The following is a 72,089-nucleotide window of genomic DNA, read 5'->3' on the forward strand; positions in this document are numbered from 1 at the left end:
ATTGATAAACATTTTGAGCTTTATAAAGAATACTGAAAATGTGGACAATTTGAGGTGTAATTGAAAGAATTTAATAATCTGACAGTCAATCAAAGGGGATAAAAAGCCTGTTTTATCCATTTAGTTGTAGTGACTGTAGTTAAACTATATAACAATCTGATATGGTATGGTTGTGTAATTTTCAGCAAAAAGTGTCTTAGGTAATGGAAATGGAAAATATATTTGAAAACAATATTCTTTTTTTAACTTCTAGTTCTTGAATCATTTTTTTTTAGTAGATTTTAAAAATAATTGATTATGTGACTCAGAATTGTGTGAACATATTTAATATCAGAGTAATAGTATGAAAAAAACTTAGCTGTCTAAAATAATATCAGCGGGAAATGTTTTAGTAAGATGTATTTTGATTGAATTTTTCCAAAGTTTTTATTTAATGGGTGAAGTTAATGGAAACTGATCAGTCAAGCAGGAAAAAATTCATTTTCAGCCTTGCATTAATGAACATAGCCTTCAAAAGAGCTATTAAAAAATTTCCAGTAACAAAAAAAATCACTCAACTGAGGCATTCAGGCAAAGTTTCATCTCAGCCTTATCTGTCAAAATATTGGAGATAAATCAAATTTTAATAAAATGGTGAATAGGATAATACAACATTATGAATCTGAATACTAAATAAACAGAAAAATACAAAATTTAGCATTGATAATAGTGATAAGTACATGTAGAATTGTAATTAGTGATTTTTCATAATCTATGGAATTGTACAAAACATTGAAATGAACTTTCCTTTCTACATTTTTGCCTGTTTTTGTCCTTTTTCTGTATAAGAGTAACCTTCATAGTTGAAGATCAATTTTAGGGAATACTCTGTTCAGAGTTATATACAGTAGATTATAGCTTACACTCTTCTTATATTGTTCTTATTATCTGTTGAATGGATCTAATTTGTCATTCATTTTATTCCGAAAGTCAAATATGGAAATCAAAACCAATTAAGTATTAGAAATAAAGAACTTTGTTAATTATTCCTTACAAGTAAAATATCCTGCACTAATTAATTGCTCACTCATTTCATAATAGGCCTATCAAGAGTTGATATAAGGGCCCTGAAACTCTCAGTATACATATGATTGTAATATTGTATGTATATTTTCAGAAAACATATCAAATGTCACTAGGACTTTGTCACCAAACTTTTCATTTGAATCATGACCCAGATAAAAGTTGTCCTTGAAGTGAGAAAATGTAGTCCAACATCTCACTATCCAAGTGCTGGGGAATAATTGTCTCATATTGTAAGAATAAACATTTAACGCTGTGCTGTACTGTATACACAGACATAACGCTGAACCTGGTTGCCTTTCGCTGCTATTATGTTTTTGTTTGTTTAGCTAACAGCAAGCAATGACAAATCATGTAGATGTATCCATCCACTTTACAGTGATGAAATCTTTTTTTTTTATTTATGTTTTTATTGATAAATCTTCAACATACAAATCATTTACATCAAATTCCACTATAAAATTTACAACAAAAAAATCAAAAATCAATCAAAATATATACAAGGGATTGGAGTGATCGGAAAAAAAAGAAAAAAAAAATCAACAAGGAGAAAGCGGAGTACATGTATATCATTTCATTAAAACAATATCATATTTTTACATGAGCAAGAACCCCTAGAATGGAAACCAATCAGCAACAAACTTTGGCAAAGTTATTAAAAAATAATTTAGAAAGACCATGATGCAAAGCATTAAAACAAAAACCTACTCAGGCTGGAAAGGGCATACAGTGATGAAATCTGATATGCAATATGCATTGTGCTCCAGATATAGGCCTACTTGTTGTGCTCAGCTGTACTACATTGGATAAACAATGATTAGAATTGATTTTAACACCAAAACAAAGCAGTATATATGCACATGTGCAGATGTGGAGTGTTGTTTGATTGTGAGAGAGGGTTTGGGAGAAAAAATCAGAAAAAAGAAAGAGAGAAGGGTAAAGAAAAAGAGAGACAAAAGAAGAGAAGGACTGAGTGAGTTGAGGGGGTTGCTGTAGATAGTAGGGGCCGGGGGGGGGGGGGGGGGGGCTGAACCACTTTTTCATGGGGCAAAATTAAGTCTAGGAATTTTTCGCATAAGGTTGACCCATGCTTAGGGATTTCTAAGTTGAAAATGGTGACTCATTCGGGCACCCCCTGAATTGATAGTTGATATGAGTTTGGATTTGATACAGGAGTCAATTAGAGACACCGAACTATGAGTAAGAATGGAAGACAGAGAAGGGGGGGGGGTAGGAGGGCTGATAAACAAGGAGATGCCTATAAAGGGGGGGGGGTAACTTAGAACAAAAAAGGAAAGAAGTGGAAGAATATGAGGAAAAGGGTAACAGAATATATATGAAAGGGGAGGGCTCAAAACTTGGGAACATTGATTTTCAGACCTTTCAGCGTAATTGTACCATTGAATTCATATGAGGACATCAATGCATACATGTACATTTATTTGAAACATGTAAATGAATTACCAATACTGCAGGGTATATCGTTTGACCAAAATATGTATATTGTACATTGCTCGGCGGAGTCGGCATCAATCAGATCACAGTAGCATACCAAAGAAGCCATGTAATTAAAATTGTATACGGCCTTGTATCGCCAGGAGATATGTATTTATTTTTTCATCAATGTAGTCTATATTTTCCAGACTTTCTTTTCAAAAGTGCAAATAGAATGCAAAGAGTACATGTGCTTGACCTTAAGGTAATAATACCATGAGTACATGATATGATAGATCATAGAATCAAATACACTATCGAAAGGTCAAAACAAGGACTTTGAGACACCAGAAGGTTGTATTTGGGTAGGGTCATGGTTGTAAAATAGTTCACATCAAGGAAAAGGAGATGAATTTGAGCCCCTTTCACCAATGTGATATACTTTGAAACAGGTTTTATTTTACCTTGCAACCTTCCCCCTAGATATGCCATTGTGTAGAATACATTGATCTGAGTACAAGTATTTGTTGATTTATAAGAAAGAAGTCTACTGGTAGTTTTTACACAGATTTGTGTATAATTAAGTGACATCATTTTTTTTGTTCAATGAATACCAAACAGACTTTATCTTGAGTTTAATAGTAAGATATGCTTTTGATACTATTCTTTCTTGTTTATTTCATTTTTCTTAGAATATTTTTAATCACTGTATGAAGCAAAGGCATTTGAGGCACTGGAAGGTTGTATTTGGGTTGGGTCATGGTTGTAAAAAAGGTCACTTCACATCAAGGAAAAAAGAGCTGAATTTGAGCCCCTTTCACCGATGTGATATACTTTTGACTCGGGTTTTATTTTACCTTGCAAACCTCCCCCTAGATATGCCATTGTGTAGAATACATCATTCCAAGTACAAGTATTTGTTGATTTATAAGAAAGAAGTCTACTCGTAGCTTTTACACAGGTTTCATTTTTCTTAGAATATTTTTAATCACTGCATGAAAACTCAATGGGGGAGAGGCAGTTTTCCCATGCCCTCTGTAGCATCACCCTTGCTTAAGAGTGCTTTCTGTAGATGTTGGTAAATTTTTCCTAACGCCGGTTAACCACCCGTTGACAAAAACTGGTTTAATTTAATTCAATTCAAGTCAATTTGTTTATTCTTTTCCATTAAAAAACCACAAAAATATGTACATTCAAGATATAAACAGCTGAAATATATGTGTATATATACAAGAAAAATAAATCAAATACATTATATAGGTAACAAAATAAATGGAAAATGGAACACCTGTAGAAAGCTTAAAAAAAAGCTTGTAAATGACAGGAGTCCAAAAGTAAAAAAAATTACAGATATGTTTACATACAGTGTAATAATAATAACTTGACATCTTTTAGAAACATCATGACTTGGCCTACTTGTACTTTATTTGCATTTCTCTACTTTATCTTCTTAAATTTCACAGTTTATATAAACCTCTTAAAGGAGACACCAAATCAGAACCAACATGGCTGACCTGAAGAAGAAGCTTTCATGGGGTGGAAACTTCTGCCGAGGAATCCTCTGCTGTTTCAACTTTCTTTTCTTGGTAAGTCTGAATCAGCGTTTCAATTTTCAGCCTATCAAAGGGTCAAAAGTAGCCTTAATCCAGGCAGAAGCTGCAACTTTTGTCTTTGCCTTTACGAAACGTCAGCAATATGTTGGATGTGGAATACTTTGGCTGTGAAGCAACTGAACCAAAGGCTGTACACTCAGGTCTTGCACCGGGGGGGGGGGGGGACACTCGAATTATAATTTGATACCTATGTGCCGCGCCAACTCGAAAATAGGGGGCTCTGGAACTAAATCTCGGTCTTAAAACGGGGGTCTCCGGAACGGCTCTTGGATCAACGATTGCTAAAAGTGCAATGCTCGCGGACCACATTAAAAACAGGGGTCTCCGGAACTCATTAGATCGTAGGCATAAAACGCGCGCGCGTCTTGCTAGATTTATATCGGGCCAGTGCAAGCTAGCTGCGGGCATGGGGAGCTTGGGGGGGCCGACATAATGGCTCTGCGCCGATCGAGCTCGCCGCTCTGAGCGGCTGAGTAGATCACGACGGGCGCTCTATGGAGCGAGAAATCACAAAGTTGAGGGTCTCCGGAACGGGAAAAAATGGGAATTTCTATGGCTTTCTGAAAGGGTGATGCTCTGGAACGGAAATTTATGCTGAAAATGGGGGTCTCAACCACGGCACATACGTATCATATATTTACTGTATACTGAGTACCCCCCCCCCCCCCCCCCCCCCGGTCTTGCACTAGTTGTTTCCTTTTTACTGACCAGGATTGGGTGCAGGTTTTTTTGTACAGAAATCTGCCACCGGACATTCATCAATAAAAAGGAAACGACCTAAACAAGGTCATTTGTTTCATGAAATTGCTCCTATGGCCTCAACTCCATCCCTCTCCAACTCTCTCTCAAATCAGCTTTCACTTTTTTTCAAATTAGATTTCTATTTTTGTTTTGTATTTCAGTTTGCATACATGTAGCTCATTACATGGCTGGCAATAATCCATATGCCACTTGTGTAATGGAAACATGATATATTCAGGAAAATACATGTTACCAGATAAAATCTTAATTCTTTGTGGCTTTTCTCATTAAATCTACTGGGTGGCATGGTACCTGTGGTATTTTCACCGCCAAGCTAAACGCATATTTATTCATTGAATATACATCTCCTATTCAATTGTTTGCTTTTATTTCTGTGTTCAAAATAATACAATATCAACTGTGACATGATTATATGCAATATACAAAATAAACCATAACATAAACAATATAATATTAATTACATTATAGCCCGTATTCTGAAGTCCGGTTTAACTTAAAGTCAGGTTTAAAGTTGTGGTTTAAGTATGGATAGCCAATTGTTACATAAATCACTAACAGTAGAGATATCATATTTCAGCTCATTTGGCTCTAAAATCATTCACAATTGTCTAGGAAGTATAAAAAGATGATTGTCTTTACAATGGATGAATCAGGAAAGAGCACACTAAACATAAGAAACACACAACTTAATGAATTTTTAAACACTTTTGGCTTCCCATAATTTTAGCACAGAGTTAGACCATGGTCTATTAAGTTAAACCTGACTTCAGTATACGGGCCAATGAATACAAAATAACAATGTGAGCATAAACTTGACTCTTTAATGATAGTAATAATAATAATAAATGTACTTAATGAACGCAGGAGACCGCCATCATGAGCAGTTAAACTTGAAATTGATGGCGGCATTATAATGCCAGTGACAACAGTGCTTGTGTGCACATATCCATTCCAAGGAAGGGTCAAGACTCCTAACGGTTCAAATAAAAAATTACAAGTATTAAGAGAAGAAGAAAAAATTACAATTCTACAAGAATGAAAGAAAAAGAGGGAGGGATTGAATAGGATAACAAGATATATTTTCGTAAAAGTAGATATGTTTTCAAGTTTCATTGGAACGACATTTCAAATTTGCAATGATGAATTGAAGGATCGTCACATGTCTCCTTTTCAAAAGAAATCCCTCCATATGGGTGTATCATATTTTTGTATGAAGTATGAAATAACTGGCATACAGAAGAAATTTTGCCCTCTCAACCATGTCTATTCTATGAGGCGCCGAATGTACCAATATTATATAGAACAATTATTTGTTATATAATCATTATTTATTAAATAATAACTATTATTTATATATAATTTACATTTTATTTGTAAATAACTACTATTATATAAAATATCATTTCTAATTATTTATATATAATTCCAAGTAATACTTCATTATTTGTAAATAATAATAGTTCGACATTCCATTATTTATAAATAATGATTATTTGTTTTTCATTATTTATAAATAATGATTATTTGTTTTTCATTATTTATAAATAATGATTATTTGTTTTTCATTATTTACAAATAATGATTATTTGTTTTTCATTATTTATAAATAATGATTATTTGTTTTTCATTATTTATAAATAATGATTATTTGTTTTTCATTATTTATAAATAATTTGTTGAGTTTTCCATTATTTATAAATAATGATTATTTGTTAAATAATGAAAACGTCTACTTCATTATTTATAAATAATTTTTTCGAGTGCACCATTATTCTCATTATTTATAAATAATCATTATTTAATGTTCGAGTTTTCCATTATTTATAAATAAAGATTATTTGTTAAATAATGAAATATCTACTTCATTATTTATAAATAATAATTTTGTTTCAATATCCATTATTTATAAATAATCATTATTTATAAACAATTTTTACAGTTTGCCATTATATACAAATAATCATTATTTATATACAAATAACCATTATTTATTAAATAATGCCATTATTTATTAAATAATGCCATTATTTATTAAATAATGGAAAACTCGCTATAACATGCAAATGTGGGACCGCCCATGATATGAATATTCATGATGCGATTTCCTTTTTCGTGATTTTTCTTGACAAATTTTTGTCCATTTCCTCTTCATAATGACATTTCTTGAAGCAATTTTCTAGGGATATGGTCTGATTGTAATATTCTTCATTTTCTATATAACCTTGTCTTCGTAGAAATATCAAAAAGTGTAATTTTATACGATTTTTCCTACAGTTCACAATCCCCATAGGCGCGCGTGTATCGTAGGGACAACCGGTGAATCGACGGAGTGCTCTTTATCGAAATACTACGTTGGTTGGTCCGTCGATTCACCGGTTGTCCCTACGATACACGCGCGCCTATGGGGATTGTGAACTGTAGGAAAAATCGTATAAAATTACACTTTTTGATATTTCTACGAAGACAAGGTTATATAGAAAATGAAGAATATTACAATCAGACCATATCCCTAGAAAATTGCTTCAAGAAATGTCATTATGAAGAGGAAATGGACAAAAATTTGTGAAGAAAAATCACGAAAAAGGAAATCGCATCATGAATATTCATATCATGGGCGGTCCCACATTTGCATGTTATAGCGAGTTTTCCATTATTTAATAAATAATGGCATTATTTAATAAATAATGGCATTATTTAATAAATAATGGTTATTTGTATATAAATAATGATTATTTGTATATAATGGCAAACTGTAAAAATAGTTTATAAATAATGATTATTTATAAATAATGGATATTGAAACAAAATTATTATTTATAAATAATGAAGTAGATATTTCATTATTTAACAAATAATCTTTATTTATAAATAATGGAAAACTCGAACATTAAATAATGATTATTTATAAATAATGAGAATAATGGTGCACTCGAAAAAATTATTTATAAATAATGAAGTAGACGTTTTCATTATTTAACAAATAATCATTATTTATAAATAATGGAAAACTCAACAAATTATTTATAAATAATGAAAAACAAATAATCATTATTTATAAATAATGAAAAACAAATAATCATTATTTATAAATAATGAAAAACAAATAATCATTATTTATAAATAATGGAATGTCGAACTATTATTATTTACAAATAATGAAGTATTACTTGGAATTATATATAAATAATTAGAAATGATATTTTATATAATAGTAGTTATTTACAAATAAAATGTAAATTATATATAAATAATAGTTATTATTTAATAAATAATGATTATATAACAAATAATTGTTCTATATAATATTGGTACATTCGGCGCCTCATACTATTCCCCTCAAAATTGATCGCTCACTACGCCACTATAAAATACATGTATTTAAGTTTCTACTGCATAAGTCCTCTTTCTTCTCATATTATTCTCCTTCAGTTGGGAGGCATCATTCTCATGGCTCTGGTCGATGTTATCTAAGCGTTTAATCGCCATCCTGACCAAAACCTCCTCCATTCCCCTGCTTGAGTCAAAATATGAACAGAACAAATCTCTAAATTGCCTTATCTTTCTCTTCTCTTGTCAATATCCCTCAACAAACTGTAGGAATCATCTTGGTTCTGGTTGATACCGTCTCCAAGCATCTTACCACCTTCCTGACCAAAACCTCCACCACTCCACTCCTTAATTCAATATATGAACAGAACAAATTTCAAAAGAGCCTTACATGTCTTTCTCGATTCCCTCCACAGCTTGGAGGTATCATCCTAATGGCTCTAGGTATCTGGGTCCTGGGGAGTGTTTCATGAAAGGACTTGTCGGACGTTTTATCCGACAAATCCTGTTTTATCTGACAGTTACCATAGTAACAGTGCCTCTCAGCCAATCAGAATCAAGGAAAGATGTCAGATCTGACATCTTGTCGGACAAAATTGTTGATGAAACGCTCCCCAGGTCGATGCCGACTCGACGCATCTTGCCACCTTCCTGACCTAAACCTCCACTCCACTCCTTAATTCAATATATGAACAGACCAAATCTCAAAAGAGCCTTACTATGTCTTTCTCAATTCTCTCCACAGCTTGGAGGTATCATCCTAATGGCTCTAGGTATCTGGGTTCTTACTATGTCTTTCTCAATTCCCTCCACAGCTTGGAGGTATCATCCTAATGGCTCTAGGCATCTGGGTCCTGGTTGACTCCGACTCGAAGCATCTTACCGCCATCCTGACTGACAACCTCCACCACACCGCGGCCTACATTTTCCTCATCGCTGGCATCATCGTCATGGTCGTATCGGTGTTTGGATTCTGCGGAGCTAAGATGGAAAGCAAGTGCTGTCTGGGAATGGTTAGTATCAGAGGCGAAAGCAGGGTTTCATAAATGGAACTCCCCACCCACCCCCCCTAAAAAAAAGAAATCCAAAAGGTTGCCAGCTGTCTCCCCCATTGATATATATTATACTTTTTGTTTAAAAATTCCCTTCTCTTTGACTCCCCCCCAAAAAAAAAGTTTGATACGAATTCATGAAAATTGGAAGTGAATGAGTATTGCCTTCATTTTTATAAAGGAAATTTTACCTTTCTAATAAAAGATAATGCAATGTAATTTTAAGATTATTATCATTAATTTCTTTATTTTGTTCATTTTCATTAAAGGTATAGTGTATGATTGGTTGATCTCAGACAAGGGCAATGAATCAATTTTGAAATTATTACATTCATTAAATACCTATATTATTGCTCTATTTTATCACGGAAAAGAAACTTGCATAACTTTTATATTCTCATGATATTGAGGGGTGAAACATATATTATAACAAATGTCGGTTAAACGATAAAAGTTTGAACTTTCTTATTGACGCCCTCTCGGGTTAAAAAATAAATTGATATTAGAACACCGTTCGAATCATGCATATTCATTACGACTCATGCATATTGATGAAATACGTCATGGCGCATGCGCAGTATCAAGAAATCCCCGTATCAACAAAGTGCAGTACTCTGTGTGTGTAGCTGAGTAGAAAGCAAACATCGAACGGTGCGTGCAAGCTCAATGAGCCGATGCTAGGCGGCTAGCGACATGCTTGCGCTCTGCATTAGTTTCAGTTATAATCCACTATTTGCGATAGCACACACAGGATAAGAATACTATATTGAGCTATATCCATAAATGTATCGTACGCGTGAAAAAGGATTCAGACACGTTGATTATCTGACGTGAATGACGAAGCAAAGGATTGCCCAATACGGCTTACTTTCGGACTCTTATGTCATGAATCTGAAAGTACTCCAAGACTAAAAGAGATACGAGAATCCCAGAGATGGGCAAGGGCCGAGTTCCGAGTTTGATCTTTATTCATGTGGATTGTAGCTCTTTTATGCACTTTTCCCTTCATGTATAGCTTGGCGTGATACATATACGGGAACTACAGCGAGGCGCTATAGCGCAGCTCACTGTATGTATACTCTGTATACTGACTCCTTGGCCCTCCCCAAAGGAAAGGGGGAGGGAGGAGAGAGAAGAAAGAAAGAAGTGGATTGGTGAAAGAGAATCAGGAGAGCCATCATAAAGGGATATGGATACAACATACCCTAATTTGATATTTTGGTGTTTTTTTATCTTTCCTGAATGTTTCAGTCAGTTTCAGATTATTTAGATCCACTCGCAAAGTACAGAGGAGAAATTGGAAAAAAAAGTTAGACCAAAAATATTTAAAACTCTAAACAGACGGCCACCACCATTCTGTCTACAGCCAAGCATGAAGGGAAAGGGCGAAGAGAAAAACGATTACTTTCAGAGCAGGTTCTACGATATAAAACAGGGTTTGTTTAATACGGGGTTAAATATAGGCCTATAGTAAAACATAACGAAGATGCAATCATATATGCCTATAGTAAAACATAACGAATATGCAACCCCAATGCGGGGTTAAATATAGGCCTATAGTAAAACATAACGAAGATGCAACCCCAATGCGGGGTTAAATATAGGCCTGTAGTAAAACATAACGAAGATACAATCCCAATGCAACACTTGACTACTCTTCGTTTGTTTAGATTGAACTCGCGAGGTCAAAAGGTGAGCTGAGAAACCTGTTGATGCGAAGTACGTACGTGTAGTCTACATTGTGTAGACCGTGATAGCATGAATGTGACCAACGTACGCATCAAGTTGCTAATTTCTGTTATTTCTGTGCCGAGGTTTTTACCTGACTGCTAAGAAAGCACGAATGCCTGTGAGCAAGCAACCAGGGGACCAACGGCTCAAGGTCGAACAAGCAGAGTAAAGGCGTCATGAGTCAAAAAATGAGGGGGGGGGGCAGACATGACGTCAGGGACAAGATTTCTGGGAAAACTCTTATTTTTGCATCCACACAAGAAAGCTTGCATCGAGATATGGAAAAATGAGAAGTTGAGTATTGCGCGGTGCACGTGCTTCAGAGTTGTGATTTCCAGGGCCGACCAGCATGTAGAGTCTTACAACAGAACTTTACAAGGCACGCCGTGGGGCAAAGTGCAACAACGTATGTGAAAGAAGACTAAGCAAACCTGGAGAAGCAGCAAGGTGCAACATGTACAAGGGAATTGTGCATGTACATCACGTCTGCTTTGAAATGTGTACATGGGTCGCCGAGTTTTTATGTAGTATGGGGAGGGGGTGGGGGTAGCCTATAATGATATAGTAGGGCGCTTTATACTTTATACAATCATGGACCTATTAGGTCCATGCTATAATCAAACCATCAGCACGACCGGTGGATGGATGACTGAAAGAATGGATGGATAGGCATATATAAATGGATCATCCAATTGATGTATTTTCCCAAGAAATGGATGGTCAAAGAGAAATGGATACAAATGATGCAGCAATAGATAGGGGCACCCCATGGGAGATCAACTTGCTACCCCTTCATAGACAGTAAACAAGTAGAAAGAATTGATAAAAAGATGAAATTTTATAACAAATGAGAGGAAGAAAGGCCTCCGGGAAAGGCCTATACGCATACAGAGTGTGCACGAGCAGTTCAACCGTTGAAAAAATGTGAATGACTGCGACATGAGCAGGACAAAGACATTACTTGCATCCGGGACTTGCATCTTGATTGGCATAACATTTTAGACTTATTTATCAATGGAATTGTAACTCCCATTTCCCTGCTATAACTATAGGAAAAACGAATGATAACTGTTGTTTTATAGACGTGGAAATTTATGCTTCATATTAGGACCAAAGAGATTCTGGCGTACGTGTCAATATTTCAAAACTCATGCGGGAAAATAATATAATCATTTTTTATGATTGAAAAAAAAGTGCCAAGTTCACACTGTCACGATTTTTTTTTTTGGTGGCGGTGCTGAGGAAAATTTGACAAAGCAAAAGAAAAACATTAAAAAAGGTTCCAATACAAAATGTTGGTAATTTTCCTACATTTATCCAATTCGACACCTATACCAGAATTCCAGGGGGAGCTGCCTACATGGAAAATAATGCACGCCGCACCCCATTGTAAAATCTTGGGGGTGCTTTGCACCCCCGGTTCCAAGGGCCTTAATTATAATCGCGGAATAATTAATCGTATCAGATCAGTCGAGGCGATCGTATTGATCGTATAAATAGTTGGAATGGTTCAACTATGTGGTGATGTGGCTTTTTTTGCAGGATTTTTTTGCATTTATTGGAATAATATACAAAACAAATTTACAATGCTTGAGACATGATCATAATACAAGTGACAATCGTATATGTAGTGACTGGAGAAATACAATATATAAAAAAATATATATATAATGAGTAAAATGCATAGGCAAACTATATACAGTAAGCAAATATGTGCTTGAAGCATATAGCAGCCAAAATAAAAATGAAATTTCGAAACGAGACAAAAATAAAATTTTTATTTTGGGACAAGCCCCATCCGTGGCGAGGTTTAATGGGTATACGCTTTTTCTGATCATGGACCCTGATGTACTTAATTTATGATGATGTAATTAATGCACATGTGCTGCCGATGAAAATATAATATTTTGCCTTTATGGGTTTTTTACAACTCCAGGGGGATCAATGAGAATACAGTAATAGTTCTGAATACGCACTGAGAGAAGTGAAGGCCGGGGGGGGGGGGGGCACTTCCATTGACGAGTGGATACCATGCGCGACCATGGGGTCTCGAAAAGCACCCAAACACGTATTTTCCATATTCTCAAACTGCACCCCTTAACAAGTATTGGCGTCTCAAACCGACCCTTAACAAGTATTGGAAACAAAACGATACTCTTGGCAAGTATTCCTGAAATGAACCCCTAAACAAGTATAGCGATATTTTATTGTTATGTCGGGTCCGTCGGTCGTTGGTTTTACCTTTACACATCATTATTTTGGTTTAGTACGGCCCCATGCACCTTCCACAACTCGCGCAAGTCGGACTCTAAACACGTAGTGTTGGGGCAAAAAGGACATCCTTTATAAAACATTTTAATTTTGTTTCATCATCCCCGAAAATATTACCCTAAACACGTAGCTTTCCTAGCAACATAGATACCCTTTTTTTTAATATTTTTGTGTTTTTGACAAAAAGACATCCTTTTTACGTGTTTTTGGGGTCGCGCATGGTATCCACTCGTCAATGTAAGTGCCCCCCCCCCCCCCGGAGTGAAGGCAAAGCGGTCATGGAGCATGCAAGCAAACGAGTAATTATAATTCCTTGAATAGTCATACCATAATAAAGTTGGAGAGGATAATATTGAAATAAATAGAAAAATAACATTAAAAAATGCGAACATAAGGAATACACACAACCCCCAACCCAAGGCTAGGAATTGTGTAAACATCGAAAAATACAGAAAGATGTTAGGAACCTTGCTTGAACTATTGGCGTAAATAATAAACGTAAAATATATGAATTAAGGGGCCAGATATATGTGTCGGGCACAAATCATTTTTTATCGGTGATAGATTTTGACATAATATTCAGATATTAGTTCCCCTTCTCGCTTTCTTTTTGTATTGGCCGTGACAAATTTGGGAATCCATATAGCCCCAATCCTTCCCCATTATTTTGAACGCCACTGATTTCAACTGGATATCGTCAAAAAATATTGATTGATTGATTTTATTTCGCAAGTCACCATAATATATATACAGTAGCATTAAAAACAACAGGCTTACACAGGATGACCCACGAAAGCTCTAAAGCTATTTTCCAGTGGGGAAATAGGCTTTACCTTGTAAATAAATATTACCTTGGAAATAAGCTTTACCTTGTAAATAAATATTTACAAGGTAGTCAAACTGACAGCAGATGCAGCGTGTAAACACAGTATGAATTTCATTACATGATAATAATGAAATGATAATTACGTAATGTCATGGGTGGTGAAACAAGGATGGGACGTTTTGTAATTCGCTACGCAGGCTTTTGATAGTAAAGCTGATGAAATACAGGGTTGAAAGTAAAATAATGTGAAAGACTGAAATGAAACGATCTATTCAAAATATAAATTCCATGAAAGAGAAGCGATTCAAACAGAGTATGATATTGCGTTTACATTCCCTTTGATTCATATTATTTTGATTCCCTTTCAACAATCTACTTCTTTCTTTATTTCTTCTCTCTCCTCCATGCCCCCCTTCCCTTTCTTGGGGCGGCGGGGGTGGGGGGGGGGGGTATCGGATATGAGAAAGCCTGCAGTTTAGGTGTTATGGCACACTCGGACAAGTTCAATTTAGTGGCCTAGTAGGTCCATTGGTAAATTGCCAAGTCGTCGACTGCCAAGTGCCAACTTGCACTCACCACATGGTCTGATTTAATTTAGTCCATATCCATTCCGTCCATCAATATTTCGTCGAACAACTATTTGGTCCAGTATCCAATTCATTTTCATTCATTTTGCACAATAGCACGTTGTCCAATTAGACCAAATGGTATATGGACTGAATGGCTATTGGACCAACTGGTTACTAGACGATAGTGGATGAACATAATTATGGTAGACTTTAATGATAGTAGGCGAGTTGGCAATTTGACGATTTGGCATCAGACGAAATGGAAGTAAACTGATCCATGGACTTATATAGTATCACACCGGTATAGATAAAGAGGTACAAAAGTGGAAACGATGCCCGACGGACATGCGCATATCCAGGATTTTGCACCACGAGGGGGTCACTATTTTTGCGCCCCTGTGAACTTTTCGGAAAATTGCACCCCGACCCGACCACTCAGGCAATCAAAGTGCCTAAATGCATTTTGAATTGTCTTATTCCACAACCACGTGAAAAAGGCAATCGAAGACCATTTTTTTTAATGTGTCCATAGTGTGTCCATGTAAAAAAAGATCAAAGTTGTATCCACTTCTTGAAAAGAATAAATGCGACCAGAAAGCATAGAATTTTTAAGCGTTTTGGGGTTTCAATTTAGTTCAACTTTTCATCAGAGTGGTAGACCATATTAAAATTATGTGCGGGAGCTGTAATTTCTTAACCGGGGCTAGATCCAGCTTTCGCCAATAGGGGAGGGGGATATTTTCATCTGTTTTCCGATCAAACATTCTACGCTTTTTGCAACCGTGAACATGATATGTATATGAATTATTTAAACAATTATTATTGATACGAGCGCGAAACGTGAGCTGAATTTTTTTTATATTCTGACCTAAAATTTGAGGGGAAAAAAATCTATGAGCACTTTTGGCAATCAAGAACAGGATGAGTATCTATCAACATTTTATGCGATCACGAAGTGCGAACTGACAATTTTTGAATTCCCAATCCAACACTGGACATCATAAGCACTTTTTATAACCATGAACAGGATGGGTATATAGCTAAATAATTAATGCGAGCGCTAAGCGCGAGTTCAAATTTTTTGATATTCAGACCTCGTAAATTTGTGCGAGTGCGAAGCGCGAGCTTAAAAAGTGATTGATATTTTGACCTAAAATGTGGACATTCTAAGCACTTTTGGTAATCATGAACAGGATTGTCATCTAACTAAACATTGATGCGTCCGCAAAGAGCGAGATGAAATTTTTTTCATATTCTTACCTAAAATTTGGACATTTGAGTAAGCATTTTCGGTTATCATGAAAAGGATGATCAGTAACAAAACATTTTATGCGATCACAAAGTGCGAACTGACAATTTTTGAATTCCCAATCCAACACTGGACATCATAAGCACTTTTTATAACCATGAACAGGATGGGTATATAGCTAAATAATTAATGCGAGCGCTAAGCGCGAGTTCAAAATTTTTGATATTCAGACCTCGTAAATTTGTGCGAGTGCGAAGCGCGAGCTTAAAAAGTGATTGATATTTTGACCTAAAATGTGGACATTCTAAGCACTTTTGGTAATCATGAACAGGATTGTCATCTAACTAAACATTGATGCGTCCGCAAAGAGCGAGATGAAATTTTTTTCATATTCTTACCTAAAATTTGGACATTTGAGTAAGCATTTTCGGTTATCATGAAAAGGATGATCAGTAACAAAACAGTTTATGCGAGCGCGAAGCGCGAGCTGAATAAAAATCTATATATTTTGATACAAAGTCAGACATTCTAAGCACTTATCTTACCATGAACAGGATCGCCACCTTACTAAACAATTAATGCGAAGAGTAGGATGAATTTGTTTTTATATTCTGATCTAAAATTAGGACTTTCTAGGCACTTTTGGTAATCATGAACATGATTGGTAATTGATGGGAGCAAACATGAGTTTGGCACCCCCTCCCCTCCCTAGGTAAATTGAACCTGAATTTGATGCACCGAGACAAATATCAAATTGGCGTGTGGTGAATATCCATTCGGCACCCCCTAGGTTGAACATCAATTCGGCGCCCCTATATGTCAAACAGCAACTCGACAACCGTATATAGAAACAAATTATTCGGCGCCCCATCCCCAAGGTTAAACATCATTTCGGTGCCCTTCGGTGCCCCTATGTCGAACATCTATACGGCGCCCCGAGGTAAAACATTAATTCGCCCCCCCCCCCCTAGGATGAAGATCAATTTGGCACATCCTAGGTCGAACATCAATTCGGCGCCCCTAAGCAAAACATAAATTCGGCACCCGCTATATACATACTCTAGGTTGAACATCAATTCGGCGCATCCACCCCCCCCCCCCCCCATGTCAAACAGCAATTCGTCAACCCCTTTTCTTTCCTTCCCTTTTCTCCCTATTTTGGCGCCCCCGAATACGCACATGGTAGAGCTACGGATATAGAGAAATAAGGACAAAGATGTAATGAAAATATAAAAACTCTTGAAATACTTTACGTTTTCTAGGCAAACAAGAATCCAAACTCCAAAGCGTATAATAACGTCCGGCTGAATAGACCTCCATTTGCATCCTGTTTGATATGCTTTCCTGTAAGTTCCATTGTGGGCAAAATAAAGGGCAAAAGTAAGTCTGCTTTCTTTGAGAGGGTGTAAATGATGATATATTCAAATACCAGCGAGTGCCATAGGTGACGGAATCATAGGCGACGGAACGTATTTTCAATTTTTTTTTTTTTTTTTTTTTTTTTTTGGGGGGGGGGGGACAAAGCGAAAAAAGGCACTTATATGCAAAAAATTGCATTTTTTATGCAAACTTATATTTTCACCATGAGATTATCATCTGTGTTAAGTAGTTGTGCGTTTTGTAGTAATTAAATTGAGCAAAACCTTTTTAAAGTCTTTTCTGATTGATAAAATATCTATTTAGGCTTTATTTTTCCGGGAGCGAGCGTAGCAAGCAAACAGTTTGAACATTTTCAAATCTGAAGTTGTGAAACTCGCCGCTTTTTGGTCAAATCGCGCAAATTATTGTTAAAAGAGCATTCTTGCGAGGTGTTAAGAGCGCAAATCGCGAGCTATAAATTCTAGACATTGCTTGTACTAACATGACTAATAAGACATGAAAATCAAACATTCCGAGCAATTTTGTTATGAAAAAGATGTGCATCTAATTGAAGAATGGACGCGAGCGCGATATTCCAACCAGAAAACTGGACATTCTAAGCACTTTTTTAACCCAAGAACTTAATTGTGTGTCTTAATAAATAATAATTGATGCGAAGCGCGGCGAGCCGAAAATTTGTAATATTTCAACCTGAAAACTGGATATTCTAAGCAGTTTGAAACCAAGAACATAATGTGTACCTTTGATGCGAGCGGAAAGCGCGAGCTGAAGATTTGTGACATTTAAACCTGAAAATTGAACATTATAAGCACAAGTTGTAACCAAAACAAAGTGAGTGCCTTCCTAAAAAATAAATGATGTGGGCGCGAAGCGCGAGCCAAAAATTTTGTGATTTCCAACCTAAAATGTATCGTTTGACTTCAAAAAGGGTATTTTATTTTGAAAAGGGACATTCATGTACATCATTTTGAAATAAGTGCACTCTCCATTTAAAAAAGGCATTTTTTCCTACTGGGATTTTTTTATGTATAGGGGGTTAAGTGCCCCTGCCGCCCCCCGGTTCCGCCGCCCCTGCTGCTAATATAGCCTCGGGTTATAATTTTTATCTAAGTTCAAACTGGTATTAACAAAAATATGTTGGTATGACTGCATTTTATAACGATGGTTTTCTTTAAAATATATATTTTTTACCATTTCGATCCATCACATTTTTGCATTTTTTTGTCCGTCGATATGCCCAGCGCTGAGAGGTCATGCCAAAACGTGATTTTGCATGAAGTACATTCTCTGAACCATCATCGGAACTTCGGAATCACACAGAGATGGAAGACCCCTTCCCCCAAATAGTTCCGCCTAGCTGTATGTCCTCGAATATATATATATATATTTAATAAGACATCAGAAATGCGAAACACAAATTCACGAGTAATGCAGTTTTTGCAATAAAATTTGCAATTTTATTATATATATATCACCATGATAAGTACGTAATTTTATTATCCGAGCACATGCAGCCGACCGAGGAGGAGTGGGTGGAGGGAGAGGCACCTAGGAGACGTCATACTTGTTCTTGTTCAGTATACTACCATAACAAGTTGAAAAGAAAAATGCAAAGAGAAACTTGGAGGGGGATCGATGTTACATGGTTATAACATACAGATCTACGCACCGATATCATAGGCGGATCCAGGAGGCCGACGTTACGCCCCCCCCCCCCCCCCGATATTGGCGGCGCAAAGTAATATGAACGAAAGCAGAGGGGGGGGGGTGACAAAATATAAGAGGAAGAATGAATAAAAAAAGGTGAGGGGAATTCAGACTTGGGGAGGGGTGGGAGCCAATCATGTCACTACACAAGTATAAAAACAATTTAGCCCGCGCTTTGTGTTCGCATTGCCTGTTCGATGGAACATATATTCATCTATACCAATTCATTTATTGATTTATTCATTCAGTCATGGTTAAACAGGTTCACAAGTTCAGAGTTATTAGTATATAAAATCATAGTAACAAGTACAATGACAAGGTATAATTCATATCGAAATAGTATGAGACATAAAGAAATATTAACTGATCAATGTAATACAAAACACGGAAACATTGTTGAAGGGCTTATAGTAAAACGAACAAGGGAACTAAATAGGCCTTTACTTATTCAAATTTTTGAGCACCTTATCCGTCAGTGTGCATCTTAATTGTTTAATGATCATATTGCTCAGATCAATTTTCAGGACACAATATACACAGTCCGAAAATAATACCTCACGCTCGCATTTTTTATAGGGTTTAGTACTGTTACGACTATAGATTCCAACAAAAACTAGCTTTGAGCTGCCGATCGATCGGGAAAAATGTGGATGAAAATATTGTTCACCCCGGCCCCGTTATTAGTGAAAGCTGGATCCGCCCCAGAATATATTGTTTAAAAAAAAAGGCATAGGCCACGCGGTATTTGTCATTTTTTTGTGATAAATACATTGAGGCAGTATATTGACAAATAATCACTGGAAGAGAAAGAGCATCTTATAGGCCTATATAACGCACAAAGCAAAATAATGAAGAATGGCGGCAAAGCTAGTTCAATACAAAATGATTTCCTTTTCCTTTAAAAAAAATGTTACAACACGTTATAATAATGAACAAATCAAAATACAGAACCTGAAGAAATTGATAACGATTCAGTGAATCGGAATCGAAACAAAAATGCGTATGTAAATATAATTATAAAATAGAAATAAAAAACGGGGAAAAAAATAAGAATAGCCCTTTCACAAGCAACCATAATTCTCCCTCCCTTCATACCCTGGACAAGTAAAGAAAAAAAAATACAGCTAGAGAAACGAAGCAAAGATGAAAAGCAAGGAAAGGGAAGGAAGCCGTCTCTCGGTACCTGGTACTCTGCCCAGATATCAAGATGTACGTCTAGGACCTATTCTCCGCGATTTGAAAAACAACGTGCATAACATCACAATTATTATGATGGTCATTTAAAAAAGTTCCTTGGTTGTTTCCAAGTTATTTAATTTGCCGTCGAGGGACTGCGCGAATGCACACGCTCCTACAGGATATGAATGAAAAAGTCGCAAACAGACTCCGCCGTTCAATCCGATACTGTACTGTATAGCCGGTATACAGATCGGCACGTGAGACAAGCGCAGAGGCGATGGATATGAATATTCATGAGCAGGTATTGATGTCATTTGGTCTCAAGGTGGCGCTCTTCATTTTTTATATCAATTTCAAAATCTGCATCAAAAGAAAGCTCACTTGGCAAAATTTCTCTTCTTTATATATTTTTTTGAGAATAAAAACAGTTCTTTTGGCCAATGCAATACATTTTATGGACTCAGAACTTGTTTATGAGTATTTTGAAAAGCGAAGAGTGAAATCTAAAAGAAAGTTTTGAAATAAACCAATGTCACAATTTACCTTTAATTCTTTCAATTTTATTTATTCATTCACATGTTTTTTCATTCACCCATTCATTCATATATTCATTCATTTGTTTGTTCTTTTGTTCTTTTGTTTGTTCCTTCATTCATTCTTTCTTTTCTGTCTCTCTCTCTTTCATCCATCCATTTCAGAGCTATTTTGTGACAACTAATACTTTGATTTTTTTTGTCATCCCTATTTGATTTTATCCTCAGTACGTTTTCTTCTTGGTTGTTATTTTCATCATTGAGCTTGCTGCTGGTTGTGTCGCCCTCTATTTCTACGTAAAGGTAAGTGAATTTAATCGAAAATAGAGTTGGTAGAATATATATGTAGGGAATACAGGCCTGCCAACCCAGGGGTGTGAGTGGTCACAAATAAAAAGATCTGAAAAAAGCTGAAGAGTGTTGAAAAAGTCTGAAATAGAAAGAGCTCCCATACTTTTTGTACAGAGGAAGGCCAAAAATAAGCTGAAATTAAGCTGAAAATCAAAACGAAAAAAATCTGAACTCTCACACCCCTGCCAACTACTCCTTTTTTCCAGGAGTTACCCCGTTTAAAAGAAATGTATCCACTGAAATGAGGAGCACTCCGTTTTACATTTATTTAAGATAAATATAAATCGGCCCATATATGTATTTGTTTAGTGGGGTATGGGTGTAAGAGTATTATAGTTTTCAACACTTGTAATTTCTCAATTTTTGTCTCACCTGCATAGCAGAGTGAGACTATAGGCGCCGCTTTTCCGACGGCGACGGCGGCGGCGACGGCGACGGCGGCGTCAACACCAAATCTTAACCTGAGGTTAAGTTTTTGAAATGACAGCATAACTTAGAAAGTATATGGACCTAGTTCATGAAACTTGGCCATAAGGTTAATCAAGTATTACTGAACATCCTGCCTGAGTTTCATGTCACATGACCAAGGTCAAAGGTCATTTAGGGTCAATGAACTTAGACCATGTTGGGGGAATCAACATCAAAATCTTAACCTAAGGTTAAGTTTTTGAAATGTCATCATAACTTATAAAATATATGGACCTAGTTCATGAAACTTATACATAAGGTTAATCAAGTATCACTGAACATCCTGCATGAGTTTCACATCACATGACCAAGGTCAAAGGTCATTTAGGGTCAATGAACTTTGGCCGAATTGGGGGTATCTGTTGAATTACCATCATAACTTTGAAAGTTTATGGATCTGATTCATGAAACTTGGACATAATAGTAATCAAGTATTACTGAACATCCTGTGCAAGTTTCAGGTCACATGATCAAGGTCAAAGGTCATTTAGGGTCAATGAACTTTGGCCAAATTGGGGTATTTGTTGAATTACAGCCATAAATTTGAAAGTGTGTTGGTCTAGTTCATAAAACTTGGACATAATAGTAATCAAGTATCACTGAACATCCTGTGCGAGTTTCAGGTCACATGATCAAGGTCAAAGGTCATGTAAGGTCAAAGAACTTTGGCCACGTTGGGGGTATTTGTTGAATTGCCATCATATCTCTATAAGTGTATTGGTCTAGTTCATAAAACGTGGAAATAAGAGTAACCAAGTATCACTGAACATCTTGTGCGAGTTATAGTAGTTTTCAAAATCAGCACTGCTGCTATATTGAATCGCGTGATGCAGGTGAGACGGCCAGAGGCATTCCACTTGTTAAATATAAGAATGCTAAACATGTCTTAATTAAATAAAGTGAGTGAGACGCACCTGACATCGAGCAGAAAATTTGCGTCGTGCGAGAAGGACTCCTTTTTTTTCATTTTCAAATGTTTGCAGGCCTGGGAATAATGATAAAAAACAGCTTTTAAAGATTTAAAGAAAAAGTTGATAAAGACTCTAATATTTCACTATAACTGGATTCCGTTATTCTTCAGAAAGTGTTTGTGATTGTTCAGTGTATACGTAAGTCAGATTAGGAATGAAAGCATGCCCAATATATTTCAAGAAACATCATAACATTTATTTATGCAGTATTGCTAAAGACAATAAGTACTGCTTAATGCTCATATCATCTGACCAGTGGCATAGGAGAGTAATGGCCACCTCAAATTTTAAGGTGGGAGGTCGCCTCGTTCCCCCCTCCCCAAAGTGACCAAAAGTAACACAAAATCGCTCTGCATGACTGCATGTCTAACATTGATTGTGCTTGCAGCTTCAGAGGAAATGGATTTTTGGTTACTAAATATATTTTAAACTCCTTGTTTGTGTTGAAGAAATCAGCTTAAAGAAAAGTACAATTTTTGGTAACGCTCTCAAAATGAGTTTGAACATAATCCAATAAAATTACAACCCAGGTGTTTGTATGAATGAATAAAATTATGTGCCAAGTGCTCTAGAAGAAAATGCGTAATTGCTGAGAAATGAGCAAAATAAGCACGGAATTCCATCAAATGTTGGGTATTTTTCTGAGCAATATTAATACACTGTACCACATATGCTTTTCTTTGTTTTTTTAGTGAGGTAAGATTTCATGATTTCACAAAGATCATTTTATCCTAGTGGTTATTTCCTCCCCTAAATTATTAAAATATGTTTGCTGCCCTCTGTAGACTGATGTTGAAACAGACCTGACAAGAACACTGACGAATAACTACGGAGGAAACAGCACTGCAGATGATGCCATTACAAACTCATGGGATTTCATCCAAAGACAGGTAAGTGTGATTGTACTACACGACTTTCATGAGGTTAAGATTTGATATGATTTGCTTTGATTTGAATTAATTTTTTCCACTTGCGTTTTCATTTACATTTCATATTAACACATATATAAACAGAGAATAATTATAATTATAATACATGAAAGTAAAGAATAATTGGATTACAATGTAAATTTGAAAAGATGAACATGGAGATAAAATTAACAGAGTATTCAATTAAACTATATAAGTACAATGAGTTTGAGAAGAGGTTTCTACAAGAAAGAAAAGTGGTGGAAACTAAATCAAAAGCAGGGCTTGTATTTCTTAGGTCCCTTATCATTATGAATAGTATAATGACAATTGTTTTTTACAAGGCAAAACGCTTACATATCGATCTGTTTTTAGTGAATGAATTTGACATTTTTTGGGCAATTCTTTTGCGTTGTTTTTAGACATAAATTGTCCTAATTGAAAGTAAAAACAGATCGTTGACTTTCAATATTTTATTGGCATAGAAATTTGGATTAGTGTGAGAATAAAAACCTTCTTTTGAAAGGATACAGGCTATTTTCTTTTGAAGCAAGTAACGCCTGTCAAGATTAACTTTGGAAGCGATTCCCCAAGCAAGGATACCGTAATTAAGGCTAGAATCAAAGTGGAATATATAACAGAGAGTTGAAGATGGGAAATAATATCTTAATTTGTTAATTGTTCTGATATTTCTTGAAATAGTTTAGCATATGCTGTCAATGTGAAATTTCCAAGATAATTTTTCATATATCGTCATTCCTAAAAATTTAGTGGAGGTGACTTTCTCAAGAATGGTGTCGTCAATGATTAAGTCGCCTGGGAGATTGCTAATAGAATTGCTAAAAAGCATAAATTTGGTTTTAAGAAGATTGATTGACAATTTGTTTGATTTGATCCATTGTGAAATATTTATTAGTGCCGTACAAGTAGTTCTGAATACAAATACAAATATGTTTGAGTTATCTGCAAACAAAATGAACGAAAGTAAGCAAGAACGATTGTGAATCTCATTGATATTTATACAAATTAAGAGAAGTGAAGGTCTGAGTAAACTTCCCTGAGGAACTCCACAGTTAAGACTTCGTTTGTGGGAATTTTCATCATTAAGAGAAACAAATTGTTTTCTATCAAAAAGATAATTTTGAAACCACTCCAAGTATTAATCACTGTTCTTCAAATTGGCAACAAATATTAGTTTCATACTAAAATAAGGAATATGGATATCATGACTCAAAGTAAATGATAGTATATAGTATATAAGTTCTTACTAAAAGTTGCCAATTGGCATTTTAAATAGTGATTTTGTTGTTTCATTGTGTTGCCAATTTGAAGTGTGTAATGATGTATTCAGGAGCAACCCTGCATATTGAAATGAATATTAGCGGCTTCCCGCAAGAACGGACTTTGGTAATTTTTACAGTTATTTTTTATTTTAAATATTAAAATGGTACATCGTAGGCTATTCAATGATGCATAAATTCCCAATTTAGGTTTCTATATGGCTTTAAATACTGGTTAATTAGTCGCCAAACCAGTCTCGTAACGTAGGATAATGCCCATAATACAGCTGGAAAGTTTGCGTACTTCATTGTTAAAACTCATAGATTCCTGTATATCTTTAATAATTTTCAACTCTTTTTTATAATGATATTATTTTTTTTAATAATTAAAAAAAATACTTTCCGCCTATTTCTAAAATGATCTCTAGCTGTTGTATTAGGATACTTTTCCAGATACTTTGATTCAACTTTTAAGGTGTTTTGCTACTGATTTTCACCCATTTTTTTGGTGATTTTTATATGACAGTTTGACTGCTGTGGAGTGAAGGGGAATGCCAGTGAAGCTGTTCGCATGTATGGGATGAGTACATGGTATGCCAATCAGACGGATACAACCAAAGACATTGTTCCTCTGTCTTGCTGTAAAAACGAAGAGATGGCTGATGCTTGCCAACATGCTACCGGCAGCTACGCCACTTACATCTATGACCAGGTAATGTATGGTGTTTCATTTGTAAAAAAATGAGCAGAAGAAAAATGATAGGGGTAATGTGCGCAAGTGTCAATTTCATAAACATAGTAAATAGCAAGATTTTGCTGAAGTGTTCCAAAGTGCCACTGACATCAGTGACTATTTATGGTGTTTCAAAAGTAAAAAATAATCAGGGAAAAGGATGGGATCGAACCCATGTCCCTCAGATTGCAAGAGGAGAGTCATAACCACTAGACCACGACTCCCCCACAAGGGGAAGGGGGGATCGAGGGCAATTTTTAGTAGATCTTGTCTTGTAGTACATACCAAGACAGGGCCAACTCTTGCCAACATGCTACTGGAAGCTATGCCACTTTACATCTATGATCAGGTGTGATGTCTTGAAAGGATATGTTGTATATGTGGGGTAAAGGTTTGGGGCAGTGATGTCAAATGACCCTTGACAGCAGAGACAGAGACTCCCAGCTCTCCGTTTTCAGCTGGAGATCTCCTGCTTTGGACCCTTTTAAATATGATCCCCTGCTCTCCCCTTAAGTTTAAGTTTTCCCCACCCTAGCTTCACTTTCCTCTTTTTCTTCCCATGCCAGAAAGAAATGAATCATCGCTGTTTATGAAGTGAATAATTGCTTGAAAGGAAAACAGATTAGTCAGAGGAGGGCAATTCAATAAAGCAATCAAACTTTTATACTGACGACCCCCATTTTGCTCCTTTTTATCCGCAGTTCATGAACTGATAAAGCCATGGGAATTTGAGAACTTGATATCTTTTCATGTGAACTAAAAAACAGAGAAAAATCATTTCAGGTAGCTCCCATGTATAGGGAATCTGGGGCCCAGTTTCACAAAACTTGTTACAATAAAAAATATGCAATAACAGTTAAAAGCCACTGAAATCCTTCCATTTGATTGGCTGATTATAAACTTGTTATAGAAATTGTTCATTTGTTACGATAACAAGTCTTTATATGAAACGGAACCCAGAAGAACATTGTTCTCTGGAGTTGCTCCCAGTGGGAAAGCTGAAAGTTTGAAAAAAAGCAGCATTTTACGCCATCTTTAAATCACATGTGTCATACATTTTTTCGCAGGGCTGTTCTGAGGGTGTAAAGGGCAAGGTTGCTGAATACGGGACCGTTCTTGGAGTTATCGGAATCATCGTCGCCGTCATCCAGGTAAGATAGGCTTTAAGTTTCCATCAAATATTGTAAAAGAAAGCTCTTTTCATTGTTTAGCAAAAGATATGGAAAACATATCGTACGAAAGCAGTTATCAAGTTTTTCAAATATTGTAAAACAAAGCTATTTTTTGATTAGCAAAAGATATGGAAAACATTTATATTGTACAAAAGCAGTTGGAAGTTTTATTTTTACTTCAAAGCAAATCAATGATACATCAGAGAGCTCTATAAATTTTGTCACTTTAAACATACAATACAAATCTGAGGTGAGCACAGATATTTTTCTTTTGTAATACGTGCATTTACTTATGATATACATAGTGAATCAGATATTGAATATTTAATGATTTACTAGTAACCCTATCTTGGCCAAGGGAAGGAGGGGGAAGAGAGGGCCTCAGAGGCCCCCCCTCGACGATTCTCGCAATATTTTCGCCGCATGAATTTTTTTCCCGCGCCTCTTGCTGAATTTTTACTTTCAAGTCTTGCGCATCCTTAGAGACCAAATTTGCGACACCCAGGTATGCGGTTCCGGAATTACGCAACATTATCTTAGTGCATGTCAAGACTAAAAATTGCTCAAAACGTGATTCTGTGTACAAAGTCAATGCAAATTGTGTTTTCAACCAAAAATTATAGATGTATAATTATTTTTAGTTTTGCTAGTCTGAATGGATTTATTTTATGCTGTTTATGGTCTCAAAAGAGTCCCCGACAAAGTTCATCCAAAAAACAATGGAAAACAAAAGGTTGAAAGAACAAAGAAATACATAAGACATTGCAAAAAACAATATAATACATAAGAAATTGATCTGATATGGCATTTTTGTCTCGCCTGCATAGCAGAGCGAGACTATAGGCGCTGCTTTTCCGACGGCGGCGGCGTCAACATCAAATCTTAACCTAAGGTTAAGTTTTTGAAATGACATCATAACTTAGAAAGTCTATGGACCTAGTTCATGAAACTTGGACATAAGGTTAATCAAGTATTACTGAACATCCTGCCTGAGTTTCAGGGCACATGAGCAAGGTCAAAGGTCATTTAGGGTCAATGAACTTAGACCATGTTGGGAAAATTATTTTCAAAATTTTAACCGAAGGTTAAGATTTTGAAATGACATCATAACTTAGAAAGTATATGGACCTAGTTCATGAAACTTAGGCATAAGGTTAATCAAGTATAAGTGAACATCCTGCTCGAGTTTCAGGTCACGTGACCAAGGTCAAAGGTCATTTAGGGTCAATGAACTTTGGCAAGTTGGGGGTTGAAACTTGGACATAAGGTTAATCAAGTATTAGTGAACATCCTGGCTGAGTTTCAGGTCACATGACCAAGGTCAAAGGTCATTTAGGGTCAATGAACTTTGGCCAAGTTGGGGGTATTTGTTGAATTACCATCATAACTTTGAATATTTATGGATTTAGTTCATGAAACTTGGACATTAGGTTAATCAAGTGCCACTGAATATCCTGTGCGAGTTTCAGGTCACATGACCATGGTCAATGGTCATTTAAGGTCAATGAACTTTGGCCGTGTTGGGGGTATATGTTAAATTACCATCCTAACTCTGAAAGTTTATGGATCTAGTTCATAAAACTTGGACATAAGAGTAATCAAGTATCATCGAACATCCTGTACGAGTTTCAGGTCACATGACCATGGTCAAAGGTCATTAAAGGTCAATGAACTTTGGCCGTGTTGGGGGTATTTGTTGAATTACCATCCTAACTCTGAAGTTTATGGATCTAGTTCATAAAACTTGGGATATAAGAGTAATCAAGCATCACTGAACATCCCCTGTGAGTTTCAGGTCACAAAACCAAGTCAAAGGTCAGTTAAGGTCAATAAACTTAGGCCATGTTGGGGTAATTGTTGAAGTGCCATCATAACTTTGAAAGTTTATGGATAGAGTGAATGAAATGTGGACATGGGTGTAGTTGACAGTCTTAAGTCTCCATTCAAATGTCATTTATGGTCAATGAACGTGGTATTATGTCATTATATGAATGATGTTTTTGTGAATGATTATTTTATAGTAGTTTTCAAAGTTAGCACTGCTGCTATATTAAATTGCGTAATGCAGGCGAGACTGCCAGAGGCGTTCCACTTGTTTAACATGCATTCGCTAACACCACAAAGAATTTCTACGCCCAAAATTAGAACATTTGGAGCTTTATTTAGGGAGTTAGAGGAAAAAGTATGATTTTGCATACTAATTAATATTCAATGAATAACAATTTGCATGAAATAAATTAATATACAATTTTGTAGATTATTTCCCAGACAGCCTGCGTGCCAATTTTCGGCACGAGGCCCCCCTTAAGATTTTGGCTGTTGATCGCGCGATTGCGTCCCCCGGCCTTGATAGGGTTAATGATTTTCTTGATATATTGCGGTAACACAATATGACAAAAAATATTATCAATTATGAAAAGCAATCATTTATTGACCACAAATGCTGCTCTGTATTGCCTTAAACCAACTCAGAACTTCCTGAATTGGTAGCAAAATGCCGACAAGCACCAATGAAAGCCGTACTTTCATTTCTCGCTTTCCTTTTCACGGAATTGTAACTTATTGAATGTGGATGAATTTTCAGACTCTGCGATTTACCATGTTATCAGCAATATTTTCCTGCAGATAGTAGACTTACTTTGTAATCAAATATCAACCAGCACTAATTAACACAAAATTATTATATATGGCTTGAAAGAGTATCTCCTCCCAAATAATTTGATACTTATATGTTGACGCTTAGGCAATCGGGAGGTATTCTTTCCTGTGATTTATGTCAAAGTATGACCCGGCTGCAAGGCATAGCTACCTATGAAGTCATAAACAATCATACATGAGTTGCAGTAAATGTCGGTGCTAACCTATTGTCAATTAAATTAACCCGAGAGTTGATCCTAAAAGTTTTTATCAAAGAATTCTCTTTCTTGTTTTATCTTTTTCTTTTTACCAAACCCCTCTCTTTTCTCCGATATCTTTGCCTTGCCACACTTCTCCCAATTCGATCCCATATCTTTCATACTCTTATCTCTGTCTCAATCTTCTTACTCTTGTGACTCTCTCTCTCTCTCTGTCTCCTTTTCTTTCCTTTCTACCCGCTCCCTTTTTTTCATATTCTTTCTCATTCTCAATTCTCTTTATCTTGAAACTATCTTCCTATTTCTTCATCCCTCTCTCTGTTGTTCTCCCACTTTTTTCTTTTCCTCTTTCTCTCTTTTCTTTGCTTCTCCCTCCCTCTCTCTCTTTCTGTCTCTGCAGTTGATGGGAATGATCTGTGCACTCTGCCTCTGCAAGCGTCTGTAAGGATGCAGCGCCCTCTTGAGTTCAATCTCCTGTAATCTAGGTCTTTCTCCTGTCTTTGGGAATGTTGAGAAGCAATATGTCTATGATTCTACCTGCAAGTTAACGTCAATATGAAGGCAATTCGATTCCCGAATGGAAGCCTTTTGAATTGCTTGATGAAAAGAAATATTTAGTTTGCATTGTACAGCTCCAAAAATATTCATTGATACTTGGCCATTAATACAATTGAAAAATGCTTGGTTAGATACGGTTGAAGGTGTCTCACACTATGTACAGACAGTGAAATATTTTATACCTTCATCAGATATTGACCATCAAAGCTAGAAGGGCCTTAACTCATGGCTTTAACTCAGTTAACGCCCTTCTTGCTCTGTGGACACAGTATCCTTCTCTGCTTCAATCTATTCCAAGATTTGTTTATCTTCATTTTTGGTGTGATACCATCTCTTTGGAGAAAGACAACCATTATTTACTGCCAAAAGGGCAGCATTCCTCCATTTAAAGAGTTGATTAACGTCCATCTAGCTCCAAGAAGATGATATATACCTAAGACATTTCCTAAGTGGACTATTCACTTTGACTTTCAGTGAATGTTTGCTTCTTTTAATGTTCATATGTAATGTTGTCACAAATTACATAATAGTTGCTATTGGCAGTGGTCATGAGAGATTTTTTAAATTTATAAATATTATGGTAGCATCAGTTGGCTCATGTCTAATTCAATAGTCTTGTTTATTAACTTATTTTACTGTGTTTTTTAACGGGGGATCTAGTTAGAGAAGGAATTTTAGTGAGCTGTAATTTTTTTAATGAACTACCATGCTTAGAATTAAGCTTGTACAAAGTGAATGTTTCAATGTGTGGCAAATTTTCAGGTTTAAAAAACAATTTTTGTTTGAAAAGTATAGATGAAAAAGTCCTTTTTTCTTAAGGTCTATTCCATGTTGTTGATGTATCACAATGAATATCTACACAGTTTGTCAACTGAGAAAGATAAAGCTTTTTTATTTTTTCTGCATTAAAAAAAAAATTATCATTGCATATCATCAGGAAGCCCTCTTTGGTAAGGTACCGGTATTTATCATTATTACCGGGTCCCTCGGAGAGGACCTTATGCCTTTGGTCATTTGTAAGTTGGCAACTTACAAGCATTCATGCTTTCTTAGTGATCAGGTTAAAAAAAATCACCATTAACCTACCATTAGTCCCACTTAGGTTGAATGAATCTTTCAGTGATTATATACATATAAGTAGCTGATTTCATTGATTAGACAGTCTTGTGATGACGAAGTATAAAGACGATTATCGATGATGGAATTTTTCGCCATATCAGATTTTTCCAATGAATGAATGCAATCTTAAGCGATGTTAAGGAAATGGCCATGTTTAAATGCTGTGGTTTTATTTGTATGGTTTTTGCCCGTATCAGTTTAAATTTAAATATTTGATTGTCTTCTTCCTTTCTAAAAGATAAAACTTGCCAATTCTTCATGCACTGAAATCAATTGAATTAATGCAAAATTTTCCTTTCTGATCAGGAATCTTAATTTAAATTATTCCCATTGATGTCCTGTTTAATCAAAGGTTTGCTCAAAAACATATGTTAACTTACACTATTTTTGCCATTCGAGGAAACATGTATTTCCAAACTTGAAAAATTTTTCCTGCTAGTTTGAATGTGCCAATTTGGATACAAACTCTTCCAAATCATTTAATAAAGAGGTGAATTTAGCTGATAGAAAAAAGTATATATTTTTAAATTTTCACTGTTTTAAAAATGATGAATATGCATCATTGCAGGAATGTTATTATTGGGTTACCTATGTCCTCTTTTTATTCTCAAGAGTTCTGAAATGTCTTTCTGTTTCAAAGTTTCTAGGCTGAATATTCATAGGCTGATACATCATCTCCCTTTCTGCTAGGTTGTTGACTTTACATAATCCTCGTGGCTGATCATCCCTATTAACCTTATAGTCTTTGTATAAAGAATATGGCAATAATATATATATAAGTAAAGTGAACAGCCTGTATTTTGAACTCAGTTTCAAGTCTAACTTTGGTTTTCATCTGTGGTTTAACTATGGAAAGCCAAGTGCAGCACAATTTAAGTCGATGTGCAATTCGGAAACAAATTTGTCACTCGAACCGATGAAAGCGGTCTATTTGGGATATTAACTTCACTTTGCTTTACTTGTCTACCAACCTTGCATGCAGTGATTGAATTGATAGGTAGACAAGGTTTACTCATAGATAAGATATTTGCTACTGATCATACGTTGCTATTATATCATTCAAAAAAAAATCCTGGTAAAGAGGCGAAATATAATTAGAAAAATATTACATATTGGGCCATCCATAATTTTAGCAAAGACTTCCATGAGTTAAGATAAACCGAGTTCATGATGCAGGTTAATACCTTTCATTTTATATCTCATTTGTCGAAGGGGGTAAGAATACCTCGCTACTTTAGTTTGTTCAAATACCTCTAATTATGGCTGAAAAAGTGCAGATTTTTTCATATTTATTTTCAGGGTTTCACTGTCTTCAGATTCCATCCTTATAATTTAATATATATATTTATTAGATACTTAATAATACAACACTATCATGAGTGCCTGTAATTTGCATGTTATTTGTATTTATATGAAAAAAAATCGTATTTCTAAGTGTAAATTCATGTGGTAGTTGACATTCTTGAATGTCATGATGCTAGGCTAAAGTGTACTTAATATTCATAATCACAGTGGATCAATGAAGAATACTATAGGAGAAATGTTTGTACAATTTATGGAAAGCACTCAAGCAGGTCTATATTTAACACATTTTAATTTTGAAACTGAAATTGATAGAAAATTTCATATTTGAGACCCATGATAGAAGGCAGGTCAGTATTTCATACAAAATTTATTTTCATACTGAAATTTGGCTGAAATTCTATATTTGAAAATCCTTTTAGAAGGTTAATTCACATCCAAACATTAAAGTGCTGTTACACTTCGAAGTTTCAGCCAGCTTATCCCGACATACCTTTGACAAGTTGTTTGCTCAAGTAATCATATTTCTATTTATCAAGAATCTGCCTTTTGTTAGCAACAAGAAATTATTGTATGATATAAAGCATTCAATATATTGATATCTTGTTGACAAAAGGCCATTATTAATATCATGTATGGAAAGCTTGATATAAAAGAATATGATTAAGTGAGAACATGGCTTGCCATACTAGGGGTGGCAGCCACTTTATATAGATATATAACAAGCATCATGACAAGTAGATTTGTTAATAATCATTGTATTCAGAGTATATTCAATTTGCCATTTTTAAACCTTTGCACACACAAAACCATTAGCACCATATATCTATTTTTAATTCTACATTATAAAATTAATACCATTTTAATTTGTCGAGTTTTATTGCGCTGTTTAAATCATAGACATGTGTTGATTTTTATTGATCACAAGATAATTTGAATAATGCTCACAGCAAAAACTGCGGTGTTAACCGGTGTACATAGAGGACCACACCAGTTATTTTACACTGGTGTTAAATTGACAGTGTTAGTTTAGCACCTATAGGTGTTATTGCAACACCTTTGGTTGTTACATGTACACTCTGGTGTTATATTCAATCTCTAGGGTGTAATTTTAACACCAGAGGGTGTGGTCCTCTATTAACACCCACTGGTGTCAGTTTTAACACCACAGTTTTTACAGTGATTGGAGCATTAAGAAAACCATTTTAATTGTAGTTAATTGAGCACTGTTACTTCAAATTTCATTTCAATTTCGCTCTACACTTCATTATGTTTCTGTCATGTAGCAGTACTGAATAAATACTTGTAGATTGCAAATTGTTTACAAGTAAAATAATTGTATGCATTTCTTCTGACTTATGGGAGGGGTGAAAGAGAGATAGAGATAGAGGGATAGAGACAGAAACGGAGTGACAGAGAGAGGGGGAGGGGGTGGGTAGAGGGAGGAAAAAGAAAAATACAATTTAATTCTGTGGCTGGAAGGTTTATTTTGATAACCCAAAATGCCCTTAAAAGCAACAGTTTCATTCTGAAATGAGGAATGTTGTGTAAAGGGAGAGTGCGGTATGTTTGTGCGACAGTGCAATACATGTGTGGGTGTGTGTGCTTATTTGGGTGAAAGTGAGTGTTGTCCCGTTGAGGAGAAGGTGAATGGGTGACAGTGTCGGGTAAAAATGAATGAGGTTGTGCGAACTTGTTTGGGTTTGGGGGAGAGTGGGGTACAATATCATTGGGTGCGTGTCATAGCCTGTTTGAAGTACAACATGTGTGGGGTTGTGTGTGCCTCTTTTGGGTAATTGTGGTTTACAATGAGTTGGTGTGTCTGTGTGCCTGTTAAGGTGACAGTGCAGTTATTATATGAGTTGGTGCCGTGTGCGCCTCTTTGGGCAACAATGGGTGCGGGTGAGGGAGGGTGTGACTGTGTGTCTGGTTTGGCAATAGTATGGTACAATATGTGGCTGTGGGTGTCTGGTTGGGCAACAGTGTGGTACAATATGTGTGGGTGTGTGTGTGTCTGGTTGGGCAACGGTGTGGTACAATATGTGTGGGTGTGTGTGTCTGGTTGGGCAATAGTATGGTATATTATGTGTGTGTGGGTGTCTGGTTGGGCAACAGTGTGGTACAATATGTGTGGGTGTCTGGTTGGGCAACAGTGTGGTACAATATGTGTGGGTATGTGTGTGTCTGGTTGGGCAACAGTGTGGTACAATGTATATGGGTGTGGGTGTTTATCTGGTTGGGCAACAGTGTGGTACAATGTGTGTGTGCCAACAGTGTGGTACAATGTATGTGTGGGTGTCTGGTTGGGCAACAGTGTGGTACAATATGTGTGGGTGTGGGTGTCTGGTTGGGCAATTGCAGTGTGGTACAATATGTGTGTGAGAGGGTGTGTGTGTGCCAACAGTGTGGTACAAGGTATGTGTGGGTGTCTGGTTGGGCAATATAGTATGGTACAATATGTGTGTGAGTGTGGGTGTGTGTGTGTGTGCCAATGAGTATATGGATGAGGGTCTGGTGAGTATAAAAGAAAGTTAAAGGAAGACATGAAAAATGATAACTAACATTTCATACAGTGATGATGCCACTCCGAAGTCCACCCCAACAAAAAGTTGATTGGAATAAAAAGAGAAAAATCAAACAAGCGTAACACTGAAAATGTCGTCAAAATCGGAAGTAAAATAAGAAAGTTTTGACATTTTGCTTAATTTCACAAAATAGTTATATGCACATCCTCGTCAATATGCAAATGAGGTGATTTCACTCACCCTTTCTTATGTATTCTATTACATGAAATATTTTAATTTAACCCCCCACATGCACATGCAGAAAGGCAATTTTTTTTTACATTTTTTTGATTCAATCTGTAAAAAATGAAATGTTCTGTAATTCAAACAATACAAAATAAAAGTGAGAAAGTGACATAATTGACTCTCATTTGGATATCACTGAGTTGCGCATATTGTAACTGTATTGTGAAAAATAAGCAATATTCTTTAATTATCATGATTATCATCTATATAGAGCGTTTTAGCCATACATTAAAAACGCGTATTTTGGTCTGTATCAATTGCCTATGCAGTATCAGAGCGTATCCCTAAAAATGACCGAAATCCGACGAATATCCCATAAGCTCGTGTACAAAATGTACCATTGAGTATGAGACCATCGTGGAATATTTTCCCAAACTCTTTGAATATTTCTGGTATTCCATTCTGAGCCACTCATCCAATATAATATAAATGTCATAGCTTTCTTATTTTACATCGGATTTTTATGAAGATTTCAACGTTCTGCTTGTTCGATTTTTTCCCTATTGATTCAAATCAATCCCCTTCTGGGGGATCGGCCCAATTGCAATAAAATGATTGAATTTGATATCTCTAATAATAAACTCTACTGCCGGGCTCAAATCGCTTCATTCTCTTAATATTATGGTTATGCAGTATGCTGTAGAAAATAATCAATACACGTATTTTGGGTGAAATGCACCATGTATTCCTCACCCATACAGCACTTGTTATATTCTTTAAACTTGTAAATAGGTGGATGATCACTTGGAACAACATAAGTACCGAATTACGCCCAAGTCGCGATTTTGTTATAAATGCCCAGGATTTAAAGCAACTACTATTATTCCGCCATGAAGTACGCAGAAACTGTCACTATCAGCCTTATAATAAGTATAATTACTTGATACTTCATGAAGCAAATTAATGGAGGTGCTTTTTGACTGTAATCATATATCCTGATCACATCACACCAGCTAAAAGCTGTCCTGCCGAGTTCCTACGGGATTTACAATAACAGAAAAAAACCCATAGAATCGGGGTGATACCATCCAAAATAACATCAGTCGATCAAACGAAATGATGGTGCTGCGATCCGATGATCAGTCGTGGTCATCTGGTATGCGTGTGTATCCAATATGAGTTTCTGTCCCGTATCTCTGAACAATCCTGCAAAAGCAACATAAAATCAACGAAGAAAGTTAAAAAAATATACTTTATTTCACCGTTTCTACGAGTTTGCCAAAGTTTCTCTAATGGTACCGAGTAAACTAAATAAAAAAAAGTGCTAAGTCCCGAGCTGATTTTTTTTGGGTAATTTGACTTGAAACGTGATATTAAAAGTGCTATGGTCACATGATCACAATGAACAGGATATATTTCCCGTTTAACATTAAATACTCGGAAATCATTCTTGCCTGATCTGCCAGGATGGTTAACCTAAAATAACTTCTTCGGGAATTAGCGATTCTTTAAAAAAAAATCAGTAAATAAATCTAAAAAATTTAATAATCACAAACTATAAAGATGAAGAATAGAAAAGAATGAAGAGAGGGGAAGAGGCGGGAGTGCGCGTGCATGCATATGTGGGAGAGGGAGAGAGAGAGAGAGAGAGAGAGAGAGAGGGAGAGAGAGAGGGGAGAGAGGGGGAGAGAGAAGGAGAGAAAGAGTGATAGAGAAGACAAAGTATGGAGATCATAAAGAGAACAAAGTTTGAAACCTTCGTAATACTTTTCTAAAATTATGGTTAACCATTTCAATAATCATGATAAGCATTTGAAGATTCCTCATGAAATAGGTCAAATATTTTGGAAAAAAAATTACCCGTTCAGAATTGTTGGAATCGTCAACAATCCAGCTAAAACATAAAACACAAGAGGTGAATAGAATGACACAGTTGAAGCGTAGAGGGCGTTTGCTAAAACCGGTCCAACGAACTGAGAAATATTCACCATGCATCCAGCAAGGGCAAAGACTGAACCTAGGGTAGAAAGGGAGATAACATGGAAATTTGAAAAAAATTATCATCAGTAATATTATTAAATTCCAACATTTTTACAAAATAGAATATATTGTATTCCATCACTGTTGACACTTCCATTCTTGCAAACCGACAATTATTGTTATTTCCCCATTTTATTTCACCTTCATCATCATCATCATCATCATTATACCCTCATCATCATAACCATCATCGCAATCACCACCATCAACATCACCACCAACATCATCGTCATTGTCATCATCATCATCATCATCATCATCAACCTCCTCCTCCTCCTCATCATCCTCATCATCATCACCATCATCATCATCATCACCTTCCTCATCATCTGATCATTATCGTCATCAACAAAATCGTGATTTTCATCATCGTTATTATCCTCATCCTCCTCATTACCTCATCATCATTATCATCATCATCATCATCATCATCAACAACCTCCTCCTCCTCCTCCTCATCATCATCATCATCAGGATACACTGCGCGCCTTCCATTTTACCAACGTACCCTGTTCGTGTTCATCAACGAGTTTCGAAAGAACACCTTTAAGAACGGGTGATATTAGACATCCAATGCTGTACGGGGCGAGTGCTGAAAAGAAAACAATGAAACTTCAGAAATCATTAACTCGTAAATTATGTATTATTTTTCTCGCTATTTGCAGAGAATGCCACGGGGTGAAAAAAAAATAAAAAAAGTAAAGAAAGATGCAATATCAAAGGACCCATAATATGCAGATATACTCGTAATTTCACACAAGTTAAACATTTCCTTTTTGTCTCTCACATCACTTTATTCACTTGAACCCATCAAGTCAAATTGAATAAAATCAACTAAACACAATCCATTCTCACCTATGAATAAGTACAACGTAGAGGGCGCCACACCCGTGACTATGCAGGCTACTGCCATAGCGAGTGTCCCACAATGAATCATCCAGAGGTCATTCATACAGTATGCAAATACTTTCACTGCTGCCGTTACACCTGTACATTAAGAAAACAAAAATGAGAGTGATTCAAAATTACAAGACATCGAACAAACTATTTTTTTTCAAAATGCACTGCTTCAAATTGTTTCCAAACTGTCACACAGGGTAAATGATTATGTTACTAGTAAAAGCAAGACCTATGCATGAGACGCACTAAGGCCTAACAGCCTTTAAAAATTATAATATAAAAATGCGTATACTTTAAAAAATTGAATCAATGCGTTTAGTTTGTATTATGCGGCCTTTTTCAACATATCTTATTTTGAATATCTTAAAGTTTAGGACTAATCAGTATGACCGTATGGGGGGGGGGGGGGGAGCAGGGATCGCAGATGCCTCGAGAAATGTCCACAATATCCTGTTTATTCCCACCCTAAAATGTACCCTTTCCTTTCATTATAAGCTCGGACGTTTTGCTCCCTTGTCTCCATTTTTTTTCGAAGCATAGTTTTTGTATAAATCTCTGTTTCGAAAAGAGAGTAGGCAATTCACCCCCGGTCTAAAACGCTGTGCAGGTTTTGCATTAATGACAGGAACTTCCACTACATTTCGAATTTCAATGATTGACGAAGTGTACAAAAGCAACAAAACAGCAAAAAACATAAATAGAGTACCAATGACGGGTAATATAGCCACGGCGGCGGTAAAGTAGCCCAAAATACGCGGTCCCCAGCAGAATGGTGGACCTAGCCCGTAGGTGGGTATGATTTGAAGTCCATTGATAACAGTATTTAAGAAAAGTTCGGCGATATAGAGAACGATTATCTTCCATCGTCTTCCGTTCACGTTGATTGAGAGCAGGCGATAAATCCCTCGAAAGATATCTGGATTGCGAAAAAAGGAATTGAATTATTAAAATGATGCACGATCGGGCAACTATCGAATTTGGGAATATCAATGATGCTGGTCATGGTTATGATGAGAACGATGGTGATGGTAATGATAATGTTGGTGGAGGTGGTAATGATGATGGTGATGATGATGACGATGATGCTGCATTTATCAAGTTATACCACAGCCACCATCTTCACACAACTACTTCTCTTACTCCTCCTCATCCTACTACTACTACTACTACTACTACTACTACTACTACTACTACTACTACTACTACTACTACTACTACTACTACTACTACTACTACTACTACTGCTACTGCTACTGCTACTGCTACTACTACTACTACTACTACTACTACTACTACTACTACTACTACTACTACTACTTGGACTACTACTACTACTACTTCTACTACTGCTACTACTACTACTTGGACTACTACTACTACTACTACTACTACTACTACTACTACTACTACTACTACTACTACTACTACTTCTACTACTACTACTACTTGGACTACTATACTACTACTACTACTACCACTACTACTACTACTACTACTACTACTACTACTACTACTACTACTACTACTACTACTACTACTACTACTACTACTACTAGTTCTATGACGACGATGACCAGTACCCCCCAGTACCACCTCCACCACTACTGGACTACAACTACTTATATACATTACTGGGGCATAAAAATCCGGCTTCTACTACTCATACAAAATTTATATTCTATTTTTCGTAACGGTCTTAATAAAATCTGCCACGATCTAATTTTAATAACTGACAGTTTCATAAATTCATATAAGCAGGAAACAAATTACAGGGAATTTTCTTTGTCCCTAATAATTATCAGATAATCACCTTTGATGTACTCTGACAAGGTTTCCTCTGCTTCTTCCAATACAGTTTCCGGTGTGGTTAAGGGACATGCGGCATACAATAACCCTGGCAACGACACGCCCAGCGAAGTCCAGAACGCCACGCCCATTCCAAAGTAGTCTATGATAAAGCCGTTGATTGGTTGAATCAGCCCGGAGCCGAGAACAAGCGCCGCCTCCACGATGACGAGTCGCCACGTTCGCTGTTCCACAGTGCTGACATCAGCGATGTATGCGGAGGCTGTACTGAGCAGAAGCCCATAACCACCTGAAAAAATTGGGGATCAGCGAAATGAAAACCGAATGATGGAAATCTGAAGTTCAACGGATTTCCAGTGCATGATGTGGGTAACCGCACTCGAAAGGGCAAGTTCATTTCAGAAGTGCTTCCTTATAAGGCAATGTTTTAAGTGTATGGTGTATAGGCCTAAATCACTTGCACCCAAACATGTTTTATATATACATATATATAGTGTATTAACTATGTCTTTGAATCAATATCTCACCAGTTCAGAGGTTTATGCTAAATTTTTATGGTTTATAGAAATGTTAAAGTTTTTATGGCTGCATAATTTACGTTATTACTAAGAATAAAACATGGTTGGGTGCAAACATAACTATATATATATTAATGAGGCAAAGTGGTAATGCATTGTATTTAGTTCCAACTGAGTTTATTTTGAAGTCCAAATTTTCGACGTTAAACACACGTCTTCTTCAGGGATACAATAAATATATATACAATAAATATATATACAATAAACATATATAAATATAAATATATATACAATAAATATAAATATATAAATATATTTATATATATAAATATCCACTGTACATTAGACATGAAATATTTAGGAAAGTATAAGACCCTACTCGATAATGGTATCTAGAGTTTCATTCTATTAAATATAAAACATTACAATTCTCAATCACGTTTTTTTTTTTGGGGGGGGGGGGGGGTAAGAAAGGTCTCCCTTTCGACGGAATTACTAATTCAAAATGAAGATATTTTTTGTTTAGAGAGAACGAATTCGAAAAAAGGGGTGGTCGAAATGAAGTAAAATGATGCTTTTCCTCTCAACGGAAATGACAATATTTTCGATAATGGTATCTAGAGTTTCATTCTATTAAATATAAAACATTACAATTCTCAATCACGTTTTTTTTTTTTGGGGGGGGGGGTAAGAAAGGTCTCCCTTTCGACGGAATTACTAATTCAAAATGAAGATATTTTTTGTTTAGAGAGAACGAATTCGAAAAAAGGGGTGGTCGAAATGAAGTAAAATGATGCTTTTCCTCTCAACGGAAATGACAATATTTTCAAAGGAAATTCGTATTTCTTTAGATGTCTATCTTAATTACTTACATGAGTATAATCTCAACTCGAGTTGACCTTTGGTGAAAGGTCATTTCATTTCGTTTATTCCAATTCATTGGTAAAACAACAAAACAGTATTATGATTACGTTCAATTATCATTGAAACAAAATTATAGGTATGGGTCCTATATAAGCAGAAAGCTTATCAGCAAGATATCTTTAAATGTATCATAATAATTTTTTTTTTCTAAAATTACCCACAACTTTACTGAAATGCAAGCAATGTATGCGTCCAAATTATAATTTGATATAAAATTGTAACTGCTTAGAGTGACAGGCCGAAACAGCGTTGCTTGAACAGAGGCATAAGCCACACTTTTTTTTTCAAATTTCCTAACCGCACGCATGGTTAACCGCCATCATGTTACCATAATTTTGTATCTATAAGATAAGCAACAACAACAAAGACGAAAAAGAAAAAAAAAAATCGGGGGATGATTATTCTTTTTCCTGCATAAAAGGGACAGATGAATTAAAATGGGATTCGTAAATGATCAGCATTGTAATGTCGGTTCTACCAAAGAGGGGGTTTATCAAACTGGTTTGGAAGATCGCTTCCAAGACTACTTCGACCGTTCGTATTACGCGTTAAACTAATTTCCAATAAACTAGTTTTCGGATGGTAGTGAGAACGGTGTCATAGACACCATTCTCACTATGCTATTCTTGTTGGTCTCGTTTCATAATCATAGAGATGTAATAACAAATGCACACTTTCTATTACAAATTTACTATCACTAAGCGAGGGTCCGTAACAGAAGGTTAGCGATTAATCGCTAAATGAAAAGGCGTATCAAAATTGTCGTTATACATGCGCGTTTTGCTTACTAGACTGACTAGGATCCAATCAGACTTGTCCTTTCAAATTAGCAATAAATCGCTAACCTTTGTGTTACGGGGCGAGAATGAATTATTTCAGTAGCTGTTAACTGTTATTGTAAATTTGTTATTATACGAAGTTTAAGGCCTGTATGAAAAGGGCCCCTGGTACCTGCAATTCCCTGTAGCGTATCAGCGACAAAGCACACCCATATCGGCAGATGCGCGTAGAATATAGCAACATACAACGCGCATTGGATCACCAAACCAACGATCGGAACAACAAGGCCGACTCTCCGACCGATTCGATCACTCAGCGATCCAATGAGTATCGTCGAGAAAATGGCGGGAAATGTGCCCAGAGCGTTCAAGATTAAAGAATAAAGTGATAGCTGGACTTGAATCGCCTGCTGTAGATCGATACTACTGCTATTTCTGATGGCTGCGTCGCATTCTGATGACTCGTTCGCGCCAGAGTCCGCTGATTGGTTGAATTTGTCTTGCGCGATGCGGACGCGCAGGTATTGCAACCTCGTGACCAGAAGGCCAGCGCTTGCCATGTTGGAGAGTATCAAAAGCGGTTCGACGGTGATCCACCGGCTTCGGGCAACCTCCCGCCCGGTCTTCTCCAAAGTGTACACATCGGTGGAAAGGGAGTTCACATCAAGACTTGAAGTGAAGGAATTTCTTCTCGTTGGTCTCATGATGGCGTCTGTCTCAAATGTGGTTCTCGCGGTCAAATACTCAAAGAAATTTAGCTTCCAAACAAGACTATAAAACTAAATGAAGAACTCTTCTATGCTTGTCATGCTCTGTCACTACACATTAAACATGTGAATAATTGGTGATACTGAAACATTAAAAATCCTCAGTTCCGATTTCATAATTCTTTCAAAGAAATGTGAACATGTTGCAACCCAATATCCGCCGAGACCATAGGGCCTACGTCCAAACGTCCTAAACCAAACATTGTTGTAGCTCAATATCATATCCCATGATATTGTCATTATCAGTTAATATAGAAAGTTCTAAGAATATGCCTGAATAATGTAATGTTTTGGTAGCTGTAACTATGCACATCGACCTACATCCGTATCGGTGATCTTTCCTGTCGGAAGCTTTATCGGAAACCACACTAGACTATAAAGGTTCTTTTTATTCTAAAATTTAACCCTCATCTTGCCAAAAAATAATCAACTCCAGAAACGGTCTACTTTATGCCTCCTCGAGAAAAACTTGACAAGAAAAACTCAGAAATAAAACGTTTTCTTGTTAAAAAAAAAAAGCTCAGCATTCAGCTATATTTAATTGGACAATGAATTCAATTCTTGGTTTAAAAAAGCTTGGCATTTAGCTAATTGGACAATAAATTAAATTTAGTATTAACAGGGGAATGTGGGGGGGGGGGTGGTGGGTCGCGTGATCCAACGGGTAGTGTTTCAATAAACAATAGCCGTCAGGGGTTTTCACTGACAAATTTGTTCTCAGCCGATCAGGTGCAATAATTTTGGTAGCTTTTAACAATTTATAGTCATTGAAAATCAGCGACTATAAATTCTGCGTGAAATGCTCCCCTGCTATGGCGCGCATCATATATTGTGATTCCAATTCAGCGTCCATACACGCAATGAACATACACACCCACACACACACACTACGCACAAACACAAGCACACCCTCAAAATCACACTTTCAAACCCGTCCCGTGGCCAAGTAAATAATTGTTTTCTGAAACCTTTATCAAGCATTAAAAAAAAAAACATAATGATATTAAATCGAAAACAAGAAATCGAAGATGGTATACAAAATACCATTCAGGCAATGTTAACATTCATTGAAACATTAAGGTGTAACATCAGAACACCACGCAATAACAATTTGTGTTTAACTAGATTAAGATTGTTAACGAGTCCATTTCAAGTCTTTTACTCTCTAAAAACTGAATGAATTTTCACTAGATTTTCACTCCCCTTGAAAGTGACGTCAATTATGATATATAGTGAACATTACGAGAATGAACGTTTCACGCAAATTTCACTTGTTCAAGATGGGCTCACAAAGTGAAAGGCACTTTTCATCCAGATGGGCCGTTTTTGGTCACGTGTGTGACCAAAATTATGACAAATCTTGAATTTAATTAGTATAAATCTAAAATTTTTCGAAATTTAGTAATTCAAAGGTTATATAACATTAACATGTTTAGTCAGCTATCATTTGGAAATGTATTGTACTGTCTCCCATGGGCGGAAATCCCAGGGGGGGGGGGGGGCAGGGGGATGCGTCCCCTACCAAAAATAGTAGGGGGGACACAATATCAAATGTCCCCCTACTATTGTTGGTCTTTTATGATGGAGAAAAATACATCATTCACAATTGAAATAATACATGTATTTTGGACTAAATGACTAAAATGAAATTAAACTTTAAAAATAATCATAAATCAGGTGTAAATTTCTATTTCTTTTTTTTAGATTTATAACTAATTAAAGTCACGATTTGTCATAATGTCTGTCACGTGACAAAGACTGGCCCGAAATGTTTTCACACTCTCTGATGAGTGAATGATTCGCACTATTTTTTCATAGTAGGGGACCACACCAATCATTTCAACATCGACATTTGTTATCTGTGTGATCAATTGGATCTCCATTTTGCAGTGGAAACTTTTTTTCTTTTCATTTTTTCGGGATCCATTTAATCTCCAGTAGTGAAAACCTTTTTTCCCCCAAATATCTCGGGACTAATTTGATCTCCATTTTGGAGTGTAAACTATTCTTTTTTTTTTTTTTTTTTTTTTTTTTTTTTTTTGGGGGGGGGGGGGTTCAAATTAACATCAGCACCCCCAGTAAATAATCATTCTCAGGGCCCTGCTCTAGTGTTATTTCAATCGGTCTCATGTTCAAACTCGAAAGAGTATTTTCTGAACCTTATAGGATGTAATCGTCTATCTACCAACAGTGTCAGTTTTTGTTTCACAGATCCTTTGCCTGTTTACTGCGGTGTGGTGTATAGGTAATCGGCCAAACGTTTTGAAGGGCCCAACGTGAAGAATGGGAAATTTTCCGTTAAAATTTTGTTAGGGAGCAAAGCGAGCGAGCGATTATAAAATATAGGCACGATATTGTTACAGATTTTGACATTGTCATTAAAAAAAACTTAATTGATATTTCATCGTTTCTCCTTCCCATTTCTTTTACTTGTCTCCTTATCTTTTTTTGGGGGAACGTTGAACTTGTTTGGAGGGAAGGGGGGGGGGGGAGGTACAAAACTCTATATGGGCCGTGGAACGGTTTTGAAAGTGTGGGGGTGAGCCAAAAGTGTGTGGGGGGGGGATGCTGACCATTCCAAAAAAGTTACAATGGTCATATTTCCGTTTTTGTACACCTTTTGAAAAAAAAGTGGGGGGGGGGGGGTAAAGCCCACCCAGCCCCCCCCCCTCCGTTTCCGCGAACCCTGCTCTAAGCCTGAATGGCCCTATTATTTTTCAAGCGAAAATTTACTTCTGTTAAGCTGCTGTAGAACTACAATGATTCAAAATAGTACTATAATAATCTTTCACTTCGGGGATGCCAGTCCACCTCTGGTCCTAGAAATGTTCTTTGAAAAGGGTAAGATATAGAGGTTATAAAAGCATGATTATAGTTCATTCATCCACAAAAACCTTTACCCTTTTTGGACTCCCCTTGATTCCAAACAGATTTGTTTTCAAAGTTCTATAGTCATTCTCTCTCTCTCTTTTAGTCCCGCGTGTGTCGATTCATGCCGGCAACATAATTATAAAGATGTGTTACAAGCGTTGAGTCACGGATAAGTTGTAATCCCTCGTCAATTTTCACCCTGTATCCTTTTGCTGAGCTGGATAATCGAAATCCAATATTTTTCAGGTAATCAGCGCTGGGGGAGAAGGAAGGGAAAATATGAATTGATAAATGCCCTGCATCTCGTCACCTGCGAGTTCGCGAAGTTTTAACGGAAAGGGAGATTTTCTTCGCGCAGGGGCTTGCGAAGTGAAAGTTGCGTTTCCCGTCCCCAACGGGCGGAGGGGGTGAAGGAGATGTTAAAAAAAAATAGATTAGATGTTTTGGATACAGGTGAGGATCCCGTATTTATCAAGGGGACTTTCTATAAAAACAAAAATATTGACCGGGGAAAAAAGAACCACCCCCCAAAAAATGGTAATGAAGGGCACCTTTTCTATTAACAAAAATGACCAGCTAAATATGAAAGAACAATATCGTCCTCAACTTCTGTTATGTTTTTATCTAAATTAACTTTCAGTGATCATCAAATTGCATGATGATTATTTTTTTATTATGTCTAATGTACATAATTTCAGGATATCAGACTGTTTCCAAAAAGTGATATCGACACGATATGTCAGTGGCGTACAGAGGGGGGGGGGGGGGCTCTTGCCCCCCCCCCAAAAAAAAATACAACGACCAAGGAAAAAAAAGAAAAGGAAAGAAAATGAAAGAGGGAAGAGTGAAATTTGATATTATTTTCTAAATATTATGTCAAAATCTATCAACAAAATTGATTTTGTAATAAAATTGTCGAAATTTTTGCTCGCTCGCTTTCCTTTCTGACAAGTTTTTTTATAAAATTTACACAAAAAACATGTTTATCCCCCTCTAAACTTTTGGTTCATTACGCCACAGCGATAGGTGAATACAATACTGTATCGTAGATAAATGAGCATATGTTAATGAATAACAAGAAAGGCTAAAATTCTCTCTTGATATTGACATTCAAATGTTTTATCACTTTGAAAAGTGAACATTTTGTCTTTGATATAAGCTCAATATGCATGGCTTAAACGCATATGTTAACTAATGAGTAAAACCCTTTTACCATTCTAATAAAAAATGTTTTGTTTTCACTAAAGATTTAAAACATTATCATTATTCAATAAATATTTCCTTACTCTGCTCAAAATATTGTTACCATTTTTATTTCAGGAGAACTATATATCATCTTCATTCGTTAACGTTTAGATACTTGGCGAATAGGCACCGAAAACTAAATTAGAAATCTCTGTGGCTGTCTATTATGCCATGAAGGTACAAAAAAGTTAAGTTTTGGTCCCCCTGCCCCCAGCCTTCGATATTTCAGCCAACGAATCGGTCTCCCTTGGACGTGTATTTGAATTGTCTCCCAGTTCTTTCTTTTGGCCGACAGATCAAAAGCAAAAATGGCTTCCACTTTTGGTTTTATAACTGTTATAGCAGCATGTCTCCTCGTCACAGGTGAGTTTTTTTTAGTTATTATTAAAAAAATATATTTTATGGGCGTGGCATTTTTTTTAAATTCATTCCTTAGAACGAGCCTTCTACATTTCTTTTTAAGGCTAATACCTTTTAATACTTCAAAAGCGTGGACGTGTTGGTTCATGCCTTGGCTATAGTACAGGTACGAACCATCTATAATCTTGGCCTGGATTTGTTGGTGAATATGTTTGTGCCCAACCCCCAAATATTGGTCAAAGTCAACACAGAGTTTGGTGAATTGTTATGCATTAGTTATTTAGCTGAAGTCATCATGAATATATTTTCTGTTATTCTGTTATTCATTATCAAAGATACTCATACTACGATATTAATGTCAGTTTTAGCGGTCTATTCTTTGGAATAAGATAAGATATGGAATAATATTCTTTTACATTTTGACTAATCCTTTTTAAGGAGTGCATTGTAAATGTGAAATTCAACCGTTTTATTGAAATAACTATAGCTTTATCGAAATTAATTTCCGTAGAAATAAATTACTTACAATTGTCAATTCATTTTGATGCAATTACATACCTCCATTGGATAACTTATTAACAAAATGATGGATTTTATGAATTGTGTACGAAATAACCTGTATATTTAAACAAAAATAATAGGAACCGATGATATGAACATATGCATTCATTTATTTCTTTTTATCTCTGTTTTAAAAAAGCACTAAAATGTCAGGAATGCCATATCTGTTATTTTCTATCGTATAAAGCGAAATAACACTTACAAAAAGAATTACGGGTTTCCTGGTTAATATACAATTTAAATCCTTTTAGAGTGCATCATGACTCCTTTTGGAGTGAACTGCAAGAAGAGGCACCGTGCAGTTCACTCCAAAAGGAGCCATAATTCACTCTAAAAGGACTTACACTTTAATCCAAAGGGATTGTCCTTACATCACTCCAAGAGGAGTGCGATTATGGACTTAGATTTGCTCTTTTGCATTTAGAGAGTATACATTTGCTCTTACAACAATTGATCCTCCGTTAAATTTCTCTGAAAATATACAGTAAGCCTGACACGAGGCCTGTGACAAGGTTTTCAGGATCGTGCATGCTTTAGAATAAAGATTAAAATTTAAGCTCAGGTTTATGATTGGCTTAATGTGCATTTTCAGTAAGACCAAAAGTCGCAGGAGCTAAGGTTATGGCATCAGCGTGCACTCTAAACTTCAAGAATTTGAAATAAATACAGTTCGGCTGTACGGCAAACCGAATATTGGATTTAATTTCAATCTTAAGGATTAATTTTAAATCTAAAACGATTTGAATTCAAATAATTTAGCTTTGTATTCAAATCCACAATTTTTAAATCAAAATCTACATTATATTGCTCGGCTGGTCACCATTCACAGCCAACCTGTATTTATTTTCAATCTTAAGGAATAACTTTTAAATCCCAAAAGATTTAAATGGAAATTATTTAGCTTTATAATTTAATTCACAAGATTTTAATCTACACAGTAAAAAAAATAGCACGTTGTTTAAGCCTGTCACTCTAACAACAGGTTGTTTAAACTGTTTTGTAAGTATTTAAACTTTTTAAACAACTTGTTTAAAAAGTTTAAACAGTTGTTTAAAAAGTCTAAACATTTGTTTAAAATGTTTAAGCAGTAGTTGTTAGAGTGACGGGCTTAAACAACGTGCTTAAAATTTTAAACAGCGTTTTTACAGTGTAAATCTACATTGTTCTGCTGATAACTATTCCCGGCCAATCTGGATTTATTTTTAATCTTTGAAATATAGAGAGAAGAAGCATAAGAAGAAGAAAAACAAGATGATGTCTAGGTCAGTCTATATACAAATATTTTGTAATCAATTTCTCCGTTTATCTCTCTATAGTTACGGCTTTAAATTGTTACACATGCAACAACTGCGGCCAGAGACAGATGACCCAACGACAAACCCTGAGGTGCCAGGCCGGAGTTATGGGCATGTCGATCCCCCAATGCTTCCATGAAATCACACAAATGGGCAGTAAGTTAAAATTTTCAATCTCTTTGTTTAAAGCAGCCGCAAACCACTAGTATAAGTGGCGCCACCTCTGGTCCTCAACTATTAAAGCCTGGCCAGGTTCCTAACCCATAATGCAGCATTCTGAAGCATGTAGTCTTGCAATATAGACCCATTTTACTTAAATTTTGCTTTTTAATTGCTAAACATATTCAGCAAAACTTTCTTTAAAAAAACATTTTAACTTCTCTATATGATTAAAGTCATAGGCTAATTTGTTATCTTTATTATTAATATTTATCTCAAAATATACATTTCAAGACCAGCTATTCATAACACACAGTCAGCGAGAGACCACAAACGCTAGTGTTGTTCAATTCTCGCCCTTTAATACAAAAATGATTATACTACTACTACTACTACTTATGATGATGGTAATAATGATTATAACACTAATAAAATAATAATGATGATGATGAAAATGATAATAATGCTAATGTACAACATTTATATAGCGCTTTATACAATGTTTTTAAAGGGATGGTCCGGGCTGAAAGTATTTATAGCTTAATAAATAGAGTAGAATTCACTGAGCAAAATGCCGAAAATTTCATCAAAATCGGATAACAAATAACAAAGTTATTGAATTTTAAAGTTTAGCAATAATTTGTGAAAACAGTCGTCATAAATATTCATTAGGTGGGCTGATGATGTCACATCCCCACTTGTTCTTTTGTATTTATTATTTGAAATTAGGTTTATTGAAATTTTTTCCTCCAAGAACTAGAAAAATTGGATTGACAACTTATTTAGTACATTAGATATTCATTGCTGCAACTTATTTCATTATAAGGCAGACATATTTATTCACACAAGTATGAAATAATGAAAAAATATGATTTTATGTAATAACATAAGAAAACGGAACGTGGAGATGTGACATCATCAGCCCACCTAATGAATATTCATGATGACTGTTTTCACAAAATATTGCTAAACTTTAAACTTCAATAACTTTATTATTTATTATCCGATTTTTGTGATATTTTCGGCATTTTGCTCAGTTAATTCTACTCTATGTATTAAGATATAAATATTTTCAGCCCGGACCATCCCTTTAATTATGACCCGAACTAATTAGTGATGTGCGGCCTTTAGCACGGCTATACTCTGATCGGGCGTCAATGAATCTCTGAGCTGAATATTGAAAATTTAATACGGAGCTTTGATCTGTCGTCTACTTCATGAGGTGGCGGTATATTTATCTTAAGCTAAGTCGACTTAATAGCCTTATTATGTCGACGTGGCGAGATACGGTCGGTATCTTCCAAATTGACTTATAAAAAGTTACATGTCGACATGAGTTATCTCGCCAAGTCAAGATATCATTTTTTATGTCGACATTGTGAGATGATACGTAACTTTTTTATAAGTCGACTTGGGAGGATACCTTATGTCATCATGTCGACATGACAAGGTTATTAAGTCGATGATTGTGGTAAGATAAACTATCTAGCCGTTTCATTAAGTTTCTGTTTCTGTTTCTGTTTATGGTAACTCCCGTAGGAGCTCGGCAGGACAGCGTTTTGCTGGTAAATGCCGAGCTGGTATATAACCAATTACCTCAGAAACATTTTACGTTTAGGTTAATCAGTCATAGTGGCTGACGTTATAGACGACAGATATTACTCTCGAGCCTTTTTGTCAAAGTGGAGACAATGGCAGAGTAGGGATTCGAACTCAAAACCTTGCAATTATGAGTCCAAAGCTCTAACCACTGGACCACACGACCCGTAGATTACAGTTACGGCTTCCTTAAATTCAGTAATTTGTTTAGGCATAACAACAACAAACAAAGAAATAAAAAAAAACAAGAGACATCACGTTGATCGAAGGGGAAGTTCAACCTATTTTTAGGTGAAAGCGTGAAAAACAAAAAAAAATTGTGACGATTTGGCGAAAAGGAAAGGATCTTAATTTGCTAAAAATGATCTTAATTTGCTAAAAATGTTAGCCACAGAAAATCATTCACAGAAGGGCTGGACATGGATGCAGGGAGGAGGCAATTAGTCACAGTCATTACTTAGTTATTCCCAATTATTTATTTCCCAATAGACACGCGTGTTTAATAGCAGAGAACGAAAATTCAAATAAGTAAGGATAAAATAAGGGGAAAACAAAAGTATCTTAACCTTTAAAAGGAGTAGTCCAGGCTGAAAAATAATATGGTTTGAACAGATCAAACAAAATCAGACACACAAAACAATGAAAGTTCATCAAAATTGGACAAGGAATAGCAAGGGCATTTGACATTAAGACATTCCAACTTGTACATGATTTCGGTGAAACCGTTTTTTATGCACGTATTCAATAATATGCAATGAATAAGCCCATAATGTTATATCCCCACTTATTTTTTTTTATGTGAATTCACATTTATTCATTTTTTTGTCATCACAGGATAGAAAAATTGAACTCAATACTGATTTAATGTATAAGAAAATCGTTGTTGCAATTTATTTTGTTGCTAGGCAGACATTATCATGTATCAAGTCATTATTATGATCAGTTATGATTTCGTGCAATAACACCAAAGTGGGGGCCTGAACTCATCAGCCTACCTATTGCATATTCTGTTTTCACAGAATATAACTAACTTTAAAATTCAGTATATTTCAAGATTTTGGATTTTGCGCTTTGTGTTTCGATGTTATCATTTTCAAGCTGGAACACCCCTTCCAACAATATTTTAACGAGAATCTTCTATTTTTCCAAAAAAACACACAAAAAAATAGGAATTATATTAAGCTCAACACTGAAAAAAAAATTCAAATTTGCATAGATATTTTTCTGAATGAAGCATCTGATTCGTGTATCATTGTACCATCTTCTCGTTGGCTTTTGTTCGATGAAGGCATTCAAAGCACTCTAAGAAGGCTTTTATTTCGAGAAAAAGTTAACAGTCTAGAAAACTTGGGATGGGCTGCCGTGCAGGATGAAGCAATTTCCCCAAGGCACGAGAATGCGGAAGTTTCGTAATTCCGAAAACATTTTTGAAAGGGCAACTTATTTTTATAATAGTTTCGTGTCGTGCACATTAGGTACCGTTGTGTAGACATGGGAGTGATGTCACAGGGAGAGAGGGGGGGGGGGGTGGGGGGTTCAGCCGTTCCTTTCAATTTCCAATTAGTGATGCCAAGTAAAAGGAGGGGAAAACACATGGCCCGGGAAGCGGGGGTGCAGCTGATGCAAAGGTTGCGAAGCACCCCTGGAAATTCGGTTAGTATGCTATGACATCATAGACATCTTTTACCAAATAAGCACATAGGCCAGAGTCACATTTTACTTTTTGGGAAGGGGTTTGTGGAAAAATTGACTTTCATTCGGAAGAAATATTTTTTCTTGATAAAAAAACAATTTGTTTATTTATTCATTATTTATTTATTTATTTGTTAATTTATTTATTCATCCATTTATTTACCTATTTATTTATCTATTTTTGGAGGGGGAGCTTGTAAACATTTTCTATACAAAAACCACCATCATTCGGCATTGAAACTTACAAAAAAAACATTTTGCTTGTCAAATTTTGTATTAACAAACCAGCACCCCTCTTACTGGAAAATCGTTCCCAGGGTCGTGGGAAAAAAGAACGACGAAAGAAGGCATCAAAGAGAGGAATCGATTGTTTGAACTCTAAATCACGTTCCCTGGTCATGTTGTGCCTCTAACCCCCTCCACCTCCCCTCCCCCTCCCCTCCCCTACCCCATCCCCTCTATATAGCATACCGTGGCTCTACCCCCGTACACAACCGGGCGTTTTATCGCCTAACATGCTGTGACATCTATCCTTTGTTTTGATTGGCGGAGTCTGAGGCAAATGCGTTTGACTATTACCATGGTAACATTGGGATAATTATCAGCGCTGACAACTTCAGTTGAATCATAAAGATGCGTTAAAGGTGTACCCCTGGCTGAAGGAAATATGATTTGAAGAGATAAAGTAAAATCAGACAAACGAAACACTGACTCAAATCTCCACAAAATCGGACAAGGAATACCAAGGTTATGATGGCCGCTTCTTAAAAATCTGTACTTTTTCGGTGAAACCGTCCTTCGCGTGTCTTCATGAATATGCAATGAGCAAGCTGATGTTGTCATACCGCACTTATTCCATTGTATTTTGTTGTTATGAAGTTTTATTAGGATTCTATCTTTGACAAATTCTGATTGACTACTGATTTAATTGCTGTAACGTAATTCATTACAAGAGAGACATGGTCATACACACGTGTGAAAAATATGAAATAACTATGATTTCATGTAATAACATAAGCAAAAGGGAAGATAGGGAAATTATATCAATAGTCTACAACGGTGCACATAACTTTTTACGATTTTTATTTTATTTTTATTTTTTACAAATATTGCTAAACTTTTTATTTTCAAGTGGACACACAAAAAAAACTATCGAGTTAGCTGCAGATGTTGGGCAACGTACTGTCCACACAACAATTTTAAAAATTTATCAAATTTTGGGTAGTTTAAACCGATGTGTGCTTTGGGTGAAAAGTGCACAGTATTGGTTGAAAACTACCCAAAGTTGGATACATTTTTTTTTAACCAATAATTGTTGTGTGGACAGTATGTTGCCCAACATTTTAAGAGTGTACAAATTTCGAAGATATAAACGTTTAATCCCGTTGTTACCCCTACTTTCCATATCATTAAATGTATACGTTAATTAATGTCTACTTGAATATGACGGAATTTGATTTAGTTAATTGTTATCATCTTTATTTTTTTCCACAGCAATAAACCGTGGATGTACAAACCGCACCGATTGCACATTCCGCTCGTCCCAGCGTATGGAACGCCAGTGCGGTCCCGGAGTGCAGCCGCCATGCTTCTCCTGCTGCGAGACAGACAACTGCAACGTGGGAGCAAACAACGGCGTTACCATGCCAACGGTTTCCATGGCAACATTCCTTCTCATCCTCGTCCCATCTATCCTCTCGATGTTTGTCAGCTGGTAGAAAGTGCTTTCTGAAATAAAAGGCGGGACAAGCTGGGGCAATATTCCTGTTGTAAAGTGGACTGCATGGATTCGGGGAGGGGGGCATGATTTTTTTATGGACAAAAGTGTGTAAATAATTATCAATCTTTAGACGATTCCCAATATTATTTTGTAAATTTACAATGATGCTAATTATAACTACTTTACGATACGATAAATGACTGTAGATTCTTCCGTATCATAGTCGCGGAGCTGGGAAATAAGGCCAGTTTGATATCGATAGTAACTTCCACTGAATACCTGATTTTGATTGGCCAATGTGCAATAATGACGACACTGTCTTAGTTACTATCGATTATGAATTTACTATGATTATTGGTTGTATAAAGCGGGAGTGATCACTTACATTTTATTCATTAAGTCTTTCATTTTCGTGAAATAAGGGTAAGGCGAAGAATTTCAGACAACGAAATCATGTAAACCATTCGCCTGAAAAATAATAAAATTTATAATATCTTGTTTTCTCTTTTCATTTTTTATGATTTCGTTTTCATTTTCAACAAAAGAACGCCTCATTATGATCATTATTAACTTTATTGTTATTATTCATTGTTGTAAACAGAATCTAATTTTTTTTATTTTGTAATTATCGTCATGACCTTTATATATTTTGTTATTTGTTTTCATTGTTGTCAAAAGCACAAGTATTGCTGTCATTTTAAATATACATTTTCCAACTTAGTCTTTAAAAAGTATATAACCATAGTTCCTTTTTTTTTTTTGGGGGGGGGGGGCAGGGGGTAGATGTTAAGACCTATACCCGTATCAACACCAAATATGGAAAAAAAATCTTGCCTTATTTGATTGTATATGATGTTTGTGGAAAAAGAAACAATTAAACGAGACTTTTCAGATACAAATATTAAGCTAAACTGAAGTGTAGACTCGTCATTATGGTACATGTAGGAATATAGTTTATGATGAATGTTTGGGAAAGATGAATTTTTAAACACAAAAAGAAGTCTTTTTGAAAAAAAACACAATCTCATTATGCTGATTACATCATCTTTTCACTCAATTTGTTTTCCGGTCCCAATTACTGATCCTAGAGACAGTCTATTGGGTGAATGCATTTATAAGGGCCAATTGCATTTTTGGTGCCCCATTTATAACAGGTGTCGCGGAACAGTTTGAAAGAGGGGGGGGGGGGGGGGGTTAACACATAGACAATTACAATCAGGGCAGCGTTTCATCAATATTTTGGTCCGACAAGTTGTCAGATCTGACATCTTTCCTTGATTTTGATTGGCTGAAATGCACTGTTACTATGGTAACTGTCGGTTAAAACAGGATTTGTCGGATGAAACGTCCGACGAGTCCTTTCATGAAACGCTCCCCAAAATTATGTCAAGATGTACACGTTATTTGAAAAATCTGGAGCCCCATCCTCGGTTCCGTGGCACCAACAATTTAAAAGATTAGGAGATATTGAGATTATTTAAAATGGTCCTTGAACTAAATTCAGTTGGACTTCAGTTGAATACCAAATAATGAACAGTAGGCCTATAGCACTAGCGTACCTAAGGGGGGGGGGCAGACTGCCCTCCCTGACGAGTCACAACTCATGCAGGTGACGTATCCCTGGCCCCTGACGAGTCACAACTGATACAGGGGACGTGCTCCCCCCTTTTGAGAAGCCAAATCAATAAGTTTTAATGTAAAAATGCAATAAAAACAGACGTGTACCCCCTCTTTTGAACCTGAAGACCTTTTTTTTTTGCATGTCAAATTTTTTTCTGGTAAGAAATCCTTAATTTGTGGATGAAGACCTTTTTTATTTTATTTTTTTTGCTTGTCGATTTTTTTTCTGGTGAGAAATCCTTAATTTGTGGATGAAGACCTTCTTTTTTTCGCGGACGAAATATCCTCCAAAAAATGTGCCCCCCTGTTACACCCACAAATGTAATAATCGCCCACAAATGTAATAACGCCCACAAATGTAATAACACTTTACCCACAAATGTAATAACGCCCACAAATGTAATAACACTTTACCCACAAATGTAATAATTTCACCCACAAATGTAATAATGCACTTTACCCACAAATGTAATAATTTTTGATCGCCCACAAATGTAATAATGACTTTACCCACAAATGTAATAAATTTGAAGGGATTTTTGGCGAATCCGTTCTTAACTAAAATCCTATAGTAATGCGTTCATATAGCACAAAAGTGCAAAGTCTTTTTTCCAGACCCGGTTAATAAAACATTATAGTACAAGTCCAAGGTCTTTTTCCAGACCCGGTTGTTTCAAAATTATAATATACGTCCAAAGTCTTTTCTCCAGACCCGGTTAATTCAAAAATTATAATGCAAGTCCAAAGTCTTTTTTTTCAGACCCAGTTGTTTAAAAAATTGTAATATAAGTCCAAAGTCTTTTTTCCAGACACGGTTGTTTCAAAAATTATAATGTAAGTCCAAAGTCTTTTTTCCAGACCCGGTTAATTCAAAAGTTATAATATACGTCCAAAGTCTTTTTTCCAGACCCGGTTAATTCAAAAATAATAATAAACGTCCAAAGTCTTTATTCCAATCCCGGTTAATTCAAAAATTAGAAATGCAAGTCCAAAGTCTTTTTTTCCAGACCCCGTTGTTAAAAAAATTATAATGCAAGTCCAAAGTCTTTTTCCCAGACCCGGTTAATTCAAAAATTATAATATACGTCCAAAGTCTTTTTTCCAGACCCGGTTAATTCAAAAATTATAATATAAGTCCAAAGTCTTTTTTCCAGACCCGGTTGTTTCAAGAATTATAATATACATCCAAGGTCTTTTTTCAGACCCGTTTAATTCAAAAATTATAATATACGTCCAAAGTCTTTTATTCCAGACCCGGTTAATTAAAAAATTATAATGCAAGTCCAAAGTCTTTTTCAGACCCGGTTGTTTCAAAAATTATAATATAAATCCAAAGTATTTCTTCCAGACCCGGTTGTTTAAAAAATTATAATATACGTCCAAAGTCTTTTTTCCAGACCTGGTTGTTTGAAAAATTATTATATAAGTCCAAACTAAGATACGATAATGATATTCGAGTGGAATAAAAATGAGAATCAAGCTTAGTCTTTTCTCCAGACCCAGTTAATTAAAACTGGTGGAAAAGTAACAAAGACCACAACTCTCTTATTAATGTTAAATAACATAGAAATATAGTGTAGTCTTTCATCCAGACCCAGATCTTTCAAATGTAAATGAATAATAATGATAATAAATTAGTAATAATAAAAAAGCAAGCAAAGACCCACGATCCTATTTATGTTGAATAACATGGAAATATAGAGTAGTCTTTCCTCAAGACCCAGATCTTTCAAATAACAAATGAATAATAATAATAATAAATTAGTAATAATAAAAAAGCAAACAAAGACCCACGATCCTCTTTATGTTGAAAAACATGGAAATATAGCGTAGTCTTTCCTCCAGACCAAATTATTTCAAAATAACCAAAATCATTAAAAAAGAATAACAGAATCTATGGACCAACTATCCTTCAAACTAAGAACCTTCAATAAATAAAAGTTTAGAGAGTTTTCTTTATTCCAGACCTTGTCATTTTCAAAAAATAAGATAAATGAAATCCTCATAACTAAGACACAATCATATTCTTGTGCCTGTTCAACATGAATAAGATGATTGGGGGAGTATTTCATCAACATTTATGTCCGACAACTTGTCAGATCTGACAACTGTCCTTGATGTTGATTGGCTAAGAAGCAGTGCTACCATGGTAAGTGTCGGATAAAACGTCAGACAACTCCTTTCATGAAATGCTCCCCGGGCTCTAAGTTTTGATGTTGTTTTTTTATTATAAATTTCTTTGCCTGGAAGAAAAAGTGAATGTTTAATTACATCATTTATTACAGGATGTTAGGCTGGAAGAGGGATAATTTTTTTGGTTCTTTTTTAATAAACTGGTCTGGTCAAATTAAGTAAGCGTTATCACAAGGGTTTTATAGTTTGGAAGATGCTGGGGTCTAAGCTTTAAGATTAATGTTTCGCTTAATTTGTATTTTTAAGAGAACTGCGTGATGGTTAAAGACAACACTCTAAGTCCAAGCATTTTAAGTGGGTTTGATTTTGAAGATTGGTCTTAGCTGTGATTTTATTCAATATTTGTTAATCTTTTAAATAACCGAGTCTAGACGAAAGACTAAGCATAATACTCGTGTTATTCCGCAAGAATAAGAATATGACAAAGTCTTTTGTTTTTAAGATTGTTAAAATCATTTTTAATTTACTGGGTCTGGAATAAAGACAACGCTCTAAACATGTGCTTTTCTACATGCATGGTCTTAATTTGGAGGATTGTTGGTTCTCAGATTCGTTGTTGGGGGTTTGGTTTTATTGATTGTTTATTCTTGAAATAATTGTGTCTGGAGGAAAGTCGATCTTCGACAGTCGGTCTTCATGTTATTCCACAGTAATTTTATTATTGGGTATTCGTTTTAGAATATTTGTAAAAACTATTAAAAAAAAAAATAATAACCAAGTCTGGAGAAAGGATGTTTGCTTAACCCATGCATTATTACAATGTTTTGTAGGGGTCGTAGTAATGGGCGGAAATCCCAGGGGGACAGGGGGACGTGTCCCACCTACTCAAAATAGTAGGGGGACACACTATCAAATGTTCCCCCTACTATTTCTGGTCTTCTATGATGGTAAGAAATTCATCATTCAAAATCGAAATAAAGCATGTATTTTGGGACGAGATGACCTTACTTTCGGGTGATAACCTTTTTTTTTTTTGCTTGTCAAATTTTCCAGACCCTTGTCCCCCTACCTTTTGGGAGAGATTTCCGCCCCTGGTCGTAGTATTATTTTTTTTAAATGGGTGTGGGGTAAAGACATATTTTTTTACTGGGTGAAACTTTGGAATATTGGTCTTAGATTTGAAGTTTTTTAATTCATTTTTTGAATAGCCGGGTCTGGGGGAAAGAGTCCGCTTGATTCTCAATTTACCTTTAGCGCATATATTCACAATATACGCCGTATAAGTTAAAACAACAACAAAGACATTAATTCCACTAGTTTTAATTAACTGGGTCTGGAGAAAAGACTAAGCTCGATTCTCATTTTTATTCCACTGGAATATCATTATCGTATCTTAGTATGGACTTATATTAAAATTTTTGAAATAAACAGGTCTGGAAAAAGACTTTGGACTTATATTAACATTTTTTAAACAACTGGGTCTGGAAAAAGACTTGGACTTATATTATAATTTTTTAAACAACCGGGTCTGGAAAAAAGACTTTGGACTTATATTGTAATTGTTTAATTACCCAGGTCTGGAAAAAAGACTACACTTTTGTGCTATATGAACGCAGTGCTATAGGGTTTAGTTTTAATTTTAAGTAACCGGGTCTGGAGAAAAGACTACGCTTGATTCTCAATTTACTCTTAGCGCATAATTATATTCACAATATATGCCATATAAGTTGAAACAACAACAAAGACATTAATTCCACCAGTTTTAATTAACTGGGTCTGGAGAAAAGACTAAGCTCGATTCTCATTTTTTTCACCACTGGAATATCATTATTGTATCTTAGTTTGGACTTATATTAAGATTTTTTAAACAACCGGGTCTGAAAAAAAGACTTTGGACTTATATTATAATTTTTGAAACAACCAGGTCTGGAAAAAAGACTTTGGACTTATATTATTATTTTTGAAACAACCGGGTCTGGAAAAAAAGACTTTGGACATATATTATAATTTTTGAAACAACCGGGTTTGGAAAAAGACTTTGGACTTATATTATTATTTTTGAAACAACCGGGTCTGGAAAAAAAGACTTTGGACATATATTATAATTTTTCAAACAACCGGGTCTGGAAAAAGACTTTGGACTTATATTATAATTTTTGAAACAACCGGGTCTGAAAAAAAGACTTTGGACTTATATTATTATTTTTGAAACAACCGGGTCTGAAACAAGACTTTGGACTTGCATTATAATTTTTGAATTAACCGGGTCTGGAAAAAAGACTTTAGACGTATATTATAATTTTGAAACAACCGGGTCTGGAAAAAGACTTTGGACTTGTACTATAATGTTTTATTAACCGGGTCTGGAAAAAAGACTTTGCACATTTGTGCTTTATGGAGGCATTACTATAGGATTTTAGTTTAGAACGGATTCGCCAAAAATCCCTTCAAATTTATTACATTTGTGGGTAAAGTCATTATTACATTTGTGGGCGATCAAAAATTATTACATTTGTGGGTAAAGTGCATTATTACATTTGTGGGTGAAATTATTACATTTGTGGGTAAAGTGTTATTACATTTGTGGGCGTTATTACATTTGTGGGTAAAGTGTTATTACATTTGTGGGCGCTATTACATTTGTGGGCGTTATTACATTTGTGGGTGCAACACCCCCCCCCCCCTCTGGAAAATCCTAGGTACGCTAGTGGTCTATAGATACTACGGTCAGAGTAAGTACAGAACTCCATGCGCAATTAAGCGTGCAAGATAACTAGCGTGTCGAGAGAATTTTGAACGGGGATGTGGTTCTCAAAGCGGTAATGATTTTTTTTGGGGGGTCTCTCAGTATGCTAAGTGGACCATAATGAATGGTGCTCATCACTTATTCCCTCGTTTCACTCCTTATTTTCTGAATGCGTTCGGCACACTCGTTTGCCCTATACACGACATGAGGATAAATGTTCTGATCTGACTCCGAGTTCAAATGAAGTATAGCAGCCTACATGGTCATCCTGCCGAAGAATTTAACATGTTTAACGTGGATTCAATCTCAGATGCGAACACTGTCATTTCAATTTGCAAGGTATGATATTGGATCATATCCATCCACTGCAGTTTTCAATATTGTTCGACATATACAAGGTATTGTATTCGACATTTTCGATGAATAAATTGGTTGACCTCAATCGTTTGGAACTATACAATTGAAGCTTGGAAAATAACCCTTTTGATGCGATTTCTGTTATCAGGTACCTTTTGTGTCTTCTAACGAGGCTGAGGGCCACGAGGCTGATTTTTCTCATTCTCTTTCTCATGATTAATTGGTTTTGACCTCAACTTATAGGCCCGTATTCTGAAAACTCTGCTAAAATTATGGGGAGCCAAAAGTTCAAAATTTTTATTTATATTGTATATTTCTTATGTGTACTTTTTTGTTTCCTTTTGCTGTCATAATGAAGAAAAATACTTCAATTATCATTCCCTGACAATTATTAACAAATTGGGTGTCATATGAGTTAATGAATTGAATATGTACTGTTAGGGATTCTTGCTCCAATTGGCTCTCCATAGTTAAACCACAGCTTTAAACCAGGGTTTAATTTAAACCCGACTTCAGAATACGGGCCATTGAAGTGATCTAGAGTATATTTCAGTTTGTATTGAAGAATAGGCTATTCCTGAACTCTTCACTTGACGTATAGACAATCATCTTGATAAAAGAAACAATTGAAAATCGGCCTCGTTGGCCCCAGCTCGGCCCCGTATTTGTAAAACGTGTTTAAGATTCTCCTTCCTGGCAAGAAGCAGTGTCAGTGAAAAAAGAAAGAATTAAATACATATATCATGTTTCATTGGACATGAGTGTGCTTATGAGACATCTATTCATGGACAAATCTGATAGGAAGGCTATTTGAAAGCCGTCACGGGTCAATACGATTAGGTATGAAAATGTTGTCATTTTTCCTTCAAAATTTATTACTAAATAGCTCAATATATTCAGCTCTACGCCTGAATGGTTTTGGTCAATGGTATACGTGATAAAAAGATGACAAACAAACTCATTAGTTGTCGTTGTACGGCAGTGGAAGTTCACCCTGACGAAAGTTTTATTTGGGTAAAAATAGCAGAAAAAAATATACAAGGGTGAAGGTTTAAGGAAAATCTAATGAAAATAAAGAGTGCTGAAGTGTTTGACTTGTGACGTCACGTACGAGCAGATGCCCCATATCATGTTATGCAATATAAACTACATAAATTTCCATTTTTGAATGGTCCATGATGACTGCAAATTGTCTTCTCTCAGAAGAGCGGATGTGAAATAATTTGTCTGTTTATATAGGCCTACTAATCAACCCCATTTTCAGTTTTTTTTTAGAAAATGACATATTTTTTTCATTGCTTTTTTTATGTACGATTCTTAAGAAGCTGCTCGCATATGACTACACAAATAAAAAAAGAAGAAATTATTAACTCCCCAAACATTCACCAATATTTCTTATAATTTTTATGTTATTTTACAATAAACTTTTTGTTAGGGTGAACTTCCCCTCTAAAGGTCCATAAGGGATAGTGTTACTTCAGATTCTGTACAAAAAAAAATTGACAAGCAAAACAAACAACAAACCAACAACAACAACAACAACAAACAAACAAACAAAAAAGTCTTCACTTGCAAGGGGGGGGGGCACACTTCTGTTTTAACGGCATTTTTTACATTACAAATTTTAATTGTGTTTCTCAAGGGGGGGGGGGGCAAGGGCCGCCTTTGCCCCCCCCCCTGGATCCGCAGGCGGAGTGCATCATCAGCTTGCTCGTTTCCATAACGACATGGAATAGTCACCTCGAAGAAATCATGATCGTGATGAGGCAAACGTTAAAAGATCTCATACCTTAAATTTGAATTTTACAACCAATTTTGTTGAAATTGTCCACAAAATGCTTCCTTGAGTTTTACCTTGTTTTGTTCAATCATATCATGTTCATCTTTGAGAATGCTCATCCCTTCTAAAGGTAAAAAAAAATTCGGGGAAGGTAGGGGCTGGGCATATTCGGGCACCATTTATATCGGCAACTTATCAGAATGTGAGAAAGAATAGTTGTATCGTAATGATTATGATTAAGTAAAATTATAAAAGCAGGGGCACTGTTCGAAGAAAAAAGACACTTTCATTGATTAAAAACAGTTCAAGCTAAACCTGGGGTAATAGTGCACCTCGGAATAGATTATTTCTAGATAGATGACAATCTACAGAGTGAGTCAGAAAAAATGTCCCACTTTTGTAAAGTTGAATTGTTTAAAATATGAATATCTAATCATTAGTTTCATGATATGTCTTGATAGAGGTATCCTCCCAGTACATTCAGGTACTAGTACCTTTTTCATTTGATCCCCTGCACGCATGACTGGACATCGGACAATCTTTAGAAGACTGTCAGATCTCACTTGCGCCAAGTTACAGGGTGGGGAATAAAACACTCTTTTGAACAAAGACAGTCCGACAGGCTGAAACACACACACACACACGTACACACACCCTAACACACACACTGGCAGACCCACTCAAACATGCACACACAAGCACACACACACAGCGGCGTAACAGGGGTCGGTGGCCAGGGGGGGCAAGAGCCAAAAATTTCCCGGTCATACCATGGTATGAACAGGCGTAATGGTGTAATGAGGCGACTATTTTAAGAAGGCCAGATATTGCGTATCGGGCAGAATTTATCTTTAAAAAAAAGTTGCGAGCGAGCGAAGCGAGCGAGCAAAAATTTTGACCTTTTTAATACAAAAATCCAATTTTGTGATAGATTTTGACATGATATCCAGAATGATATATTTCACTCTTCTCTCTATAGATTCTGTACGCCACTGTGAACAGGATTCTTTGCGGCAGTAGCGTGAAGAGTAAAAAAATATAAAAAAAAAACCGATGGCGGAGTATAGCACATGTGCTAAAAAGCTGCTTTTTAAGTTCCGAGCGAGCGAAGCGAGCGAGAAAAAAATCCCCTTTTCATGAGAATCTAACTTTGAGCTATTTTTTTACATTATATTCAATAAATAAAATCATATCCTACACTTTTCCTTTGCTTTTCTTTCCTCCTTTTTTTGTTCTTGTTTGTAAAACTTTTGGGGCCAAGGCCCATCCCTTCCATACGCAATGCTATACGGTTGGGGTCCGGGATGGAGCCCCCGGAACTTCTTGATATCAAAGCCATTTAAACCTCGCAGATTGCCGCTATTTTAATCAAATCGCGGTCATATACAGAATATAGCTTTTACACAACACATTTATTCAACCCAGTTGCGTAATGAAACAAATATTTTGAGGGGGCAAAACATAGCAATGTGGGAAAAATTTGTAAATAGTCGCCAGCGTGCAAAGCGAGCTGGAAAAAAATTGCCTATTGAAATTAAATTCTAATTATGTGATAGATTTTCCCATTATATTCAGCAAATAACACATTTCATTGTTTCCATTCATTTCATTATACGTTGTCTCATATAATTTCTTTTATTTCCTCTAGGGTGTGGAACCAAGATCCCACCCCCCGCGCCTGTATGCCAGTGATTGAACGTGATTTAACGGGGGGGGGGGGGGCGTTATAGAGCCATTTGAAGGTTATAAATGAAGAGCCCCTACTGCGTGGGGTCTGTATGGGGCAAAGGTAGCTTATTTGCATAAAATTTAGCAAGCTTATAGCAGAATGTTGTATGCAGTCCATCTTTCTTCCCGCTCTTTAATTTCAATTATCGGCAGCCAGGTTGTGTTCCAGGGGCCGCGGAAGCGCGGGGGGGGGGGGGGGGGGGCTTCAGCCCCCCACCTTTTTCCAAAACCATGTACAAACACCTACAAATTACCATACGATTGTGATTTTTTGCATGGTCAGCCCCCCCCCCCACTTTGATAACCGTTACGCAGCCCCTGTGTTTGACTAATTCCTTTCTACCTTCGTTTCCCGCTATTGTTTGTCAATTTGTCATCTTTTGATTTATTTCCCATCATGCTATTGCATACATAGGCCTATTTCAAAATGATTTGTTCTTTCTCAAATGCTCTTTTTTCTTACATTTTCCCGCTTTCCTTCCTTTTCCATTTAAAAAAAGTTTTCTTCGTTTTCTTTTCGCTTTTTAACTTTCCTTTTCCTCCTTTCCTTTTCCCCTTTTCTTCCCCTTTCCCTTTCTTTCTCCCTCCTTTTTTTTCTTTTTCCCGTTTTTCTTTTATTTTCCCGGTGAAATCCGCCAAGGGGGGGGGGGGCAGCTTGCCCCCCTGCCCCCCGCCTGTTACGCCACTGCACACACACACACACACAGACACACAAGCACACAATTACTGCAAACGTCGGTGAATAAAAACACAAACAATTAAAAGGGAATTTTTGTATTTGTTGAGGACTCCTTGCTGTTCTGCGACGACCTGAATGCCCTGCGTTGAGGTTGGTACTCGTTCCTGTTCGGTGATATTTCTGAACATTTCGGAGAACAGTCTTTCTGCTGGGACACCGAACATCTGGGTAACGGCGGCGAAACCCTTGCAAAACAACTGCTACACTCTGAGTCCTTGCATACTCGGTGACCATAAATGACCTATGTTGTGGTGTGAATTGAGGACGAACCATGATTGGTGTACTTTTGCTACTGTAAAAAGAGGCTCAAGTGACTGCTGCCAAATCAGGCAAGCCCTTTTATAGGCAAGTGCAACAAAAGCACAGACATCCATTGTAAATTTTCATTGTTAACCAACAAAAGACATAACCAGCATATTGGATTTATGTGCACTTGATGATGATGATGAAGATCAAGATCAAGATGATGACAATGAGGATGATGATGATATGATGGTGGTAGTGAATGTGTTTTAAGGGGAAAGATTGTCGGGAATTGCCACTTAAACATTCAGCGATCTTGCTAAAAATCAATGCTTAATCAGAAAAGAGAAAATTATGAACCAGTAATTTATTACCATGTTACCGTGTTGTGTGTGTTAGGGTGTGTGGGTGTGTGTGTGTGTGTGTGTGAGCATGCCAGTCTGTCTGTCTGACTGTCTTTGTCTAAAGCACTGTTTTATTCATCACCCAGTAACTTGGCGCAAGTGAGATCTGACAGTCTTCTAAAGATTGTCCGATGTTCAGTCATGCGTGCACGGGATCAAGTGAAAATGGTACCTGAATGTTCTTGGAGGATACCTCTATCAAGACATATCATGAAACTAATGATTAGATATTCATATTTTAAATAATTCAACTTTACAAAAGTGGGACATTTTTTCTGACTCACTCTGTATAATAATGCCTTTTATTATTGTTATAATAATCATGGGTGTCGATCAGTATTCTTGGTTGGGGGGGATGATGACACAAAAGTTCTTGTGGATGGGGATCTTTCAACATTACCCCCACTAAAATCACAAGTTAGGACATTTGGGAGTGATTGATATGCGTGGTGTTCTTGGAAATTCCTTCATTGTCGTAGTGTACTGTACTTATATAATTTTTTTTTAAATTCAATTTGTGTTACAAGTAAGCCTATTCTAAACTCATACGAAAGAAAAAATGACAAAAATTATCTGGAACATGTACATAGTGATCTGTTGATTGAGCATGATGTATACACAGGGGCATCGATCCATTTTTCAGATGGGGGGGGGGGGGCAAAATCATGAATCAACGTTCCAAAGACGCTCGATCATATAAAACGAACAAACTCACCCACACACCCCTACACCCCCACACATAGGCCTATATTTTATATATATATATATATATATATATATATATATATATGAATCATGAGAAAGAGACACATATCTCAACCTCACCAACAATGCGAGCGCGAAGCGCGAGCTGAAAATTTTTAGTATGACATGAAAACAGGAAAAATGTACCTGTTTAGGTTTGCTTGTAGTAACTCATGAGGAGCATAGATACATGTATCTCACTAGAGAGCGAGCTAAAATTTCTTTATATTCTGACGTGAAAGCTTGATATTCTAAGCACTTTTGGTACCAATGATTAAGATGGGTATCTAGAAGAACAATAGATGCGAGCGCAAAGCGTCAGCTGAAAATTTTAATATTTCGATCTGGACAAAAAGACAATTTAATGGACGCTTTTAATAAAGAACAAGATATATATCCAACAAAAGATTATTGCAAATCGAAGCGGGAGTTCTTTTGAGGTATAGAACTGAAAACGGGACATTCTATTCACCTATTTAATCATGAAAAGTATGGGGTTTTGGTACAGAAATGATGCGAGCGCGAAGCGCGAGCTGAAAAATTTTATATTCCGATCTGAAAAGCAGACATTTTGGGCACGATTTTAGATCAAAATCGAGTTGGTATCTTAATCTCGCTTGCTGGTTTCAGTGTAGCATTACAATCTTATTTTATTTTTAGTTGCACATGCGGAATTATTGGGAGGGGGGCAAAACGATATGTTCCCCCCAAATATTTTCATTGGTGGGGCTATTACCCAGTACTCTAATAGCTATATTGTCATTCCTTAGACGATTTATCTTGCCACCCTTTTACTCCCGTTTGTTTTTCCACCCTTTTGAATTAATTGATTTATTAAAATTAATTCATTCACCACTGGTGGGATGGAACACCCTATCAACAAAAGTTGTTTTTCGTTGGGGTCCTTTTATGTCATGTGTTAAAAAATATCATATACATAAACATTTCAAACTTTTTCATCTTGAACTTCCGCCCATCTGTTTAATAGTCCTGAAAAAGAATGTTTTCATTTAATAACAATATACACAAATTGCGAGGGAAACAAACTGATTGATGGCATACTGTAATCATCACTATAATCATCATGATCAAACTTTTCATTTTTTCATCATCATTATTATAATTTTTCTACCCTAAATTATTGGGGGGGATGATAATACAGGCCATCCCCCCCACTTGAAATATTGGGGGGGATATATCCCCCCATCCCCCCCGTGATCGACACCCATGATAATAATTATAATCATTGTTATTAATATTTTTACTTATTCTTTTTATTATTATTATTATTGTTCATTCTCTTTTTGTTATTATTATTATTATTATTATTATTATTATTATTATTATAATGCCAATCGTGTTATAACTTTTTTTTAAAGGGCCCAACTTATCCTTCAACATCAGGAAACAAACGTTTGCGAAATGAAAGGTGTCACCGTCTTCGTGGTGTGTTTTCTGACGTCGTTCATCTTTTTTGTCTGGTGCTTATCCTTCGAAAGAAAATTCCCGGATGCAGTATCGGTAATGTCAAGCTCTATAGTTTGTCAAGTCGTCTCAATTGCAACTCGGAGTCCAATCTTCCAGTCATTTTTGTGGTCTCTCCCAGGGCCCTCAGAACGATTGTTTTTAGTGCATGGGGGTGCTGAAGTGAATTTGATAAGCAAAAAAAAAAAGGGATTTCACTACAAAATGAAGGTGGTTTCGGTCCCTAGAAATTTGACAAGCAAAAAAAAAAAAAAAAGGGGGGGGGGGTGTTCCTACAAAATGTACATTTTCTGCCATTTATCATATCTACCACATTTCCAGGTGGTGCTGCCTATGAAAAATAACACAGACAGCACCCCCAGCACCCCCTCTTCCCAGGGCTATGGTCTCTTCCCGTTCTTGCTATTTTAAGGGCAAATGAGCCAGCAGCCTCAATAGCCCACCTCCAGTCCTCAACTTCTCAAATCTGGCCAGCATCATTACCCATAATTCAATATTCGTGTAATATTAGCCCACCTGAATGAAAATTCACTACTCAATACAGTCATATTGCAATAGTTATTTATTTGTGCACAACAATTTTAGTTTCTTTGCAAATAATAAAATTATAGGCTAATACAACCTCTGCATTACTTATAGTTTCCTCAAAGGGTGTATATCAAGTTAAAAAAAAACCACATACACACTACGGAAGCCTATACAAGTGACAACTAGATGACGAGCGAAGCGAAGAGACGGCTCAAATTATGAGAATACGGATTGTTTGTACTCGGCAAGACGACTTGTTTGGGGCAAGAAGACAAGATGACGAGTTGTTGATACTTGGAAGGTCGTCTTGTTTGGGAAAATATGACAAGATGATGGATGAGTTATTCAAACTTGGCAAGTCAACTAATTATTTGAGACAAAAAGACGAGTTGGTGAAACCTGGTAAGTCAACTTATTTCGGACAAGAAGACAAGATAACGAGTTGTTGGAATTTAGCAAGTCGATTTATTGGGGGCAAGAAGACAAGATAACTTGTAATCTTGCCTTCTTGTCCCAAACAAGTCGATCATTAGTTTGCCTAGTTTCGCCAACTCGTAGTATAATATTGTCTCCTTGCCACACACAAGTCAACTTGCGAAGTATCAACACATCGTCATCTTGTCTTCTTGTCCGAAACAAGTCGAGGTACCATACTGTCACAAACTCGTCATCCTGAGTGTCTTCTTGCATCAAAATGAGCCAACTTGACAAGTTTCGACAACTCATCATCTCGTCACCGTAACTCGTCATCTGGTTGGCACTTATAAGCTTCCGAATGAGGGATAAAATCGCCCGTTATCCCCTCTATGAGACCGCCTCTGGTCGTGATACTCCGAAAGAGAACCATGTGCGGACCATTCAGATCGACATGACATTATATGTTATTCCAGGTTTCACTTGATGGCGAAAAGATGATAGAGACATCGGTTGGTGCCTGGTCAGAGAGACAAGCTCTACGACAACAACTTCTGCGGGACGAGTGTAGCAAAAATCCATCACTGAAACTGAACATGACCCACGTCATACACAACAACAGAAAGCTGCTTTGGTTTTATATTGTTGACGATAAGTACCGGATATTATATGGCTTTATCTGTAAAGTGGGTTCTAGTCACTGGAAGAGCATTTTCCTCGTTCTGAAGGGAGCGTTTAAAACTGTCGAGGAAATACCCTTAGGGAGAGCCCACGATCCGAGCTTGAAGAAGCTGAGCCAATACCTCCCCGGGGAGATCGAATACCGTCTGCGGAATTACACCACGTTCGTGTTCATGCGCGATCCCCTTGCGCGCGTCCTATCCGCGTACAGGAACAAACTCGAAGAGCATAACGCGCCGTATCAAAAGGCCTTCGGACGAAGAATTATCGAACGGTACAGGGACAACCCATCCAAGTTGGAACTTGAAACTGGGGTGGGTGTGACGTTCGCGGAATTCGTTCGATTTATTACAGATAAAGATGCAAAGAACAACCTGGAAAGGCATTGGAAGCCCGTGTATCAAATGGTTCTCCCGTGTAACATGCATTTTGACTACATCGGGAAGTTGGAAACTGGGAAAAAAGACTCGGAGAACATCTTAAGATACCTGAGGATCGATCACCTTGTCCACTTAAAAGAACCTTACAAGAACACAAGCAATACCGAGGAAATATTCACCAAGTATTATAAAACGATTACCAAAGAATATCTGCATAGATTGTACGAGATTTACGCTCCCGATTTCAAACTCTTTGGTTACTCCATGGATGAAGATTTAATACAGCGGAAGAATTATCTTCTGAATTGAAGGCATCATTTTTCAAGGAACATCGATATTCAATAATTCAGTGATTGAATTAAAAATGTATTAAAAAAGATAACTGTACGTGTAATTGTTTATTTCATCGAGAATATTTTGCAAGCCATAAAATTGAAATTCATCTTCTGTTCTTCTCCCCTTGCGCCTCACCCTTCTATGTGTGTGAGAGAGTCTAAGAATACGCGTGTGTGTGTGTTTGTGTGAAGGGGATGTGTGATGGTGTGTATGTGTGTGTGTGTGTGTTTGGGGGGGGGGGGGCGAACAAGCACTTTGACCCATTTTTTTTATGGGGGCCACTGCCGCCCCTCTGCCCCAGCCCTCTTCGCGTACGCCCCATAACTTATTGCTTTACCACGGTATTGGCCTTTTCACATAAATATATTTATCGGAAAGATAAGTATACAGCTCTGTTGAGCATTGCATGTGGTCTTATAATCTAGTTAAGCTAACCGCGCGCGAAGCGCTTGACGGAATATAAATAAGTTATGCTATTTCTTTCCAATCCCCTTCAACTGCCAAACTGGCCACCGTAGGTGGACTCGTATTTTTCAGTTTGATTTATACTCAAATAAATGACACGTTTTGTAAATTTAATTTATAGTATTTTGAACGATATATGATCTGAATTCGGAATATTCAAGAAAGTTCAAACGCAACATAAAGAGTTTACAGTCTTTATTAGAACACCCCGGCCTTTTAACTCGTACAGAAATCAAGAGCTATGCCTTCCCAGGGGGATTTTTTTTACTCCAGATTTTGAACAGTGTTGGGTTGGAATGCAATCCATGACATAATTTCCTTCTGCAAACAATATGTTGTTCTCAACTCAGATGAGGTTAATATAATATATAGCTAACATAAATTTATTCCTTGACATGCTTGTACCTGAACGCTTGCCGGGGCGCGAAATAATTTTTTCCCACCGCAGTTCTGGAACAAAATATGAATATTCATGACTTACGTCTTCGGAATAAGAGTACGCATGCGCGTGGACTGATCTTTACAAAATTGTCAGTGCCTCGATCAGTGGTCGTTAGCGTTCACGTTGCCACGAACAGCGGCGTAACAGGGGTCGGTGGCCAGGGGGGGCAAGAGCCAAAAATTTCCCGGTCACATCATGGTATGAACAGGCGTAATTGTGTAATGAGGGGACTATTTTGAGAAGGCCGGATATTGCGTATCGGGCAGGATTTATCTTTTTAAAAAAATTGCGAGCGAGCGAAGCGAGCGAGCCAAAATTTTGGCCTTTTTAATACAAAAATCCAATTTTGTGATAGATTTTGACATGATATCCAATTAATAATATATTTAACTCTTCTCTCTTTAGATTCCTTTTTTGTGGTCTGTACGCTACTGTGAACTGTGGGCGCAGTATAGCACATGTGCTA

The 72,089-nt window shown here is 36.3% G+C and overlaps 5 protein-coding genes across 5 annotated transcripts in view; 4 read left to right on the top strand and 1 right to left on the bottom strand.

The window, feature by feature from the left end:
- Positions 1-12,739, top strand: part of LOC135155504 (CD9 antigen-like) — a 14,422-nt gene extending 1,683 nt beyond the window's left edge. The window contains exons 2-3 of the mRNA XM_064104752.1: positions 3,960-4,082; positions 9,014-12,739. Of these exons, the coding sequence (XP_063960822.1) occupies positions 4,002-4,082; positions 9,014-9,244 (312 nt within the window). The 5' untranslated portion in view covers positions 3,960-4,001 and the 3' untranslated portion in view covers positions 9,245-12,739. The remainder of the gene's footprint in view (positions 1-3,959; positions 4,083-9,013) is intronic.
- Positions 12,740-20,126: 7,387 nt separating this feature from the next.
- LOC129268247 (tetraspanin-11-like) lies at positions 20,127-33,729 on the top strand. The gene is made up of 6 exons (XM_064105077.1): positions 20,127-20,192; positions 20,924-20,998; positions 23,271-23,375; positions 25,200-25,385; positions 26,474-26,557; positions 29,834-33,729. The coding sequence occupies exons 1-6, from the start codon at positions 20,127-20,129 to the stop codon at positions 29,876-29,878; spliced, it is 561 nt and encodes a 186-aa protein (XP_063961147.1). The 3' UTR covers positions 29,879-33,729.
- LOC129268769 (proton-coupled folate transporter-like) lies at positions 32,744-43,205 on the bottom strand. Its single transcript, XM_054906270.2, has 7 exons — positions 42,302-43,205; positions 39,913-40,197; positions 38,809-39,018; positions 38,058-38,189; positions 37,711-37,794; positions 37,023-37,179; positions 32,744-36,368 (listed from the first exon to the last, which is right to left on the bottom strand). Exons 1-7 carry the CDS (start codon positions 42,831-42,833, stop codon positions 36,302-36,304), a joined length of 1,467 nt encoding a protein of 488 aa, XP_054762245.2. The 5' UTR covers positions 42,834-43,205; the 3' UTR covers positions 32,744-36,301.
- A 3,916-nt stretch (positions 43,206-47,121) lies between these two features.
- Positions 47,122-55,303, top strand: LOC129268768 (uncharacterized). Its single transcript, XM_054906269.2, has 3 exons — positions 47,122-47,375; positions 49,250-49,384; positions 54,173-55,303. The coding sequence occupies exons 1-3, from the start codon at positions 47,321-47,323 to the stop codon at positions 54,394-54,396; spliced, it is 414 nt and encodes a 137-aa protein (XP_054762244.2). The 5' UTR covers positions 47,122-47,320; the 3' UTR covers positions 54,397-55,303.
- A 5,692-nt stretch (positions 55,304-60,995) lies between these two features.
- Positions 60,996-70,751, top strand: LOC129267696 (carbohydrate sulfotransferase 11-like). The gene is made up of 3 exons (XM_054905333.2): positions 60,996-61,236; positions 68,272-68,413; positions 69,796-70,751. The coding sequence occupies exons 1-3, from the start codon at positions 61,157-61,159 to the stop codon at positions 70,687-70,689; spliced, it is 1,116 nt and encodes a 371-aa protein (XP_054761308.2). The 5' UTR covers positions 60,996-61,156; the 3' UTR covers positions 70,690-70,751.
- Positions 70,752-72,089: the final 1,338 nt, after the last annotated feature.

This window comes from Lytechinus pictus, chromosome 9 (genome assembly GCF_037042905.1).
Source record: "Lytechinus pictus isolate F3 Inbred chromosome 9, Lp3.0, whole genome shotgun sequence".
In the NCBI taxonomy this organism is placed as follows: Eukaryota; Metazoa; Echinodermata; class Echinoidea; order Temnopleuroida; family Toxopneustidae; genus Lytechinus; species Lytechinus pictus.

Excerpts from the sequence above, each read along its gene's own strand:
- LOC129268247 (XM_064105077.1), top strand. The coding sequence starts at position 20,127 with ATGAAAAGCAAGGAAAGGGAAGGAAGCCGTCTCTCGGTACCTGGTACT. Across the intron at positions 20,999-23,270 it reads CCCTCTATTTCTACGTAAAG|ACTGATGTTGAAACAGACCT; the intron begins GTAAGTGAATTT and ends TGCCCTCTGTAG. Across the intron at positions 26,558-29,833 it reads TCATCGTCGCCGTCATCCAG|TTGATGGGAATGATCTGTGC; the intron begins GTAAGATAGGCT and ends CTGTCTCTGCAG.
- LOC129268769 (XM_054906270.2), bottom strand. The coding sequence starts at position 42,833 with ATGAGACCAACGAGAAGAAATTCCTTCACTTCAAGTCTTGATGTGAAC. Across the intron at positions 39,019-39,912 it reads CTTGTCAGAGTACATCAAAG|ATATCTTTCGAGGGATTTAT; the intron begins GTGATTATCTGA and ends TTCGCAATCCAG. Across the intron at positions 37,180-37,710 it reads CGTTGATGAACACGAACAGG|GTTCAGTCTTTGCCCTTGCT; the intron begins GTACGTTGGTAA and ends TTTCTACCCTAG.
- LOC129268768 (XM_054906269.2), top strand. The coding sequence starts at position 47,321 with ATGGCTTCCACTTTTGGTTTTATAACTGTTATAGCAGCATGTCTCCTC. Across the intron at positions 47,376-49,249 it reads AGCATGTCTCCTCGTCACAG|TTACGGCTTTAAATTGTTAC; the intron begins GTGAGTTTTTTT and ends ATCTCTCTATAG. Across the intron at positions 49,385-54,172 it reads TGAAATCACACAAATGGGCA|CAATAAACCGTGGATGTACA; the intron begins GTAAGTTAAAAT and ends TTTTTTCCACAG.
- LOC129267696 (XM_054905333.2), top strand. The coding sequence starts at position 61,157 with ATGGTCATCCTGCCGAAGAATTTAACATGTTTAACGTGGATTCAATCT. Across the intron at positions 61,237-68,271 it reads CTGTCATTTCAATTTGCAAG|GGCCCAACTTATCCTTCAAC; the intron begins GTATGATATTGG and ends TTTTTTTTAAAG. Across the intron at positions 68,414-69,795 it reads AATTCCCGGATGCAGTATCG|GTTTCACTTGATGGCGAAAA; the intron begins GTAATGTCAAGC and ends ATGTTATTCCAG.